The 72089-nt window shown below is 29.4% G+C and overlaps 5 protein-coding genes across 12 annotated transcripts; 2 read left to right on the top strand and 3 right to left on the bottom strand.

Moving 5' to 3' along the window:
• Positions 1-8142: 8142 nt before the first annotated feature.
• On the bottom strand, positions 8143-13474 carry LOC111038942 (zinc finger protein 501-like). 3 transcript variants are annotated; one of them, XM_022322213.1, is made up of 6 exons: positions 13318-13474; positions 12865-13258; positions 12721-12772; positions 10622-10699; positions 10441-10542; positions 8143-9770 (listed from the first exon to the last, which is right to left on the bottom strand). In XM_022322213.1, exons 4-6 carry the CDS (start codon positions 10666-10668, stop codon positions 8630-8632), a joined length of 1290 nt encoding a protein of 429 aa, XP_022177905.1. In that variant the 5' UTR covers positions 10669-10699; positions 12721-12772; positions 12865-13258; positions 13318-13474; the 3' UTR covers positions 8143-8629. The 3 variants fall into 3 exon arrangements, with proteins under 3 accessions (XP_022177905.1, XP_022177902.1, XP_022177904.1); XM_022322210.1 differs by having other exon boundaries at positions 12865-13474; XM_022322212.1 differs by lacking the exon at positions 12721-12772 and having other exon boundaries at positions 12865-13474.
• A 146-nt stretch (positions 13475-13620) lies between these two features.
• On the top strand, positions 13621-15938 carry LOC111038945 (RWD domain-containing protein 4). The gene is made up of 5 exons (XM_022322215.1): positions 13621-13828; positions 13893-14009; positions 14623-14732; positions 15437-15602; positions 15677-15938. Exons 2-5 carry the CDS (start codon positions 13899-13901, stop codon positions 15857-15859), a joined length of 570 nt encoding a protein of 189 aa, XP_022177907.1. The 5' UTR covers positions 13621-13828; positions 13893-13898; the 3' UTR covers positions 15860-15938.
• LOC111038941 (RUS1 family protein C16orf58 homolog) lies at positions 15601-19519 on the bottom strand. The gene is made up of 9 exons (XM_022322209.1): positions 18836-19519; positions 18349-18506; positions 17992-18152; positions 17597-17795; positions 17278-17396; positions 16975-17174; positions 16298-16581; positions 16107-16224; positions 15601-16047 (listed from the first exon to the last, which is right to left on the bottom strand). The coding sequence occupies exons 1-9, from the start codon at positions 18912-18914 to the stop codon at positions 15992-15994; spliced, it is 1374 nt and encodes a 457-aa protein (XP_022177901.1). The 5' UTR covers positions 18915-19519; the 3' UTR covers positions 15601-15991.
• Positions 19520-19847: 328 nt separating this feature from the next.
• LOC111038939 lies at positions 19848-34916 on the bottom strand. Of its 6 annotated transcripts, XM_022322203.1 has the most exons (16): positions 34667-34916; positions 34034-34293; positions 32834-33104; positions 32060-32305; positions 31135-31306; positions 27214-27355; positions 25795-26694; positions 24749-24946; positions 24457-24674; positions 24091-24358; positions 23724-23963; positions 23486-23659; positions 23164-23417; positions 22809-23061; positions 21571-21764; positions 19848-21507 (listed from the first exon to the last, which is right to left on the bottom strand). In XM_022322203.1, exons 2-16 carry the CDS (start codon positions 34277-34279, stop codon positions 21312-21314), a joined length of 3972 nt encoding a protein of 1323 aa, XP_022177895.1. In that variant the 5' UTR covers positions 34280-34293; positions 34667-34916; the 3' UTR covers positions 19848-21311. The 6 variants fall into 6 exon arrangements, with proteins under 6 accessions (XP_022177895.1, XP_022177896.1, XP_022177897.1 ...); XM_022322204.1 differs by lacking the exons at positions 34034-34293; positions 34667-34916 and adding an exon at positions 33161-34027; XM_022322205.1 differs by lacking the exons at positions 34034-34293; positions 34667-34916 and adding an exon at positions 33203-33238.
• On the top strand, positions 28714-39588 carry LOC111038944 (glyoxalase domain-containing protein 4). The gene is made up of 8 exons (XM_022322214.1): positions 28714-28938; positions 36309-36508; positions 36593-36725; positions 36785-36834; positions 36960-37225; positions 38298-38453; positions 38914-39089; positions 39203-39588. Exons 3-8 carry the CDS (start codon positions 36639-36641, stop codon positions 39326-39328), a joined length of 861 nt encoding a protein of 286 aa, XP_022177906.1. The 5' UTR covers positions 28714-28938; positions 36309-36508; positions 36593-36638; the 3' UTR covers positions 39329-39588.
• The last annotated feature ends 32501 nt before the right edge of the window (positions 39589-72089 follow it).

Raw genomic sequence — 72089 nt, forward strand, 5'->3', positions numbered from 1 at the left:
TATTTTATTATAATTAAACTATGCTTTAGGTGATTGAAATTGTTCTTATTCATAGATAGATACTAAGAAATAAAATAATAAATGCGTAAAATGTAATTTAAGAAATCAATTTCCATTTTCAATATGCTAAAATATTTTTTAGAAAATACAATTTTCCCATGTGATTGATTTACCTGACTTAAATATTAAATTATATCATACCACTGTCCAACTATTTTGTTGTTAGTTTCTTGGTTTAAACCTAGTTTACAAATGTGCGACTCATATTAATATACCTACCTATGAACTAGAATTAAGTAATTTAATTAAATTTTGTATAGCTATGATAAGAAACAACTCTCCATAGATTTGATTAATTACTCAATTAAATGAACTTGTTGTGACGTATCACGTATCACAAACAAATGAACAAGTTGACTTATGATTCTTATAATCAATTGATTCACTGAACAGTCTGAACCAGTTAATTTAATTGAAAGATAAACCATTGAATTAGTTCACCTAAACATGTCCCATCTATACACTCAACAATATATTCTTCAGTTCATACATCTTTAGGTTATAATAACAAATAACAATAATATATTTTTGCAAAACAACATGTGATACAATATATAAACACTTAAATAAATTAATTGCAGCACCCCCTACCCTTGCCCCTACCTATAAGCAAAGCTTGTGCCGGAGGAGCAGTTCTTATCTATTAAAAATATTACATACAATAATAAATTATATTTGTAATATCCGATATCAAAAAGTAGTAAGTATAGTAATACAGTCAAGGCCGGAGCCGGGGGGAGGGGTTCAATTTTTTTTTTGAAATAAGATTTAATTATTTTTATATTTTCATGTTTTATTATATATATTTAACATATTTATACTCTAACCCCCCCCCCCAAATATTTTTCTGCCTACGGTCTTGAATACAGTATTTTAAATAGAATTAAATACAAAAAGTTAACTTTAGATGACTAACTAATTATATAACAGATAAATCAAGACCCTTACATAGCTTTTGAAAAATTTCAAACTACAAAAATGATCTATATTTTATATCTTGTTTATTTGTATAATTGAATGTTTTTTCTTTTGCTTGTATGAATGTCAAAATATAATTAGTTAATAATTGTATTCTAAATCTCAGGTATATAATTTTCTTTTAATAGACTTATAAAATCACAGTTTTATAATGATCTATATACTACTTATGTAGCTATATTGTGTAACTAATGTACCAACATAACGTATATATAGGTTTAAACAAGTAAATGCAAATTTTTAACTTGTATATGGTTTATGAATATGAAACAATTTACAACTGATATTAATGTATGAATATTTTTGAAACTGCCGTTAAAACAAAAAAAATATTACTAATAATTGTTATCTTTTAAATTTAAAAATTTTTCTTGGTACATTTCCTAATAATTTCAAAAAATGTGTTATTCTTCCTTTATATAAAGCAGGAGATTCTAAAAATATCACTAATTATCGTCCAATAGCAGTAATAGCACTATTCTTAACCATATCTAAGATATTCGAAAAATGTATAAAATAAAGAATACCACTACGGTTTTTAAACAAAAGTAACTTCTTCTCAAAAAATCAATTTGGATTTTTAAATGGTAAATCAACTAACGATGCTTTATTTCTCTTAAATCAATTCATACATGACAAATTAGACAGTGTCTCAAAGGATTATTTCTAGATATTAAAAAATTGTTTGATAGTGTTAACATAATATACTTTTAAAAAAAGTTTATTACTGTGATTTAAGAGGTAAAATATATGACTTATTAAAATCCTACCGATCTAAAAGAACATAAATAGTTTAATTAATTAATTCAGTAAGTAGTCAGTACATAATTTGGTATAACACATAGTGTTCCACAAGGCACTGTTATTGGCCGTCTCTTGTTCATAATATACATAAATGGTCTTTTAATTATTAATTTTGATGCTGAAATAATTTGTAATGCAGATGATATAGCTATCTTAGTTCATAGTGTTGAATAATAAAATTAAATGGAATTATTGTATTAATATTCTTACAAATACTATTCAAAAATTCTTTTAAGTCTTATGATTTAAAGCATATATTTAATGTTGATATGAAACGTTTAATTTATTTAGCTTTAGTTCAATCTATTTTATGCTATGATATTGTCTTTTGGGGACAAGCGTATGAGTCATATTCATTCAATTAAATATTACATTCAATTATGTAATCAAATTTACATTCAATTTACCAAGGCTTCCCAATAATGAATTTGTATTCAATGTTTTTGATCTACTTAATATTAAATGTTTATTTTGTAAGAACTTAGTACTGTGTTTTCATAAATCTAAAAATAATACTGTTTATGTTGATCATATTTATAATACGCGTTATAAATTTAATATTAACCTAAATGTACCTTTATATTATAAACAGTTTGACATGAAAAGTGCTACTTCAATAAATTGCAATTAAATTATGTAGAATACTTAAAATAAATATAAATAATTTTAAAAATGTAAACGATTTGAAATTAATTGTACTTGAAAAATGTTGATCTTACACAAATTGATGTATGATTATTGATTAATAACACATTAACATATGATGTAATTTTGTAAATTTATTTTAGAAATATTATTAAACTGTCAATAATTGAATTCAAATAAAACTCCCCATCACAAGCTGTGCTTATAAGGGAGTTGCAAATCTTTGTACTTTATCTTTTAGCTATACCATTTGTACATTGTTGCTTTGATTTGCGTAATAAACTATTATTATTATTATATAATATTATTTAACAAAACGAAATTCGATGAATTTTATTTAGTAGCGCCAGTAAACTCGTGTCGCACAAAATTGATTTTGGTTATTTAGTTGCAATTTTATTATTTTAGCTGTAAATCAGATAACGATATTCTTTTTCTTTAATACACTGCCTTTATAAATATAATATTTGTTATTATGAAGGGTGAAATAATTTTTAAAAAAAAAGTTCAGCGTTTTAAATTTACTAGACATAATTATTCACTGTTGAATGACATTTTTAATACTTTTGAAATGAATAGTACTGTGCTTCACAGTTCACCGATAGCCACTCTTTATAAAATCCAATGGTGATCGAATCACGTCAACTGCGTTCCGACTTTGCAAGATGGCGCAATGTATAGGCAATATAGGTACATTGCTGCGTAGAAAATAATATTATATTATCTAATATTTATCATTAAAACGTTGAATAATAATTATAATAATGTCTTGACCCGTTTGCCAGTTGAAATATTGTGCTCTCATAGTTTTATAGGTTGTAACAATTCTAAAATATAATATTTTTGTTTTGACCTGTCTGTTTCTTTGTACCTTACTAAGGTTTCAAACGACTAAAGGAAAAAAAAAAACAAAAGCCAAGACATGTCAAACCTAACGGACCGTTATTGTATCAATAGGTAAAATTAGTCCACTTGCCCGAAAACGCGCTTTGTTCTGTTGAATTTGGTTAGGTGAAGTTGTGAGATGCGCGATGGACGCCTAGCATAAAGGAATGGATTTTTAGTGTTTTCGGTTGTCCGTGCTATTGAAGGCCGAATGGTTAGTAGCGAATTTCGGGGATTTCAAAGTGATTTACTATTTTCTACTAATTCGTTTGCGTTACAAAACTATTGTCGTGGAACGACAAAGGATAAATTACTGTTTAATATAATTTGTATTCAGTTGCGATATTTCCAAAATAGGTAGAATCGAATTGAACGAATAACGATGTTTGGTGGTTAACGGGTTTCCGTAACCAAAAAAAAAAACTAAATCTAACAATCGTCTGATGTTAAAGTTTCGTTTTGGTGTTTTAAAGCATAAAGTTGTAAGCCCTTAAAAAAATGACGATAAAAAGTAAAAGAATAATAGGAGTTCATAATCGTACCATGATATATTAAATTAAGTATAATAATATGACATGTAATATAAAATTCTCATCATTAAATTTTGCATGTCATTTTTTTTTTTTTTTGTAGAAATCGGAATGTTTTAATTAAACTAGTGTACCACGTTGCGCTTTAATTAATGACAGCTGATTTATAAATCATTTCAAAATAATTGTTTTTTATTATTATTATTAAAAACGAAACGTAATTAAAATTTGAATTTTCCATCATACCTACTCCTTTTGCACCATAACAACATCGCGGAATTGATTTTTATTTTTTAGATTCCTAAGAGAATTATGGATGAATCATGGTTTCAATATGGTTTGCATTACATTTTGCACCATAGAAAAATTGGGAATTGATTTTTATTTTTTCGACCCCGCCCGGCGTATCGGCGGTAATGTGACAGCGGAAAGCTGCAAAACGTTCACAATCTCGGCTACCTCGTTATCTGCTACTGGGAATCTATAAACATATACATACCTATTTGGCACTGCTCAACACGTGAAAACACAATACAAGTTTACGCGAAGCGTCTGATACAGCAGATCAATAATTAACAGTAGCTAGCTCCAAGTTTCAATGTACCTGTTATGGACGTATATGCAGATGACCTGATCAGTTATTTGAATCGTTCAATTTTGTATACCCACTTATGTGTATATAGATAATACTGCATATACATCATACATAATAAATAATATACTGTCATTAAATTATAGTATATACGTGGTCTAGAAGATAATTATACACATCTATAATACATACGGAGAGTTGAGGAGGGCTATGTATTTTTCAAATACGTAATATATTTGATGAGTATATTTTGTTTTATTAGGACGTTATAGTGAGTTGTAATGTTATACATAAGCTATGCACATAACATATTTAAAAAAACACTATTGACTGTACCATATTACCTTCTATCTACATATGAATATTGTATGCGCCGCCAGCACTTACCTGGGCAGTTTGCTGAGCGACTCGCGGAGTGTGTGGGAAAAATGACAAGGATCCAAAATATAGTGTCACAAAATATAGTATATAATAAATAATTGATACGTAGAACACAAACTATATATAATAATGAGACAACGCCGAAGACGTCTTTTCAGACAATTGCCATATTAACAATCATATCAACAATATGACATCAGTTGATTACAGTATGATATAACGGGCACAACAGATGTGCGATATACACATTAATATGGATACAATAATAAATTATAAATTATAATATTAACGATACCGCTGATCACATACGTTTGGATATCGGGGTCCCACGGCGATGACGGATTTGTAGAATTCCGCGATCCCGCGATGTCACCAAAACAATTAACACTAGCAGATAGCTTGGCAGAGATGAGATCGCTGACCACTGACGTCACGGTGTTTTAACGTGTCTCCAGACACGTGAGAAGCTCCGCGAATAATAGGAGGCAGACGCACACGAAAATGCGGGCACGTGCAAGTAACGTGCGACGGGTGATGTCAATATATAACAATCAAAATGCCGTTGGCACACGACAGACGCACAATCGTCACAATAAGGAGCATTTTGGCCAACACGGTAACCACGTGGTACCAAAAAGGCAAGACGACACCCACGATCACGGCAAACTTTACCGGACGACGATGGTGACAACAAACACATGGGTGGTGAACCGGTGGTCAACGATGCCGGTCGCCAAAAGTTTGCGCAAGCGCGCTTCGGCGTCGGAAAGCCAGTGGGGTGACAAGACAGTAGGTATCACACGGACACACTGCTTGTCACAGGCGCGAAAACGGCTCAGGTTCAAACAAATATTATATATACATATATGTATACAAAGGTGTGGTGAAATTGAAATTGTTCATAAAGGGCAGACTACTTTTTCACCGCCCAACAATGTCAATAACCTGATAAATCTACTCTCAGGTATAAAACTCGTAACAGATGATCGTAGTTATCATCGAATTATTAATAAATTATAAATAAATTATGCACCTCAAACCACAACCCCTTAAGAGACGACAACATCTTTTTTACCGGTTTATATGGAATATCGATTCAGTATAGTCATTTAGTTTATGGCACGAAAATACTTATAACCTGTCATTTGCGTCATAGGTGAAATGTATATTAAACGTGTGTGTACAAACGCATGTACATCACCCAGCTATACATACACATATACGCTCATGTATACATACGTGCATGTATACATAGTACATACATACACACATACATATATGATATAGACCTGATGAACTATTTAAATCATTCAATTTTTTCATCGATGTATTCGTTTATTTTTTTTACAAGTATTCATTAACAGTTTATCAAACATTGATCAACTAGTCGATCTATTGACTATACATTATACCTCAATAACTTGGTTTTAATGCATCGAACATTTTACTCCAAGCTACTATACATATTATACATTGTACATGGTTTCACCCGGACATATAATATATAATCAGTGTGTGTATAAATTTCCCTATATATATACACATTACACATACATTATATTACATAAGTTATAAACAGTTTAGCGGTACATAGCTATAGAAGATAATCATACATAATGGATGATACATATATATTATATATATATATAATGCATTCAAAAATGTGTGGTGCGCTAAGGGTCTTTCACAGGATATTTTAGTAGGTATTCAACCAACCCCACATCGATTAACCGGTAAATATAGTCCCTGGTATATTATCTATAGCTTATAGTCATAGTTATAATTAGGGCTGTGAATTTGTAGGAAAGTGCATTTTTTTTGGTGATTGCGAAACGTAGCTTTGTAAGTACATAATTTGAATTATGTAAGTACAAATATTTATTTATGCGACTTTTATTTTGCATTTTTTGACATTTTTAATTGTTTAGGTCACATTTTTCTTTTTTAGCTCATTTTCCAGTATTTTTTTATGTAATACACAATTGAAATATACTATACTTACAGAAGTATTTTACATCATATATCGGGCTACTATTTAATAAAAGTTGAATTGAGCATAAAAATAAAAACAATTGTTTCTTACCCTTATAGTCTTAATACATGGTAATATTACAATAAACAAAAATTAATAATTTATTTTTTTCAATTTATTTATTAATTCTTTTTACTCTATATTTGTAGGAACATAACATGGGTTATTGAATATTATAAGCTCATGGCCATTAAATAAGAGCTCACATTAATTAATAATAATTTTTGTTTTGTTGTTTTTCAGATCTTCAAATTTTATTCATTTTAAATTTACTTAAGTAATTTTTAATTATTAAGATTAGAGATCGTGGTTCATAGTTCTCGTCATTTATTATAAAACGTCAGGTCGTACATCAAAAACATTGATTTCCATTGAAAAAAATAACATCTCTTATTACTATAGTTGAGTTTTGTACCAATGTACACATCTTTTTTGGCTGATGATACAGCTATAATATTTCTATCTAAACCATCTATAGGATGTGTTATAATACACGTCATTGCGTTATAATACATTTATACAATTACACGTCATTTTTATTTATTTATTTATATATATTAACGGGCGTTTTTAGGTCCTTGTAAATGTGCCATTTTTACAAAAATTACAATTTGCCATACATAAAGTACCAGTTGTAAACTGGACTTATATTGCATAAAACGATGTATTTATCAAACCTAAACTCAAATCCGTAAAAATGTGATTTTATAAAAATTATGGACATCCGCCGTTATTGCATTTAGTGATTCACTAAAGGAATAAGGACATACATGGTTAATGATAGATTGAAATGAATTCTACTATATATAGCAAATATTTGTGGAAATTGTATTTCTTCATAAATTGATAATTGTTGCTAAAATTATAATCTTAAAAAAATGGCAGTATGTTCATTTTTGTAAATAATTGAACATCATTTGAACTTAGGCGCAATTAATGGGGCTTAGCCCACCCCATTTTTAATTATCTTTTAGTTAAAAATATCAATTATCAGGGTATATGCTGCATTGCTGAAGATGCAATTTTAGCCTCCCCCTCCCCTCAGAAAAATTTACCTAGTTGCGCCGGTACATTAGATTTATACTAGATATAAGTTATTAAATTATAAAATATCAAATTCAATTTAATAAGCATCTAGAACTAGTAAAATAACTTCAAGAAGTTTTTTAATAGTGTAGGAACCTTTTTTTGTCAAAATGATCTAATGTGATACATAGATGCACAAAACATTGGAATATGTAAATTAATGTTTTTGTTTATTAGACAATACTGAGGTTTTTTTCTGACATAATACAAAAAACTTATATGATTAACATGATCATCATCTATCTTTTATAACTAATCTTGAGTTAGAGATAGAGCGAGTAATACATTCACAATAAAAACGTGTATAGCTTATAAATTACAATTTTATATAGACAATTACAAATTATATATATTTCCAAGAACAAATGAAAAACTTAACTAATTTTTTTTTTCATATGGCGCTAGTTCAGATGAGTTACTAATTCGGACGCCTATTTGGCAGAATTTTGATTGGGCACCCGCAGTTTTCTGCCATGCCCGGTTGGGGGGTGGCGGCTTCTCTCTCCAGACCGAGAAAAATGCAGCCCGTGATCGAAGTTCGAACCGGCGACGGCGCAAGTTGCAACCGAGTCTACTCGACCACTCCGCCCCCAAACTAATTGTGAAAAAAATTTACTGGTCATAGATATATTGCTTTTATTTGGCGTGTGTTTTCATATGAGATTTTACATGTTCTGCACGAGAAAACGCACGTTTACAAATATCACATTTATATGGTTTCTCTCCGGTATGTAATCTCATATGGGATTTTAAATTTCCTGCCTGAGAAAACATGTGATCACAGATATCGCATTTAAATCGTTTTTCACCAGTATGTGTCCTAGAATGCACATTTAAACTTGAAGAATTACAAAACCCTTTACCACATACATCACATTTATGACATGAATTTTGTATGGAATGTATTTTTATATGTTTTTTTAAATTTGCTGAATGAGAAAAAGCTCGTTTACAAATGTAACATTTATATGGTCGTTCTCCAGTATGTTTTCTCATATGGACTTTTAAATGTATCAATTGAGAAAACTCTTGATCACAGTTATCGCACTTAAACCTCCTTTCTCCAGTATGTACTCTTACATGCCTTCTTAAACTAGATGTCGAAGAAAACCTTTTATCACATATATCACATTCAAATGGCTTATCGCCAGTATGTATTCTAGAATGACATATTATATGTTGTTTACAAATAAATCTTTTATCACACACATCACATTTATATGGTTTTTCTCCGGTATGTGTTCTTGTATGAATTCGTAAAGTGTCTGCACGAGCAAACGCTTGTTTGCATACATCACATTTATACGGCTTTTCTCCTGTATGTGATCTCATATGGTTCTTTAAATGTCCTGGTTGTTTAAACATTTTATCACAAATATCACATTTATATGGCCTTTTACCGGAATGTTTTATCATATGGGTTCTTATAGCGGATTTACTATGATATGACTTATTACAATAATCGCAAACAAATGACTTTTCTAGTTTACTGTTATGAATCTTTACTTTTGAGGTCAAAATTTCATCATTGGGTTTGGGATGATTAAGTTCAGTATGTACTTTTTTATGCTCTTGATTTTTATATGATTTAGAAACTGGTTTAGGAGGCTTTTTTCTTGAGTCAGATCTTACATCAGCATTCAATCGTGTAATGAATTCCAAAGAATGGTCTTCTGTCAAAACACTTCCTTCAAACACAAAACCATTGATTACATCTATTTCCTTTTTTATTTTGGTTTCAGTTTTGATAACTTTTTCTTCAAATTGACATAAAGTTCTAAAAATAAAAGTTAACATAATATAAATTTTATTAGTTTTAATAAAACATTTGAGAATTAGTTTATTAAGTTTTAAACAGCCAGGGTAGGTAACCTTTGAAATAATACCTAATAACAAAAATGTCTTCAACCAATTCTTCAAAAATCTTTTTTATTATGATTAATTTAATAAATTGTAACACATATCATAGATAATGAAGTGGGCTAACAGGTCGCAGCGCCTTTGAACGTATATTATTATGTATAATATTAAACTATTATTTTAGGGTTATAATTATTAAAAACTCAATTTATAATTATTATACTTGGTACCAACAGCGCTAAATATATTTGTTCCGACCATTGTTATAAAAAGTATAGATATCCTCTATAATAGGTGTTATTGTCATTTGCCACATCAAGTTTTATATGATAAGCACAATACCTATTACATTTACTTGAACGAAATAGACAACAATAGTTCTAGGGGGCTAAGCCTAATAAAATTTTAATGTATTAAAATGATATTAATTTATACATTGATATATCATCTTATAAAGGATTTTGTAAAAAATATGTTGAAAACTTCAATAGTTTAAATCAAATTACCATATACATCCATACAATAGAAACTAACATTTTCTTATCATTGAATTTCATATTAGGCTATAAAGTAAATATAATTCTTACACTATTTGTAATGATTGATTATCATTATTTTGGTCTGTTTCATCAATAATTTCCTGTTTAATAACTTGATCATCACATCTAATTAGTGGTATAATCAACACTCTAGAAAAATAAATAATTTTAAAATGTTTATATTTTTGTAATGTTTCACTATTCACTTCTCAATAGTGTAATTTCTTACTTGGAATTTATTGCAGAATTGTTAATAGATGTTTTTAATGGTTCCATAATGAAGAATGTCCTTAGTGTTTCTCGATTCCTGTGAATACAACCATAAATTATGTATTTTTTTAAGACAAGACGGTCATTTGGTGGGGAGGGATTACAGGTCATATATTTTAAACGTTTATTTTTGGTTCGCAAATATTTTGGTACCAACATTTAAAAAACTGAAATTAAGAGCATGTGTCACACCTTATAGTATCTATATGACTGTACCCAAATAAAACAAATTTAATACAAAATACTTTTTGAAAAATAATATGATGGCCTTACTAAAGGGCTCAGCCATAATATGATAACACCCTTGTCACCATTGTTTTTTTTCATAACTAGAATTGGGATCAAAAGTAAATTAAATATTGTAAAAATATATTTTAATTATTATTTAATTGTGATACCAAATCATATATCAATACAAAACACAAAAGTATATAACTTTTTTATAATATAATATTGAGATATGAAGAAGTATGATTTATCTATGAAGTATGAAGTACAATTAATTTTTTTAGGTATTTTGGAATAAATGCCAATCGGCAATAACATTATGAGTAAATATAACATAAATTAAACTTAAGAATAGTAGGTACACAAATGAATAAGATTGTACTGCTTAGTATACGTACAAACAATTATAGACAAAGTGATGCAGATAAATAAGCAGTAATTAATTGATTATAAAATGGAGTAAAGGGTTACACCTGATCAGTAAGCCTAAGCATTCTGTGCATTAGATATTTATGAGTAGTTTGGAACTTCTTTCATTTACATGTTCTATTATAGTGGTCGTAGATTCTAGGTTAGTTATAAATTTGTTTTATGAAATTAAAAAATTAAATACTAAGTTTGAATTTGCATATTTTATCATATTATACAAAAATTGTACATTGAGCAACTTTTAGCATATATAGAATTTTTTTTATGTACGTAATTTTGTAAAAAAAATAATAATTGGAAGACATTCAATAAATGAATATATTTCGTAAAATAAATTATGATTGGGTTGGCACCAATAAAGTTTGAGATGGAGACTGAAGCCTGAAACCCAACTATTACAATAAGAATAAAGTTTAAAAAAATTATGAAATGTTTGGGAGGGCTATTAAAATTGTTGATAGAGACGTGGACCGTAAGTCCCTCCTAACTATTTGTGCACATAGTAGATAGGTATGCAAGATGTTCCGAGTGTTTGTGACAAAATGTGATAATGTCTAGATTCTAGATTGTACGAAGCAATTAAAATCAGTAGATAGGTGTTTATTTATCACATTTATCGATATTTCTCCCCATAGTACATATTATGCCAGTTGTTTTATTTTAAAATAGTTTTAAAAATCCCTAAACATGCAAGTGTAAGTATTAAATATTTATTAATATAAATTAAAATTAGTAAACCCTTGTATAAATTATTTTTATTATGTTTTTGTATATACTTATTTTTGAGTTTTTTATTCCTAACATTTTAATAGCTCTTATAAATTTTTCACAAAAAAAAAAATTACTGCAATTGTGAGCATATTTTAATCATTTTAAGTGCAACAAGTCCCAAATTCTTATTAAGAGTGTAAGAAGTTGTTGAATAAGTTGAAATATAAAAACGAGTTTGATTTGCCATGTTGTTCCGCGTTGAAAGAACTTTAAATAAAACATGTGGGACTGTGTACAACCAAAATACAGATTAAATTTAAATAGGTTTTTTAGGTATTCTACCAAAAAGTCCGGCACATATAATAAGGTAAAAGAAAAAATATGATGTGATACACAATCAAACAGCCAATTTGTATTAATACCTATAAATTGTTATCAAATGATTTACCTAACAAAATTAATAGATAATCTTGTAGGTACAAATATCAGCAAAATAAATTGTTTTAAATTTTGTTATATATACATGTATACCGGAATTTTTTCAGTTAAGATAAATTTAATACTTAAATAAACTGAGAAATCATTAAAATATATTTTGTATGATGGTCGTGATAATCAGTACCCTCGGAAGTACCCAATTAAAATCATTGAATTTTTTTTAAATTTATTATTTTAAATATTGTTACACACCTGAATTTTCAGGCTTTGGCTGAGGACTTTTTTACCGCAATTTGGTTTATACCTACACAGAATACATTGAGTTAGGTAGGTGTTAAATTTGTATTTTTTTTACTATAAATATATATTTATTAAAGTTACAAAGTAGGTACTTACTAGTTAACGATCACCGATACTGACACTGATACTTTATAAATGATTTAGCTATTAGCAAGTGTAGAGTTGTTTTGGACTTTGGTTAGTTATTAGTGCTGAATGCTAAGTGCCAACTTTTAGTAACAATTAAAAGGAACGAAAAAGACAAATTGTATGTACTTAATTGCAGAACTTATTTAAATTATGTATTATATCAATTATTGTAATTTGTTTAGACAATTATAGGTAGTAACTACAACCATGGGTAAATAACTACTAGCCATTTATTGGCATTTATTTAACTACGTCCGCTACTACAAATAGTAGCAAGAGAACGCACGATAAAACGAGTTTTAGTCAAATATACTTTGAATTTTGAGTAGAGGTGTTGAGCATTATTATTTAACCTCTTTATCTATGAAGCACGATTTAAGATATACAGGTTGCTCATCAACCTATACCGAAAATACTCACCTTATCCTATGCCGATAAGCAACCTGTATATTATCTTAAATCGTGCGTAACACACTTGCGTGAAACCGGACTTGTTTTCGTCGTACATTTTTCCAGACTTAATTTGGATAGTTTGAGCACAGAACAATATTTATGGTTTGAGTGGTGGGTGGCGGCGAAGGTGATAGTGCTACCAAATGTGTAGACCCTAAAAATGGGCATAAATTGAGTAAAAGATAGTGTGAATAAAATTTTTTCCTATGGGCATAAATGAATAAATGATAACGTTGATAACCAACGATAACGTTATCATTGATAATAGAACTTTCCTTATTTCTAAATTCCATGTTATTAAATGTTTTCCATGTTGTCATGTTAATGAACGAATAGTTTTTTCCTCAATTTAGTTCATTAAATTATTTACTTAATTTTAATACGTTATTATAAATAATGATGTTCACAAACTATACAATCTCATACACTTGTTTTATTTAGTCACATTTAGTATTTTTTTTTTTTAATCATTGTACAAGTAATTATAGTACCTACTTATTAAATATTATGATAATATGTATGATACATTTTTTTCAAATTAGATTAGTATGGACGAAGACTGTTCAGTGCTTCAAGAAGAGGAAAGAGAAGCCTTGCTTTCTATTTATGATGGCGATGAAGCTTTTAAGCAAGTTTCTCCTACTATTTATCAATACAAGGTAAATTTCTTTTTAAAAATGAAAATAATTTTGTTCGATGTGATCTCTTATTAAATGTTTTTTTGTTTGATATTTTAAATATTTATATTTTGATGTAGGTATAGACTTTCTTAAACAGTAAACTAATGTTCCAAAAAAAAAAATTATGAATCAAATTAGTGGTAGAATTTGATATTATATGTATTTACTATTTAATGACATTTTTGTACAAGGGATCCTTAGTATATGTCTCTTAATTTTATTTTTTAAAATACTTGCTACTAACCAAATGATTCAACATGATAAGATTAATTAAATAAACACTCACTTTTCATTTTAGCAAGACAATTGGAATTTTGGATATGATTTTGTTTTATAATGTTTCTTAATTTGTACAAGTTTAATGTTTTTGTAACTTTATTCAAATAATTTTTGTTTCAAATCTGTATTCACTTCACTTAAAAAATATTAGTACTCGCTAGTATTTTTCAGTACTTGCTCAGGTTTTTTGCATGGAATGCTATGTATAAAGTTTAATGACAAATACAATTGTTATACCAAATAGTGCACGTCATTATTAGTTTACTGTCACTTTATTTGTAATAATCTACTTTACTAACTTTTTTCTTAATAGTATGGAGAAGATAGTGATAATAAATCCTTTCTATTGGAGGTTGAATGGCACATCAATTATCCGAATGAAGCACCTAAAATAAATTTAGATATGTTCTACAATAAACACATGTATGGATACATTTGATTATGAAATACAGATATTATGTAATATAATTTATGATTTGGATGATGTATAACCAGTCAAGTTTAGCTGTCTAATTTCAAATCATTTATTAGCAATACATTAAAATCATTTTTATTTTTACTTTAAGAAGATACTACACAGATATTATATGCTTAGCAAATCATATTTAGCTGTTACTTTAAAAATTATAGTGTATTAATCTCTTACAAAATGTAAAGGTAAAATTATTATCTAAGGCATCTTATAGGCGTTATATTATATTTTTATTTTGATGCGAGTTATGAGTATTTTAAGATGTACAAACAATTTATAATTTTTAAATACTTATAACTTGCTTTAAAATTAAAATATTATAAAAAGGTGCCTTTGATAATAATCTTACCTTTACATTTTATAAGAGGTTAATACACTATAATTTTTAAATTAACAAAGGCAACAAATGTCTATGTAGCTTCTTCTTAATGTAAATGTATCAATTAATATAATATTTGTTTAACATTTTTGCTTAATTTTAAAGTTTTATTGAGAAATAAACTTAAATATCAATATAAGTTTAAATAATACATAAACAATTTTTAAATTCAGTTTCAAAACTAACTTTTGGTTACTTCACTCTAAAACATACTGAATATTACTTCATAATGTATTGAATTTATAAAAAAACACTCATATAAAATAAACATTTTAGAGTAAGTTCAGTTAAAGAAAATATTAAAGATAAAATTTCAAAAGAAGCTGACCATTATTTGGGAGAATCTATGACATTCACCCTTTTTGAATTTCTGAAAGATTTTGCTGAAGAACTCGTAGCTGATCAACCAGATAAAGAAGTTATTGAAAGTATAACTAAACTTGTATGTATTTTAGTATATTATTTGTATCATTAATAGAATACATTATAATTAGCATTACAATTTGTACTCTTTAGTCAATAGATGATGACGAATCTGCAAAAAAGACAACAAAGAAAGAAATTATGAGCAAAGCTCAAAAGAGAAAACAATGGGATCGTTTAGATTCAAAAGGAGAAAAACCACGGGGATATGATTGGATAGATGTTGTTAAACATTTATCACAAACAGGATCATCCAAGGTAGAAATATCTACATAATTAAGTTTAATAACACTGTGATATGAATTATGAATTTGTTGTTGTTGTGAAAAATATATTTTCATTTACAATATTAACATTGCTTAATATTTTTTTTTGACCAGTTGTTTATAATTAATCCATTTAATTGTGTCACCATGAAGCCCTCCATTCATCAACTACTAGGTGATGGCTTGTACAGCTCCAATCTAACACAATAGTAAAATGTTAGTTGTGAGTCATTAATAAAATAATAGTATGTAAATACCTGACATTTTAGCATGCAGGAGAAACTTATCAAAGTTTTTATTAACAAACTCGCATGATAGTTGAACATACTCTGAATGTGTGCAACAAAATTGAGTGTTGGTGGCTGTATACTTCATCTATGTACATTTTTTAAAATATTGTATGTATTATGTTGCTATACACTAATGAACTATTCTATTTGAAACTTACAGAACGAAGAGAATTGAGTTTTATCAATGCAAATTTATTCTTGGGACAAATTAAATGACCCAATATGTTAGCATGAAAGTATGCTTTTAAAATATTTTCAGTATTAATATTTTTATCTAACACTACACGTATGATGTCTTTGTGCGTATCCACTATTAATATATAAAGATAATCTTTATATAGTTCAATGTGATCTATTATATCCCATGTAGTCAATGTGTTTGTATACAACAAATCATGGACAGATGTTCCCAATTGTATTTTAAAAGAAGACAGCTTTTCATCTAAAAAAATAAATTAAAATAAATTTTTTAATAGAGCAAATTTAAATTATTACATTTTATTATTAAAGAAAATTCTACACATTATTATTACTGATTGAATTTAAATGTATAACTGTAAACGTGTCTACAAAAGGGAAAGACCTGCTTTGTCTTTATTCAATGCTTGTGAACACATTTTAAGCATACCCTGTATTTTGTATTAATATGAATGCGCCCTGAACACATATTTTAATATAAGAGGTGGCCTGCAGCAGCCCTTATCCATTGAAGACCCCTGATTTAAATTTAAAAAACATGTTTTACTATATATCTGTTACTAATTTCAGAGATGTTGTATGCACATTTTATAACAATTAATTATGTAAAATTGATAGCACTATAAATACAATTTACCTTCTAAAAAACAAGCTTCTCGTTTATTAATAAAGTCAGGTTTTTGTACATCGTGGTTTTGTGTATCATTAGACAAATAATATTTAAGAGTCAAATCATAACGGGCACTGTTAAAAACATTGATATTTAAGCTTTTGACTGCTTTGTAGTTGGCAAACAAATGCAAAGAAGTAACTACTAAGTATATCATCCATATCAATCTAGAAAAGATTTTATTATCATTAACTAAAAGGATGTTGTATAGAAGGTTTCCACAATAATGAAAAATAATAAATGTTAATGTGTGAAAATCTTCATACTTACAAAATACGATTTTCAACAATCGGTAACATAATTAATCCAATAAGAAATGCAATTAGATTAATACAAGTTTCTTGACTACCATCTTTCGCTGAAACATCTCCCATATTATCACGAATAGCCTATTCGGAGTAAAAATATAATATGCGAGTAAATTTCTAATATGTACATAAGTACTTTAAATGTAAATGTAATAAGTAAATAATAATTTTAAAGTTTACCTTTAAATATTAAACCAAAATTAATTTAATAAAAGTAAATCACAAAATTGTTTGTCTTAATTCAAATTTTAAATGTAAGTATTATTTTAATAATTAAATACCTGGTGTTGTGTTAATGCTGCACGTGTTGCTCCTCCAGCAACACTTACAATGGACTTGGCGCAGCTTGAAAATGATAGGATGATTAAAGAAAACTGTCTAATCCAAGTAATGCTTAAAAGTAATTCAATGAAAATTGCCAAATCATTAAGTGCATCGGCCCGAAGTCTCCACTTTTTACATTGTGTATCCAATTCAGATCTGAAATCAATGAATTTTACTATTTAAATAAATGTTTTTACAAAAAACTTACATAGGTACTTCAATATATTATTTAAATAAAAATAATTAGTTTAATAATTACTAAACATCTATATTTTAAGTTAAAAAAAATAAAACTATTGGCATCGATGCTACAAATATTCAAATATAAATTTGACTAAATATGGTAATTTACCCTTTCCACCAAGCAAAAGTAATGCGCCCGATCATGCCAGTTCCATCTTTAAGTATATACGTAATGGATGCAGCAAGAGCTGTAGCTTGAGCATCACCTACACCAACACCTTTCAAAATAGCATTTGTAGCTAATATGTTTGATATTGTACTACAAAAGGCCTAAAAACAAATTTAGATACAGTTAATCTACTGAAGTAATGATTTGTGAAGTAATCAAAACTAAATTTCTATTCTATTATAAAGGTCAATAGAATATTTAATACTTTATTAGATAAGTACTTCAAATTTTCAACATAGTATAATATTAATTGATATCTTCTAGCATTATTTCAGAGATGGTAATAATTAATGTCACCTGTATTGTATCCCAAATTTGATATTCCGTATAATCTTTGCTCACACTATTTGGAAATCCTCTGGGCAAAAATACTTCTCTTAGAATATTAACTGAGCTACGAATGAAGCCAGTGGATTGTTTCCGCCTTTCAGATTCCAATATCAACTGCCGTTGGTCTAAAAAAAACAGTAATGAGTGCTGCAAATACTGAACATAATATAGGCGTTCAACTAAAAATACACGGTCATATTTTCTAAATTGTTTAAAATGTAATTAAATGACATACTATTATGGACAGTTTGTTCAGTAAACTATATTGTTATATCAATGGCAAGTTATACAAATCTTAACTTATCAAATACAATTTTATATTAAAATAAAATTTTAAACAACGTCGGGGGAAATTTCATTCTCTACTGCACTGAATCAGATTTTGAAAAAAAAAACTTAACTTATTAGTGTTTATTAATCAAACGCTTATGATAAGTTACTCGTTTTCAAATACCATGTCTTTTGTATATGACATTGCACTCTTCCGGTCCGTATTCTTCGCTCAGAAGTATTTCATCGCGATTTTTCGGCATACTTTTAGTTGTAGAAGCCGTCGAAGGTTCACAATCAATGAGAATAATATGACGAAACGGTGTTTAAAGAAGTACATTCAGCAGCCGAATTTCGGCTGAATAAATTATGAGCATTGTCGGTCTATAAGGTTACTATTATAGGTAGGTACTGATTTTTTTTTTGTAAGCACTATGCAGCAACTCGAAAGCCCCAGAAAAGTTGTATTTCAATAGCGATTAGCAGCGGCCAGCGACTGGCAAGTGGTGAATTATTCCATGACACGAACGTCGATTTAGTCACGGTTCGACGGTCCGCACGAGCTACGAATTACGATCGACAACCGACGTCAACACAGTGACTGATATAGTGTTATCACGACTGACGAAATGACAATAACAAACAAACTGTGTATGAACAAGACACAACCCGTTGAAATTATGTAAATATTGTTTCCACAAACACGCCAATTATTTCCTCAAAATTCATCTCCGAGCAGTGGCGGTTTTGACATGTTATTTGACATGAGGCGGAAAAACATTAAACAGTAAATACACTATTACCCTAACATGGGAACAACATATGTGAACGTATTCTTTGAATGGTATGGGTTATCAAAATGAAGCGGAAATACTAGCCAGTTATGATTAGATCACTACTGTTGCCTAGGCTCTAGTCTTGGGTGTACCAATTAGAGGTTTTTCCATACACCCCTCCTTAACTATAAACATATATTTACAGTATTTTACACACATCAAATATAAATAAAAATAACAATATAAAATATTACTTGACTAGTGTTTTAGTTGTAGGTAATTTGATTTATAAAATAAATAGGTACATAAAAATTAATAAACGAAATAGCGAGGTATAATATGAAACGTAAAAAAAAAAAATAATAATAACCTGACATAAGCCTTTTATAATAAAACATATACAATATACATTTTATTCAATTACACATTATTTACAAAATATATGATTTAACATAATATTAGGTATATATTTAAATAGGTACCTAATATGTTTTTATGATTTATATGGACAGCCACCATTTACACAGCTCTAATCGATAAATATAAACAATATAGAAACAAATTAACAGACTTAATTAAAAAACAGAAACTTGAATTTTATGATGAAATTGTTAAAAAAAACAGTAGAAATCCAAAAAGTTATGGTCAACTATAAAAGAAATAACAAACCAACCTCAATACCGTTCTCAAAATTATAAAATTAATATAAACAACTCAATACACGATTCAAGCAACAATCCCTTTCTAGTAGGAAACACTTTTCACAAATATTTCACCAATATGAGAAATTCGAGTACTGTAATCTCTAACTCAACTACTAATGAAATTATAGTGGCGTTAACTAAATCCATCTATAACCAGTCACTATATCTTAGAACAGCGGTTCCGCACCGTGGGGAATTTAGAGTCTGCTCGGGGAGGGGAGGGGAATATAGTGATGATGGAATTACGAAACTAATTATGTTATTTTACTATGTGTAAAATTGAAATCACTATATTAGTTTTCAGATTGTCGGGCATCGATAACAATTATATATTAGGTATAACCACAGAAAAGATTAAATTTAATCTATTCTTTGGTAGGTGTACCTAACGATTGAGTCGATAGGCCTTTTCTCATTTAATCTAATATTCATAGATACAAAGCTTGATTCACATCATTAAATTTACTTATATTATTTATACTTTATGTTAATTTTTTTTGTTTTTATATTAAATTTTTTTTTTCTTGTACTTAATATTATTACTTCGCAAGTTGATTTATAATACATTTTTAAAATGATGAAAAAAATAATAAAAGTAAATAGTTGTATACTGTATAGGTACTGTATACTATGTTATTTTGAGTGTTTTATTTGTACCGCTCACAAAAAAAATTCACCTAAACTCTAATTTAAAGGGATGTTTAGGAAATTTTAGTAAATTTACAAGGGGGGCGTAGAATGAAAAAGGTTGGGAACTGCTGTCTTGGAAAGATGACTAAGCTAGAAATCCTGGAAATTATTTCTAACATGAGAGGTGATTCATCCTCAAGTAAAGATGGATTTTCAATAAATATAATAAAAAAAATAAAAAAAAATAAAGGAACATATATGAGAGATTATATTGATTCTTTTTCAATTCCTGAGACGAACCTGCTCCAGTGCTCCAGAAAATATAACATATACACATAGTTTTAGATCACATGTCACTACAATAAATTTAACTTTCGTGTATCATATTTAAAACAAATTGTATAAAACTTCAATATAAAGTATCTTTAATGTATCGTTAGAAACGCCAATAACCATAACAGCAGAGCCTGAGGCAACTGAAAGGCAAAATGTTAGTAAGCAATAATTGGAAAGTGCGTGTATATACTATATACGCATAATATTTTCATTATTAGTATTTCCATGTATTTAATGGATATATGTCAACCAAACTGTCTTTAATAAGTGATTTTAAAATAGTTTTCAGGTTATTTTTAGTTGTTTTTGACATATTGTTTTGATGGTTTTGTTTTGAATTTCTCAACTGATGGTAATATAATGATGGCTTGGATTCGATTTCTCTTGAACAAATTTTATCTACAACATCCCTGCGATAGTTGGGCAACCATATTAAATCACTGTTTTTTTTAATTATAAATTGATCAATTTACCATAGGATGTTTTGAAAGTTATCCGAACAGTCCAATTTTTGTTTCATAATCCTTTTCTCTTGTTGAAAATTGTGCTTTTTAATGTTATTATTTGCTTCATTTATCCATTTACTATATTCATCGATTATTCTGACGTACACATATAGTACTAGATGTTTTTCTTGTGGCTGTTTTTCTATTTTCATGTTTAATTTCTAAAAACATTTCATTATAGGTAGGTATATTTTGCAGACTTATGGTTTTTTACTTTCATAGTTTCATTTTATGGTAGGTACTAGATAAATATGTAAAATTATAATTAAAATCTGTATATTAATGATACACATACCTACATCCATTTTATATTTATATCTATTGAGACAAGGCACAAGAAGATGCCACTCAAAAAAAACTTTTCTAGAGAGAACAATTACAATCAAGTTATACTGCCATAATTAGAAACTACATTTATATGCGATAGAAGTATAGAACGATAAAGAAGTCAATGCCTATTAGTATTATTTATTTTTTCATACTTAATATTATACTCGACTGTCAAAATATTCAGACTAATTTTGAGCTATATTATATCACTTCTATATAAGTACCTATAGGTGTTTAACACTGTGCTATGGTCTGCGGTAATTATATGCGTGCTTTTGGTAGTAAATATTAATATAATATGTTATGCATTAATGCGATTTTTTACTTTTGGGCCAAAATGAGTACATGCTATAAAAATAAATTACTTACAGTAAACTTAAAAATATAAGTTATAACTGAACTATAAAAAATAAAATATCATTAGAAATAGAGGCTGACATATAGGTAACTTTTACCGCTTAAAATCATTTATAGATACCTGCTTGGCTGCTATATTCAATAAATTATCATTTATCAGTGAATTAAAATTTAAAGATCCATTATAGTGACCTACTCAATGATCAGATACAATCTCAATCTATACCTCGTAAATATATAGGTACAGCAGAGCGACTTCACCGGTTTTTTAATGTTTATTACGTATGTGGTATATGTAGATTACAGAAGTACATATTGTACATTATGTGTTAATATTTAATTGTCATCAATAATTTAATTAATCTTTTTTGTTATTATATAAATACTAAAATACATCGAACATAGGTACATTTATTTATTTGTTTAATTTGATAAGATGAGTGAACATTTTGTGGGCAAAATAAAAATAAAAATTGAAATAAAATTATATTTTAAAGATAGCTATTTAAAATTCTTACTGATTTATAATTGCCACATTCGTCAATTCTAAAATATCCTTCAAGTCTCTCTTTATTTATATTATAGTTTCTTAACGACCGTTCATAATTTTCAATTTGAGAAACAAACTTATAGCTAATATTTAACATTATTGTTAAGATAGCTGGCTCATTATAACTGGTAATGGATATTTCAAATACTTGACTTCCATATTTTTTTAAATGTCCTTTAAGTGGACATATTTTAGCCGTTAAAATTGTGTCAATCGTACACCTATATCACATTATTTTAATATTTTAAATTTTTATTATTATTCTTATACATATTACTTTTGAAATTTTTCCTACCTATATCAAGTAAATAAGAAAATCATACTTTTTCCACTCGTAAATAATTTCTTCGTCACTGTTGTTATACAGACAAAACAAGGATTCAGTATTTGATAGTGTGAATATTGGTGTAAGTATTATATTTTCTGTTGATAAAAATATTTGTCTATCATTTAGGATAGGTAAAAATGATGACAAGCCATGTCCTGGTGAAATAGTGGTTCTAGTATAAGATTCCCCTTGTCCTAAAAGGGTTATTTGGCGTCTGTAATAATTGTTTGTTAGTAGCATTATTGTAGCCTATAAAAATATAATTTTATTTATTTGAAATATTTTTAGTTTCATTAAATTATTTTTTTTTAAACTACCTCAAACGCACATAGTCTGTTCGGTGAAAATACAAATAGTATTGGATTTACTGATTTCGGTTTGAATACTCCACTTGGGTTTAAACAACGGAAATATGGATGCGCGGGTGTTAATGAATCGTCAATTATTGAATATGTTACATTACAATCATTGCTATTATACATCCAAAAAGCCTGCAAAGTATAAATAATTATTATACTATTATTAATCATATAATGATATAATGTCATAATGAACTTGTGCTGGTGGATTAGGATGAGCTATGAATATTGGTACAAAATTGAATTCTAGTTGTCCGGTTGTTCCGTATTTTGGATCAAACGATATTAACCCGTCTTTAAACGTTTTAGGTTCTATTAACAATTCAGTGTTATAAAATAACGTTTTATAGACTCCAATTGACCATTTATAACTCAAATTAGTTGCTTCTTTACTTGTAGTATTTAATTCTACTTGCATTTTTGAAAAATTGTCCATCTAAAATTATCATTGTGATTGTCATAAGTACAAATGTACAATATATTAAATTGGATAACTGGGAATAAACTTATTACGTATTACGAAGGTAATATTAGTAACTACAATGAAATTTGTTTTGAATTACTTTCAAGTTTACAGTTGGAGTAATTCTAATACTCTTCTGGTGCGCACATTTATTGGAAAGAGTAATGCAGTTCTTATGTTTATTATTATTGTTTTTGTTTTCCAATGTACATTTTATGCATTCTTTGTATTTTATTTCCCAACTAATTGGTACTTTAGAATAATTAAATAACTGAACGTCAAAAGTGGTCGATTCAGAAATTACAGGTATAGTCCATATTAATGGTGATATATTTTTTCTATAAACTTCACCGAGTTCGTTGTTTAACCTGTAATCAGTTTTGTGCTGATATACAATAATATACCTATAAACTAGGTAGTGCACGTATGACCTCTCGGCTCTCTTGATAATCTGTGTTATAATTACTTTAGGCTATGAAAAAGTTTGTTCAAAGCCAATCTTCCGAAATAAGGTATAGAATCGTTAGATATTTTTAAGATTTTCAGTGCACACGTCATGACGTCCATACTGACCGTTATTGTATTTTCGTTTTCCGGATAAGATTCCACTTTAGGATCAAACTGTATGTTGACGAAAAACTTTTGAAATCCCAACTCCGTAGGGTATATAGATAAATCCATTTTCTAAAAATAATGTAGTATACAATTTTACGTTTGCAATCGCCGAGAATGTTAAAACTTAAAAACGATTAACGTACACACTGATTTTGCTGAGGCGTGAATCGAAAAGCTTGAGGATTTATTTTAAAAGTCGGTATAGGCCAAATCATAGAACTTGCTGAAGTTATAACAAATTTGATGTTTGCGTAAGAACGATTTGTATTTTCGATTATAAATCGTTGTGTTCGTTCCGTGTTAACTATCATATTGTTCAAATAACAATTTTCCGGTATTATCTAAAGTTAAATAAAGAAGATGTCGTTTAGAAGAAAGAATATGCTAATAATATGTAGGGGTGGGGGACTTTGCTACCTCAAAAGTATCAAAAGTATCTGTATGCTATTCGCTATCTTGAGAATAAAATACAAACATAAATCGGCCAAGATCTCAAACAGTTTAGGCATTAAGAAATCATGAATAACAAATAATTAAATAAATGGTGATGTTTTTTTCTAAAAAAAGCTATAAAATATACAACTCAACTTATTTAAACTTTTACAAGAAACCATTAGGTCTTTACAATTTATTGCTCAAACTTGCGAACACATTCATTGCTACTTATATGCTCAGTATAAAAAAGTTAAACAAGTTCACGTACTTACGTACAAGTAAACTAGGAAACACGTTTAATAATTCTTCTATTATATTGCACAGAAAATATTTGCATACTGATATCGAAAGAATTATAGATATATTTTCATCTAAAAATAGAAGTATTATACTAACAGCTATTAAAATTATTATTTATGCTTTTTTTAACGTCTAGTATATTTTATGGAAATATTTAATAAATAATAATATTTTATATCAAATATCCGCAGATTCATCTAAATTGTTTTGGTTTGATATTGGTAGGCTTGATATGAATTATTCTAAAAAAAATACTATGACCGATACCATGCTCTTCTAAGATATCAATTTATAATAAATATACATACCTATATGAAAATATTATTAAATAGGTAACGTAGAAATTTATCACTGTTCTTGACTTGTGGTTATTTTTCGTCCAAATGTTTTTAGAAAATATTTTGATAATTTAATATTTATTAACTTGATTGATGGTGACAATTTTTGAGCTCACCTTGAACCGCGTTCTGCATCCTGTGCCTTCGATGGTGACGGGTAGCGCGTTGACGATTTTAGGGTAGTCGTCGCGGTCGCACGTCAAATAGCAGGTCGCGTCGGCCGTGTACGTACAGTTTGTTGTCGGGCGGAACGACAACCGCAAGTCGCGTCTCTCGTTGGGTCCCAACTCGCCGACTAGCGCATCGAACGCAAATACGAACGGCCACGGCGTCGTCCTCTCCGCATCGAGCCATAGCATCGACGACAGTCGTCCAAACTTCGGCGGAGACGACATCGAAGAACTGATTGAATATACGTCATAGCTCAACAGACTTTCGTCGTCCTCTTCTGCAGGCGCAGCTTCCCCCTCCGTTACGGAGTACTCCGATTGGGAGTTATTTTCAGGTCCATCATGCTTTTCCGGTGTGGCATGCTTTTCCGCGTCCTTTTCCAATCCATCGTCATTTTCGGACCCCGTGTCCTTTTCCAATCCAGCGTCCTTTCCCGATCCGTCGTCCTTTTCCAATTCATCGTCCTTCTCCGATCCGTCGTCCTTCTCCGATCCATCGTCATTTTCCGATCCGTCGTCGATTTCCGGTTCGTCGTCGATTTCCGATTCCGTATAGTGTGCGTGTTCGACATCGATATCTTCCACATCAATTTCTTCCTCGCTCAACGAACCCCGCGAATAACGACGTTGGGTGGGCGGAACCTCCATCAGCTCGTTGTTTACCGAGTGATGTTGACTGCTCACTTCAATGCAGTACCGCAGCCTATGTCTGGTCGTATTAACTATCGGTACTAGCCCGTCCCGCATTTCGCACCCCACTTGGACGTCGTTGGGCACTTCCACTTGATTCCGCTCGCCGATCGTCACGCAACCGAATTCCGCGCTCGCGTAGATGTCTATGGTGACCTGTAACCGGAGGTTGTCACTTTCTTTCATAGAGTAATTGGACAGAGCATTACTCTAGGCTTTCTTTTAACCTTTTCCACTGCAACACTGAGTGTCACGATTTAGGCTTAAGGGGGTGGGGGGTGTAGTGAAAACGCTCGTTTAAGGCTTATTGGATCGTAAAAGCTATGGCCTCCTCATCCGCTATATAAAAAAACCAAATTGACGCAACCAACTTTTTAACGTAATCAATCAAAAATTGATTATGACATAGTACAGTTATTGAGTGTCGAAAGAAATTCTTTTAAAAGTCGGTTATTTATTTTATGTCATAACATTAAGTCCAAATTTTAAAATTTAAGTACCAAATTGATGAATTTATGATGATTATTATGAATTATGCAAATAAAATTGCTTATGACTCAATTAAAAATGGAGAGGTTGCTTCATCCACCCCTCACGGCTCACATAATATGGATACGTCACTGACATTGAAATTAGTATTAATATTAATAATTTTATATTTATATAGGTACTGACCGAATTATTTTTGATACCATCGAACACTACGCTCCACCGTTCGGCGTAAAGCGACTCTTTATTGCTCGTTTTCATGAGTTGAAACACTATGATTTGGTAATCGCTATTTATCATTCCCATCATGGGTTTTGCTAAGAACATTCTATAATGTAAACATTTGGGCATTTAGTGTTAGTGCTTCTGCTTCATAACTTTAACTCATAAGTCATAATGATTAATTAACATATTATAATGTGTATTGTGTATATTTACAAATTAAGAAATACATTGAGATAGAATTGAGCGAGGTATTAGATTTCAAAAACGTTTTAAAGTATCTTTAATCGTGATTCCAACTCTTTTAGTATATAATATGTGTCGATATAGTTTGCTCGTGGTAATAGACGAAATATATACATTGTTTTATGTATTTTAGAGGTGTAGAATATATGAGCACCTACACGTTTATCAGGTATAGACACCAAATGAATGCGTGGATCAGCAATAGGAATACGTCTTACAGTTACTCATGCTTATCGTAAGATGCGATTAAAATTTAAAGTGGATGAGTTATATCGAATGGATCTGTTTTCAGCCGTTATATCAATAGAGAGAAGAAGTAGACAGAAGTAACTATCACCACACTGATTCCTTAACTTGAATGTCAGTTTTATCGTGGATAAATAATATAATTATATTATATATAATTTTTTTTTAGATACATTGGCGATCGACGATATCTGTAGCATAACTACCAAAAATGGAAGGGTCTGAATAGTTAGGCAGCTAGAAAATGACTCAAGTGACAACTGACAAGTACCTACTGGCTTACCTATATAGTTCCCAGCTAGGTACATCAAATGCAATGCAGACAGCTAGAAGAAACTAGTAACTACTGCATTTTATTGTCTAATGCCTGTAAATAGTGACATGGTTAGAAAAATAGGTACCTACGACCTACCTATGCATACTTAGCATTGAAATTATTTATGATTTAATATTTGTATAGGAATGTAATATGATTATACCTGTGATCTGGATTCTGGATGGTGAATGCTTCGAGGCCCCCCTGTTTGATTATATATAGGTATCTAGAACCATTTGTAGTAAGGTGACCAGCGGAGGAACTAAAAGTTTAACTGAGCACAGTCTTTGGATATGATTTTAAATCACTTATTATATAACATTCAAATAAATACTTATACTGACCCCCTCCCTTTCTAGGCAAAGATTAGAGAACACTGCTCAGATATAACGTGGATTAATTATAATGTAAATCACTAAATCCATGTTGCATATTTAGCATATAATAATAATAATAACAATAATAATTTATTGCTCTTTAATAATATCATAGAAATAATATTATGTATGTATTATGAATTATAATTAATACAATTTAAAAGTATCATTTTAATCTCTCAAATGGTCATACTGTTAAATTCTTTGATAAAACTCATATCTTTTATCTTATCATATTATTGTTGTTTTCTAACTAAAAAAGTTAGTAGTAAGTACTAAGTATTTTCTGGTAACTGTACTTTTCAGCTTTCATACTCAATGATTGTTTGAAGCTTTAGTAAAAATAAAAAATTAATTCAGATTTACCGCTTAACCGGTTATACTTAACATTTTTTAATTAGTACATTTACAATAAATCAAATAACAAGAGAATTCAGTTTCTTCAAGTTTTTTATTTTTAAAAGTTTTAGTCTTGCGTTTGGATCTGTGTCAAGTATTATTGAGGTAATTATTGATGTCGTTTTTTCAGTAATTTTCTTTTTTATTATTTATTAATTACTATTAAGGTAGAAAGGACCTGTATTCTAAAATATCGCCAAATAATGAATTTTTCTTTATAGCTGCTTTTTATTTATTTATTTATTTATGTACCTACCTATTTAAAATTAATTACAAGTATTTATTATTGAATATACTTATTTTATTTTATGTATTAGAGATTTTATTCCATGAATATTCTATAAATATATAAATAAACTATAAATTGCTGGAATTATTCACTTTTATCTCTCAAAATAGCATCTTTGTCTCTCTTCAAAATTAACCGACCACAGAGACCACTGAATCTCAGGAAAACCACATAACATAAGCTTATTTGTCGTTCACTTCATTATTTTTGTGGTAGTGTAAATTATGACATTGTAAAGTCCTCTGCCTTATTTACTATACATATTCTACTTTATATTGTTATTTTTTCTATTTTTGATTTTTGTCAATGTATTGTATTGGGTATTAAATTAAAAATAACCTGTTAATTATCACATTTTACATTATTGGCATTTGATTATGAAGGTTTCATTGTTAGCGAATTTATAAATGTTTGTAATTGAATATGAACTTGTACAAGATAAAAAAAAGAATGAATCGGTAGTGTTTAATAGTAAAATACTTAAATTTTAAAAAAACTCCATTGAATATTTCAAATAAAAATAATTTGCTACTGAGAAAATTATTTAAAAACTGGTAGGTACACAAATACTTCTCTACACTAGTTACTACTTCACATATTTAGGCTGTTGATTTTCAAACTTGTAATTTACCTATGTAAATGTTAATAGTAATACAGTTAATTCTATAATCAAATTAATTTATGGATCTTTTGCTTCTGCAAAACGTAAATTTGAAAATATGGGTTGAACATTTAATAGACCTCTGCCATAGTGAAAACATTTGTAAGTTTGTATGATTATAGTGGGCAATAGCATGGAACTACCAACTACAAATCTCCTATTTAATGAACTCGATTAGGTATAGTATTTGTTAAAACCAATCAGAATCTATACAGTTTAATATATTATCATGTTAAAATGTTAGTATAACTAATTTAATGTAGTTTCTGTGGCCTCTCAATAATTTTTTTTTCTCTATTACACACTGATCATTAAAACTTGAGACAAAAGTTGTAATTATTACTTCCCTATATATTAAACCGTACATAGTATATACCTATTAATTATTATGGTACCTACTTTGTCTTTATAGTTTATGTGGTTTATGGCTAAAAATTATGTTACTTGTTTTCAAAGATGTAAAAAGATAAAAAAAAAAGATATTAAAAGCTAATATTTTTAAATTTTGATAAAATGTAACAATAATTATACAATGATTTTATTATCACTTATTGTTATGTAATTTGAAAAATATTATAAAATTCAATTAGGGTATATCCCTCAAAAAGGAACATATATTTTGTATATTATGCTCCACTGATCACACCGTATACTAGAGAATATTTTACATTTGAATATATTAAGTTGTATTCTTTAATAACTTTATACAACCTAATTTTTTTTAAAGTACTATTAGATTTTATAGATTTTATTACATAAATAATACTAAATGTGGTTATTGTAAATTAATTAATGATTAATACATTTTTTTTAAATTCTAAATTTTCATTCTAATCAGTAATAATCTAATTGATAGTCAATCCATAGTTGATAGTTCACATCATGACTTCAGATCAGTGAACACAATAGAAACTCAAATTGTGACCTCGTAAAATTATATAATTTAATGTTTATGAGGTAAGTAATAAAAGACAATAAATGTGCACACTGTTATTTAGTGTTATCTATGTATACTTATTGTTTGTGTGGGTAGGTACGTCATGTAGGTACCTACATTAACCATCGGCAATTCGCATACAGCAATACAATTACAGTTGATAAAAATATTCTTCCAATTACTTTTTTTTTCAATTATTATTTTGAAAAATTGGCCGAAGTATTCTAGATTAATTCCAACCAATTTGATTAAAAAAATAATTTTTGCCATTGAAGAAATCACATTTAAGAATCACAAGTTAAATAAGTGGGGAGGAATTGAAATGAAATATTCTTTGAATTAATATGTATATTATTGTTCGGTACTTATCAATAATCAAAATATATGCACTATGCACTCTTTATTTTTACTTACGATTTATTAGGCGGTCGTAATTCAAACGTCGTTGGCACTCGAGCGACTCTTTTAATCAACAGCGTGGCAAATACGGGCTTCGAAGCCGGCACAGCCGGCGGCATTACTATCACACGGTTGCTGAGTTTACATGTGGATTTCCATCCGGTAAACCGATTTTCGGAACTATGGCCTGGATATCAGTACAATTTTATTTAAGAATAGAAACCTTTTCGATCAACATCGACAAAAGGGATTTGAATATTATATGTATAAAATGTGTATCTGAGTGATAAATTTAGTTCCAAGATACTCATTAATTCGGAAAACACTAACTTTTTCAAAATCATATTTTTTACACAATTTTATGTCTTAAAAAAAATATTTTTCCAATCGTTATCATATTTGATGTATTTACCTTTTTTAATGACAAAAAGCATTTTTAAATTCATTATTTCCAAATAGAATATTTTTAGGAGTACCTACTTCGATGCATGAAAATCGAATTTTATACTAGTAGCTTATGACTTATGAGTTATAAGTACTTAAAGTTTTGTTCGCGGAGCGGAATGGAGTGGTGTTACCATAGTACCTAGGTACAAAAATAGAATAGGTATATCCAATATTATTGTTCTATGGTGGTACTGTCAGGGTGCCCACAACATTTTAGTCAAATACTCTGCTTATCTAAACTTTAAATACCTTAACTAATAAACTTCTTGTCGAAAATTTGATTTGTATAGATCGGAAATATTCCGAATAATATTCTACTTTCGAATATGAAATTAAAAATGTATGTTGTCATTTCAAAATAGTTAGAAAATATAAGACTTTTTTAAGTTCTTTTGTATCGATTTAAAATTATGCAAAAGGAATATTTTCAAGAAGTTTGTGTTTTCTAAAATTATGAGTGTTTTATGTTTGATCACGCTTTCTATATGCGTACCGTTGGCCGTTATTGAAATGCTCATCGGAGCCACGTACGTAGGCTTCGGAAATGTGTCGTATCCAGTGAAACAATTCAACGGCCTGACAGGGTCGGCGGCCCCGAAATGAACGGTTGCTTCGAACTCAACAGAGTAAATATTCGAAACCATTTTTGGTCGAAACACGCATTTCAGCCTTTTCGTATCGTGGCTACCGATATAAAACTGTTTTGGACTTATCGCGAACGGGTTATCACTGCCGGGTTCTGTGTACAAGAAAGGACATAATATATACATTAGGTTATTGTTTAGGCCTAAGAACTTTAAGTTTATAGTGTAAATTGTCGTTAACCACGACTAGCCGTGTCGTTTACTACCAGGTCTCCCTGTAATTTGTGTTAGCGTTCAATATAATATCTTGTTTTCTATATTATGATTAACTTGAGAGTTGAGGGGCTAAAATATAAATATAAGTTCTATGTGATAAATTATTAAAACAAATTTATGATTCAGTTTTGATAGCCGCATATTCGTTTGTGATCGAAGAAAGTACTTTATGTCAAATATTTAAATGGATACATTGAAAATCATGCAAAAATGTATATTTTTGAAACATTTTACTGATTATTTTTATAACAGCGAACGCGCGTTTGAAAATGAAGTTTTGTAATAATTATTCGATATTATCCTTTGGATGTATGATATGTCATATGTGTAGATGTACTTGACTCTGCTGGACAGATTTGTGGTAATGGGTATACGACAATTTGCGACGAATATAATTAATGCTTAACCGTGAATCCAATTTATGCAAAGCGGCGTGTCGGAATCGTTGCGTACGTTAAAGGCTATGGTTTTTACATTCCTCACGTAACCAAATCGTAATTCTTTTGGTAATACTGTTACTTGGTGTTGTACGTCGTTCCTTGGGTGCTCGACGTCTTTAAAGTATTCGACGTATTTGTTTTCGGATTTCGGCATTGGTCCGAACGGTGACTTGAAGTACGAAAACGGATCCATCTTCATTGTACCAGAAAATGCGTATATGTCAACGTAAACAGGATGCTAGAACATAATATATGTTCTATTTTACAATATACGCTATGATGGGACCGACCAACAAGTTATGATTTTTGAATTTCTTCCGATCGGCGGTGACGTACCCTGTATTTGATGTATAATTATTTTTAGGTATATATAGAAGAGCACGATTATTTTTAAGTTTTAAAAGTACATTATAATAATTAGTAATGTGTCGCAGTGTGTCGCGGTCGTACGCTCAATCTGCGGAAACACACTGAGCGTACTCACCGGCCTGCGTTGCTAGCTCTCGGCTATAAAACTCCCGCAACAAAAGCCTTGCTACACATACATACGCGTTCCAACCAACCGTTCCCCCCACCAGTCCTGGCTAATGACCTTTGTAGTTGAAGCCTTAATTCTAATAAAAAAAAAAATAGTTAATAATAGTATAATAACTCTAGATATTTCGACACGTATGAATATAAATATAAAAATCGTTCAACAAAAATAATAGCTTATACCTGTGTTGTAAACTATGAGGTAAATTTAAATTATTTTTCATTATCTTATTGTTATTGTCAATATTTAGACTTTAGAATACATTTTTAAATGGCATCGTCTGATAAAAAAAATAACGTTTTATATACTTTTTCTTTCGATAACAATATAGTGCTATATTTAATTTAAATAATAATCCAACATTTTTTTGGTTTGATAAAATAATATATACCACCTAATGATTACGGTTAGTTTCCGTTAAACCATGAAAAACAAATTTCAAGTTTTTTAAGGTTTTCTATAAAAAATATTAAGTACTGAAATACCTAAATGTGTTCATATTATTATTATTATTAATTAATACTGCAATCAAAGGGCATTAGGACGGTACTATATCCTTTAGAAATGTAAGTGGCTATGTGACTACATGTAATATGGCCGCTATATAATAATTAATAATATATGGGTGTTACGTGGTATGCGATCAGAATGTAAAGCCGTTTGTAGTAATATCCAATTTGAACGGGTTTCAGTTCCAATTTGATCTGAACACGATTTTGGACCGTTCCAAACGACGGATTACATTTTATCGGGCAATTCGCCCAATCATATTGCACGTGATACTGTCCAGGCATTTTGGAACTGTTTATAAGGTTTACGGACTTGATAATTGGTCCATCTCCTCCTGATTGGCACATGAACACTTTGGTCGGTGACATTTTAACTGATGGACCTTAAATTAACAGGCAAATACAAATTGCATAATATCGGTAATTTTATAATATCTTCAGTTTAATAACTTTAGTAAAATAGGTTCCTACGATCCTACTATATATACGATTTATGCGTTTATTTATCGTATCATTAAAATATTAATATTGATATGTACGGTGCTGCACTGTTTTAACTATAGTGTATACCTAATTAAAATAGTGATATCATAGTTATGGTATATTCACCAATTTCATCATATTGTTTACGAAACCCATGATATTTGTTTAATATGTATTACACACCTGCGATTAAGTTTTCAATTCGTTATAATTTATGACTATAGTTCAATATTAAATATTTACTATTTAGACGTGACTAACTGCTGCTATTACCGTAACAACATCCCTGTACGCGTACTATGACTTTTTGTACTATCTCGACATCACTATGTTCACTTTTCAGTGATTTATCCTCTGCAAGTTCGCCATCAACCGTTTTAATTTGATCGTCTGTCGAAAATAATGTGAAGTACTCTAATGTATTTTGTACAGATTTCGGAGAAAATATAACAATAAAGGTCGCTTTTTTGTTTGGAAATATTCGTGGAGTTTTTGACGGCTCAAATTCGATGGAATCAGCCAAGTACATAGATTCATTATTATTTTTTACTTTAAATTTTGTGACCTTCTAAAAAATAAACAATGATAAATAATATTAATAAAGTGTACATTATTTCTTATCGATGTTCTCTTTTTGACATGTTAAGTAGGTAAATACATTTTGCATAAATTATAGGTTCCTAATATAAAAAATGTACCTATAATAGTTACTACTAACATAATGATAAATATAATTAAATACAAACATACTTATTTTTAATGTTTAAAAGTGAAATAATCATATATTATGTTGGTTCTTTCATTCGTTTTATGTCAAAAAACTCAATATTTTATCCAACTTTGAATTTAGAAAGATTTTGTGCAAAACCATTGAATAAATATTAAATATATAATGGTATATGATAATATATGAACATAGTAGTTTTTATAAATAACTGCAAAAAAATATGAACTTGCTTTTAAATCGTTGGTTATATCGATTGATCTTTTACGAACGGAACCAACTGGGACTGCACCAAAATCAATATTTATGAAATATTTGTTTGCGTTATCGTCATTTGTTTCAGACACTGAATGCATAATGATTTATTGATTTATGTTATACTGGGATTATTACTTATTAGTTATAATATACATTTAAGCCTCATTACGTCAGAGAACAATTAATTAATATTTTGGATTATTATTGTGAGGTTCCTAGACACTATATTCTGATTAAATTTAGAATAAACTACTTATGAATCGTCATAGAGATTATCATAATTATAAATATAGAATTAAAAAAATATTATAAGTTTGAAAAATAGTCTTGTTGATATATGATCACATTTTTTTCTAATAATGATATGGCGTGGGAACTACGCAATGTGTATTATTATTGAGTACATGATACATTATTAGTTATTTATTACGTTTGTTGGCTTACGCGCATCGTAACAGTGAAGTTAAACATTTTTTTTTTATTTGAAGTATCTAATTGAAATTTAAAATACACATAAAAAATATCCTTTTTCGAAGTAAATATAATTTAAAAAATGTTTAATTCTTATATCACTAAAGCGGCTAAGCTTTTTATTATGTAGTTTAATCCTTCGACCCAAGTCCTAAATCATAATTACACATATACACCGCTGGACATTTTGGTAATATATAGGTATATGTATAATAACGAAAAAATATATACAATTTTGGTGTACTCGGACCGTGTGGATAAATGTTATTTAATATTTACAATTTACATCTATATTGCTTTATAATTGCATAGATCTATTTTTAAATCTTAATATTTTGATTTTTCCATATTTATTTACTGAAAATAAGTACCTACCCGGTTTATACTGTTTATAGTTATCTAGGTACTTTTAGGTGTAAAGTATCACGAAAATATTTTGATGACGTATCATTTTAATTTCAGATTAACCTCAGCGAACCGGTTTGTCAGCGGATCCCCTCCAGTTTACTGTGTTCTGTGTTCAGTATTTGGTACTTACTACATAACTAGTAAAGTAGTAACAGTAACTATACTAACTTCTAGTTACCTACTACTATTATTATTATTCTACTTGCTACCATAATAGTAGGTACTTTAATAGTTAGTTTCCGTTCGATTTGAAAGTAAGTATTTTCGACGTTGTGTTTTGTGACGACATAAAAAAAATAAAATATTAAATTAAAAACTGTGGTATGTATTTTTCTTAGATTTTTCTTGTTGAATCAAAAGAATCTACTGATTGACTATATAAAGATGACTGGACGCGCATTACATTTCGTGTTCAAAATAGCCGAGAGAACGAAAACCATCAAGTTTTTTAGAGAACTCTTGGGAATGAAAGTAATTATTTTCTTAAAATGAACATGTTACTTCAATGTTTATTAACCATTTTTTCATAGATATTGAGGCATGAAGAATTCACTCAGGGCTGTGAGGCGGCATGCAATGGGTAGGTAATTTTTAGTCTAAGTGCATTATACATAATACAAGGTATTCATTATTCAATATTTAGTAGAAGATTATTTGTTATGCAATCAAGTACTTACATAATTTCTATCAATTCAATCCTTGTAGACCGTATGACAATCGTTGGAGTAAAACTATGATCGGATATGGACCAGAAGACACTCATTTTGTAATTGAACTTACCTACAACTATGGTGTTGATGATTACAAACTTGGAAATGATTTCCTTGGAATAACGATAAAATCTTCAAAAGTGTTAGAAAATGCTAAATCCCTCGGTTGGCCTGTTGAAGTCGAGGACAACACGTCTTATGTTGTAGCACCTGGAGGATATAAGTTTTATGTTATTGATGAACCTCAACCTGTTGATAAAGGTATGTATGTTAAACATTTTTAGGATTTATTTTAAAAGAAACTATTTAAAATACTTATATTATGGTCTATGATAAAATATAGTAATATTATTGTTCTAGATATAGTAGGATACCCATTTTCTGAATTTTATAGGATAAAGTGTTTTCAGATAAAAAGTCATAATTCATAAGTACTAGAAATTCAATAGATTAATGTAAAAAAAAAAAAACATTTAATACTTATATCATTTTAAATAAAAAAAACTAAATCATTGATAAGAAACATTTTATATTAAATTGATAAATTTGTTTATATTTAAATAATTTATACACAGCTAAATTGTTTAACTATTTAGTGTATACATTTTAACGATCACAGTTTTATGTGTTTCAAACTTTCAAATAATTTATAGATGTGATACTCATAAAACAGAAAAGCGTGTTAGCACTTCTAAGAACATTTTTACTTTTCCTAATATCTGAACATTATGATTTATAACTTATCATTTTTTAAATTTATTCATCATCTTGTGGTAAGGATTTTTTTTACTGGTTTTGGTAAATCTTTAGTATCTATAGTTTAATTGGCATTCTGCTGTATTATTATTGAACAATAAATCAACCAATCTGCCAATAACTACTATACAACAACTATTAATGCCTTAATAGTACATTATGTATGTTGTACAAGGGTATATATCAATTAAACTATATAAGCCATATATTTTATCGAATATTTTAATTTTAAGATCCTTTTTCCTTGTTATCTGATTCAACATCTTACAATTATTAACAAAGTATTTTATTCTTTTATTAGTTTTTTAAGAGTAATGTTAGTAATAGTACTATCATTAAATTTGTATTTTTAATTACACTAATACATCATACTAATTATACACTTTGTGAAGAACAGATGTTTTTCTTCATCTTAAAGATAATTATTATGAACAAAATTATGTAACTGTTTAAAACAAACTATTTGGTAAATTATTTATTGTATAGTTGTCTTTTATATTTCATAAAGAACTGAGTTTTATATTTTAAGTTGGGTGCATTCAAATTTTATATTAATAATCAAATTGTATTTTTCTAGATCCTGTTGTAAATGTCATGTTATCATCTACAAACTTGACGAAATCTATGAAATTTTGGAATGGCATACTTGGCTTAAAAATTTTCAATCAAAATGAATCTTTAATAGAATTAGGATTTGGCGATGATCAAGCTAAATTGAAATTAAGAGATATTGGTAATTTTTAATTATTGTTACTTTTTTTAAATTATTAGTTGAATGTTTATGTATAATATGAACATCAAAAAATTAATGGTTGTTTAGATGGGGTTTATTGACATGGAAACTACTGTACCAGCTTTGTTTTTCAACCTATATAGGCTAGGAGGACTCACACAGGAGTTTTGTATACCCTATAATTATATAGGGTTAGCATTAGTTAGATAAATAAAATATAGTTTTACAGATTATTCTTAGAGTTATCAAGAAACCTTTGAGATTTTTAGAACCATTTTAAAAAATATACCTTATACTTAATCCAATGCGCCACTGGTAGATTTTATATTTGTCATATAAATATTTGTCAAACATTGCCGTAATCTAGATTATACAAAAAAATTTTAATTCCTTAAAACTTTTGAAGTTATATAAATTAATGTTCAATTTTTTACATACAATACAATAATATAATTTTCAGGAGAGCCAATTAACCATGCAACAGGATATGGAAGAATAGCATTTGCAGTTCCTACATCTGAGTTAAAAAGTTATCAAGAAAATGCCATCAATAATCAATATAAAATTTTAACTCCTTTTGTAACCTTAGACACACCTGGAAAAGCTTCAGTGTCGGTGGTGATTTTTGCTGATCCTGTAAGTTTGATTGCCTCAGTGTATATTGAATTATTTTAATTAATAAATTGTTATTTTTTTTAATGAATGTTATATTGGAGTCCATGTGAAATAATCAACTTAAAATTTTTTAGGATGGACATGAAATATGTTTTGTTGGAGATAAAGAATTTCGTGAGCTATCTCAGTTTGATGCAAGTTCTGAAAAGCAGTTAGACAAATATATTGTTAAAGATGAAGCAAGAAAATTGAAAAATTAAATGTTTGTGATTACAACAATTCTTTTTTATTTGTGTTTCTAAATTTTGTATAACCAGCATACATTTATAGTTTTATATATTGTTATACATGAAATAGTATTAAAGATAATGGGTTAACTTATTTTTTAAATTATATAATATACATTACCTAATATAAAATATTGTTGATAATATGTATTGATATATTGAACATGACTCATCTAATTATTCTAAAATCTAAATGTAATGTTCAAAATAGATATGATATTTTGTGTTGGTCATTGGGTTCATTAATTTCACAGGCAAGAATGTTATTTATAGCAAAAAATAATAAGATTATTCATTTTCAGACATTTATAATTTATAACAAATTATATAAATATTTACATTTTTAATTGTTATGGAGTTTAAAAATCCCTGAAAATGTAATACAAGGTTCTTTATTCATATGTTGTTGATATACAATTAATAAAATATATCAAACATACATATTCACAAGATTTTTTTATACGCATTTGAAGTTAGAGTTTTGGCAAAAGTCGTTAAAATCAAGAAAATGTTCAAATAGTTATGTAGTTAAAAATTCATAAAATCTCAATATTCATATACGTGCCATTGATTTCAGAATTGAATACAAAATTCCTTATACGTTGTTATGCTGGTCCCTAAAATTCTAAACAAATATGTATTTAAATTAAAATATGATTATTGTATCTAGCTGTGGACTGTGGTAAAGGTTTGTTTTCATTTAATTTAACTACATTTATTTTTTATTATTATGTTCATACAAATTATAGTATTTTTCATAAAAAAAATAAAAAAAATAGGTTTCATCTCAAGAAATAATGTTTTGGCCTTTTATTATTATATTTTGTTCCCATGAAACTCGATTGCATGTTTTATTTAGCATAGGATTAGCTAAACATTTTTGCTCGGTTATTTGATGTTCTGAGTTATTCTTGTTATGGGGCCTGCTCGTGTGTTTTTATTAATGGGCAATACCGCCCATGGCGTTTGTGTTAGTCGCCAATGATGACTTGTGTGAGTGTGATTGTATGCGGGTACCGGGGGCATCTACGCATGCACCCACATGTCAACGGCACCGCCGACTAAGAATGAAAAGCGTTATTTTTTGATCAAAACACTTTACAAGAATTACTCTCGCGCACTATAGATGAGTGGTCTGATATGATAATTTTTTACAAAGAGTATTGGCCTTCGATGATTAGTTTCATTGCTTAAAACAAACATAATAAAAATAACAAAATCTCGTGATAATTGGTCATTTAAAAAAATCATATTATATGGTTTAGAAATAGAATTTTGAAAATCCTAGTCCTGTGCCCTATAAGAAGTGTTTTTCTTTACAAAAAAAAAAAAAAAATATCGAAATCGGATTACTGCGGTATGTGAGTTTTTCCTGTAAGGCATGTTTTCGAGCTTATAAACAGGTCACGTGCAGGCCACTTAAGTAGGTATTTCAAGTTTCAACTAAAGAATGGATATTCGACAAGACAACATTACTGCGAATTTGGGATTCGACGACTGAGAGGAAAATAATATGACATATTGACATCGAATGTGCACCCGCCGATTAAACCCGCCGGGAATTTGGAAGAAATGGTCAACGTCGAAGAAGAGTTACAGTCTTACAGAGTCTGGTTCAGTTAACGCTTGCTCATCTTGAATTCTTGGAAACTGTCTGACTCTAAACAATCTCCGACAATGCACAGGATAATGTACTCTATTCCTAGAAAAATGAGCTCAAAGGAAGATAATAAAACAGATTTTCCAGCAATTGGGTCGTGAAAACGTGCCAGGTCTATAACGGCTTTCTTCGGTTTTGCAGACTGAGATTATTGTGCCGAAAACAAAACTTCTCCTCTCAGTGATTGTTGACGGCATCGAAAAATATTCTCCTAAAAAGCTGAAAATATTGGGATACTGGAGGACCCATACTTGCAGTCAGGCAATATTGACTGCCACCGTTAAGAAGAGGCAACAACTGAACGTGTTTGACGTAGGCCATTCCTATCGGCTTTGTGGAGGATACTCTTTAAAGTTGGTATGAGGTAGCGCTGCTGGTGCAGTGTAACATCGACGGTTGTCATGAGCTCGTCTGATTCTGTAAGACGACGAGCATAATTTGGATTTGGTGGATGAAAAATCTGTGTTTATCTAGTATTTTACCTGTGTTATTGATCAGGGTAGGTACCTAGTTATCAGTTACCCAGAAGTGTTATAAATATTTACAAGATGTGTTACCTATTTACTATTTGCTATTTGCATTATAATTTTGTTCTTTATGTATTGACAAATTGTTTTATCAAAATTAAAAATTACTTATTTACAAATCGCTTGCTAATTCGATCGACTGGTAGTCGCTTATAGATATAATCAAACAATTAAAAACTCGATGATTCTATAATAATGTAATTAACTAAAATGCAGTATTGAAAATGTGGCTTCAATATTTTATCAAATTTTGAAAGAGTTCAGAATGGAAACAAATAAATAATAAAAAATAAATAAATAATAAATAAATAATTGCCTAATGATCGTTATTTCGACAAATGTTGAAAAGCTATCTTATAACAATAATACAACAATATTGCATTATTTTAGACAAAAATGTAAAACTGAAACACTTAATGGTTTTAAATTATTTGTATACAATTTATATTTTGATAAAGAGTGTCTATAATCCTACATATGGTACCTACTACTGCAGAACTTTACATTAGTTTTTATTTATGAAATATTGTTGATAATGTGTGGGCACCTATAATATGTATTGTTATATTGAACATAACTCACTCAAAATAAATTGGTAAATTATTTTCAATTTGTTATATAATAAAATATTTTGTTAATAATTGAATATCCTGGATTATTTAAAATTTAAAAACAGTTTGAAAAACCCGATTCTGATCTATTCAAAATTCAAATTTATATAGGTTATTTTATTTGAAACTTCCAACCATAGAATATTATTAGTAGGTACCCATCTACTTTATTTGCAACTTGCAAGTAATACGATATTATATTATAATATGTATAAGATTATAAGCAGATAATAGATAAAGTAGGTACCTCCTCGCGTACCTATATGTAACTAAATGTATAGGTATTGTAATTTCACATTTTTGAAGTATTTTTACTATCGTATATCATTACTTTTATTTCATTATTGAGGCTTGTTACTCTTTTTAATCACAACGATCATTTTAAATTTAATATTCTGAAGAAGAGTATTTTTTCAGAGAATATTTCAATGTATAAAAATCGAATTTCAAACTAGTAGTTAATAAGTTGTAAGTACCTATTTAAAGTTTAGATTAGCCGAATGGAGTGGAGCAGGGACAGGGGTACTACCTACCTACTCCGCAAAACGTTGGACTTCTATTCCGCTCGTGTAGGTAAACTTAAAATTTTCATGATTTATAAGACGTTAATACTGTTTGAGGAATCTAATGAGCATTTACTGTTGAAATAATCACTCAATAAATGTATTTAATCTGCATGCTTATGTTTGTATTATATTATTCTGATATTTACTGTAGGTACCCACTTGATCTGTTATTGTTAATGATTGTTTGTTGTATATATCGACTGCAGCATTTTGTCGGGCTACTTTTTCAGCTAAAAATATTTAAATGATCTTAATAGTTGTTCAAGTATAATTTAACTACATATACGAGTATACCGCGTGTCCACGATAACAGTGTGCTTGTACACGTCTTCATAACTCAACCAGCTACTCGTATTGTTCAGTACCTCATTCGTGTGGTTGAATTTTGTTTGCGGGATACGAGATTAAACTATATTATACCTATAAACCTTAAACACTAAGAACATAGAATTTTTAATTCTTGTACATCGCTCATGTGTAACAACTTCACTTTTTCTGTGTGCCAACCCTGTTTTTGTGGACACACGCTCATACCACTGAACATATACCACATTCAGTTCAGTGCTTATTATACCTAAGAGACAAGAAGCGATTGCACACCCCGAGCTTGGAAACGCAGAGGTCGCTTTTTGGCGACTGAGTTACTCCATCTATAATGATAGTGTGGGGTAGTTCTGCGAGATACATCATAGGTAGAGAGATTGTTGTATTTTGTCGTCAATACAGCCTCACTGTGAGATGTTTGGTCGTAATGCTGTTGTTATTCACAATTATTGTCTAGTAAGGTCTACGCACACAATATACAGTCATATATTTAATATTTACATAATATTATGTTCCTACAATCCAACTACAAGAATAAAAAAACTTCAAACAAACCACAGATAAAAGTAAAGTTCTCTCAATTCACTTCACAAATCCAAATTTAAGCTACGATTTACGGAGTATAATATTTACAGTGAGTCTCGTTCGGTATATTATTATGAAAATGAAACTCGAATGTAGATTTTTGAACAATTTTATATTATTGTGTGTCACATACCTACACAAGTACACGACACCCTCATCAAAGCGAGACAAACCACACGAAATGCAATTTAAAGATATTACATTAAAACGTCTATGAATCATAATATTATTTTTTTTAAAAAAATGTTTCGACATCATTTTATAAAAAATTGCGATCGTTTTGTCGAAACTCTGACAGCGCTCTTGTAATTGTATTATATTTTCATAAAATAGACGTGTCGTTACCTACAGTATCGTGCCCTCAGCTGTGCCCGTGGGTATAGACTATTTTATTTGCTAAAAAACAATATTATTTTTTCAATTAGTAGATGGGTACCTATACATATAATATTTTTATGCTATTATAACTTTTTAAAATTACTCACAACTGCACAAGTTTTATACCAGACAAGTATTATGTTTATCTTAGAAAAACAAAAAAGGTCTGTTTAGTGTTTACCCGTTTCGGTTTCTAGACCTTAATAATTAATTTAGACTCTTGCAACTTTTTATCGTATATAAATATAATACGGATACTCTTATTTTTAGAACAGGAACTAGTTTAATTAACGTGAACCTACGACTTAATTTATTCCGAGTTTCGACGTTTCAATTATTATTATTATTAGACATCACAGAAATATCCCGCAGCTGTATAGTAAGTCCTACACCTACACTTTTTACTTAGATATTATACTTACCAAAACACTTGTACACTTGTCTACAAAACCTTGATCGTTAAGTGTTGAATTATATTAAATATTTAATTATTTAAAAAAAAAAAAAATACACTGAACGCATAAAAATAATGCGCTGCGAAACTGTAAAACATAATATACCTGCTAGGTATTAATATTTGGATGACCTGCCGTATTTCTTTTGTGAGCACCTCGCGCATAAGTGGTGGACTGAACTTACATTTGAAATGACACAATTTCATATTTAAGTATTCACCACCATCAGCCCACAATATTACTCACTATTACACTAATATACGCATTATATTTGCTTACAAACGAAGTCATGATGTAAATAAAATGTGGCGGGACCTTATAGCAAAGATTTCGGTGCCACTGGCCACTATCCTTCGAAGAGTTCACGCAGTCGCGATTAAAATTGAAGCTTTCAGCCAGCCACTACACTCTAGCTATATTATACTTACCTATTTATCTAATTGTACTTTAAAATGAATAATTTGATGAACAAATACCTCATGCCTAGTATCCTCGTCAAGTCGTTACTGGGTCGTGTGTCGTATAATAATGTATATTATAAATTGGGTAGTAATATAGTAATTGGGCTTAACAATATTCTCAATTACACAATAATATTTCATACTATTATTACGTACGCAGATCGCACACATATTTTAAAAAAAATTACCAGACTCAAAAGGAAATATCATTCTGCAGTCATGCTACACCACTGCGTATATATATATATAGGCGGGTAGGTAGGTATAAAATATAAAATACGACTATGTACACAACGGGGGTCATCGTCACATCGCCCAGACGTATTTTTAATGAGTCAATTCGTTTTTTCGTCGTTAAATTGCAAAAAAACCGCATACTGGCATACTTAATACCACTTATATCATAACTTATAAGTTTATTATAAGTTGTGACATGATTTAAATTTTTATGAAAAACCGTCTGCACAAAAACGTTTTGTGGTTTTCTCTAAGGCTAAGTATAGAACGCATTAAAAAAAAAAAAACAAACTTTACATCTATGTTCTTATAGGTACACATTTCAGACAATTACTTTCTGAAGACCGTAAAAAAAAATATTTCTTAATGTATATTAGAACTTTATTATTTTTATATCAAATACTTCTTTTTAATGTAGGTACCGCCATGCACGTATAAATAATATAATATACACATAATTAGGCGCATAAAAATATACACTGAACTTATGGCATTATCTTTTCTCGTCGAATAAAAAATTTATAAAATAGTTATTATTATTCGAACATACCTATATTGTATATAATATATTATTATATTTTTATGTTCAAACATAGAACAGGGCCTCGGGTTTAAACTTGTAGGGCCCGGTGTAAAGTCAAAGAAGATTTTGGGGCCCCTGAGTGGTCCATAATGAATAGTGAATACTTACCATGTGCATAAAATATATTTTTAGTTTTGATTATAAATAAATATTTATTTCAAATAAATTCAGGAAGTATATCTCAAATGTATGTAAATAGATCTAGAAGTAATTCAGTTGGTGAGGCAATTTTTAAAACTATAAGAAACCATGAACATTTTAAATTTAAAGTCGTGGACCGCTGTGCCGCCAGTGTGTCATTACTCCCCTCCTCCCTGAAAAAGAGAAAAATCCATAAATGATTCAATCCCATCAGTATTCATGATTTTGCCAATATTTTATGCATTAAGCCCAACTACTACATATTTACATTATAATGTGTATTTATCATAGAAACTATTTAGTACCTACTTAATACTTATTGCCATGCAATAATATTTATTTTACGCAAAACTTAATTTGAAATGTACAAAATCTAATGATCGATACATCTTTTTTTCTTCTCTGGAAATCATGCAGTTATGGGGGGGGGGGGATGACATCACTCTTGTTCCGCCACCGCTTTCCTTATATAATTATATGTAAATTGATTTTCACTGTTTAAGCTATATTATGAGTGAGTTGTAAATAGGCATAACAATAAACAATTAACTACACATAAATTATAATATCAAATATGATTATAATTTTTGCTTTGAATTAAGGTCCATTCACGTATAACAATGAACAACAGTTAACATATTATTATAGTAGAAACAACAGAACCATTGCAAATCGCAAATCATCAAATATAATTACAGCAAAAAATGTATGTAGTGGAAATTAAAAAAAATTTTTTAATACTTTGGGTAAGTAATCTTAAGATTAAAAATACTTTGAGATTATGAGTAAGGCGAAGAATTAAAATTCTTTACATTGAAATAGTTTTGTATTTTATTATATTTAAAAATAATATGTCTCTTTTTCGTACCGACAAATGTAAAGAGGGTAAATGTAGTAACAAAATATTTTAATATTGTAATTTACAATCAAGTTTTATGGTACTTAAATCGGTATTCAGTCGGATATACTATGCAGTGTAGACAGTAAGTATAGTTATTTTTACAATCGAAACTATTTACTTTAAGTTTATTGTTTGATTAATTTATGGTATTATTTTTATTCGAGTCGGGCCTGCATAATAATTGTTGTAAAAAGTATTGTAGAAAATTATAATAGGACATCGTTACGATGCATATATACTTAAGATAACATTCTGACAGGGAAAAAACAAGATTTCGGGAGTTATAACCCTTCCCCCCGGTTGCGACACTGTCATTATTAAATTAAAAAAATGAATCATTATAAATGTGACAGGTATGTATAATACATTTTAAGAACATCCATCGAGTGGATTCCTTTCCATATTGTATAACATAATATACAACGTACTTGGATAGTTTATTGTTAAGCTTTTTTTTTATTTTACGCGTGGTATATTATGCATTCTACGTTCCTATCTATTACTTACGTAGTTTGTACTCGGTGCATTCGTTTAGGTAAACATACACCAAAGTATCGCGTGACGAATGTGCAAGCTTTGTTTTGACTTTGGGACGTTTTCGAGAAAAAAAACGTTTGTACATTGCTATAGTTCATGAACGGTCGATGTGAATGTTTTGTACTCGACTATTGCACACACAGTTTTTATGACGTATACGTTTTTTTATTCAGCTTGGACTCTGCTTCGTAGATTAAAATTTGCGATTTGCATTAATAGGCAACACTGCTGTTGCTTATGTTTTTAATGATTGATATTTAGACACAGAGACGGGGAAAACTAATAATATTAAAAATGTAATGTGGTATGGCACATTTTTTTTAACCATAAAACTGTTCAGTAAAATAGTATAGCGATGGTCGAGGAGGGGGTTGCTACATACAATGGGTGCATGCATAAAGGACGGGACTTGAATTCCTTCGAGAACTTCAAGGGTCTCGAGTTTTTTTGCGATAAAGAACGAGGCAGGACGGATGTGACGTCTTAGCAGAGTTGGTTATGAATCGAGTTTTACGAGTGTGTACCTATTGTTGAAATGATGTTGACGAGTATGCGGCTCTGCAAGACCCAACTGTGGCGAGTGTGACGATTTTGGAATATTTTTCTCCTCATCGATATCGCTGTGGGTTTGAAGTGTCACAGGCGTAAAAAAACACATTTTTTAATATTTATTCATTATTGTGCAACAATATTTCATTGCGTAAGTCGTTGCACAATAATGCGTATAACAAAAGTCGAAACGCTTTATTGGCCGAGCAGGGTCGTCGGCCGTTCTCCCTTTCGCCGTAGCCTCCAAATATTACCTATATGTACGCACTGGGTGTCTAGGCGCGCGTTTGTCATAATTATTTAAAACACAAATTATTTAATATTATATATTATATACTACTATAACCGCGTTGTTAGATGCCGCCTTACTTACTTGTGTTTGAGTCGGGAAATGTAACGATTTAGCTTTATGCTATATCATCTACATATTAATATTATGTATTCCGCGTATTCGCGTATTTCTCTGGTAATAATTTATGTTTTGCACTGTTAGCAGAATGGTTACATTTCAATAGTACGATGTTTCTATGCGTGTAGGCGAACAATGCAAGTAGCTGCAGTCTGCTATTGTTGGCGCAACTATGTCATGCTGCAGATTTCTGAGTGATACAAAAAGTACGATTTAAGACATACGTTGTTGTTATTGCTAAATGACGACACTTTATGAATTTCCAAGTCGTCGAGGATCCAAAGCATATGTATTGTACACAAAGAATGCCGGATTAAAAAATATAGATTGCACATTTATAACCTAGATAGGTCAGTAATTAACAACACCTTAGTTAATTGTAATATAATAATATGAAAATAACGAATTGCTTGGAAAAAAATTAAGTTGAGAATTCAATATTAACATCTCAACTCAACTGAGATATGTCATTGATTTAAAATAAAATGCATCAAGTACAGTATACTATTTCATATCGTTTGATATTAATAAAAATATAAACTCGTCTAAATTCGTACACCAGCGGTTTTCAACCTTTTTTAAGCACTGTGCTCTTTGCAATATTGTCACCAGTCTCAGCCATAAACAACAGTGTCTTCATAAAATACCATTTTCTTTTTTGTTATCATTTAATTTTTTACACCAAATTAGATAAACAAAAGATAAATAAATATGATATATTACTATTTATTAATTAATATTATGTTATTTTATTATATTTTTATATTAAGTATAATTATTATAAAAACGTTCAAGAGCTCTCTGTACAATAAGAGAATGCTTGACGCACGCATCGGTTGAAAACAACTGTCGTATACTAGGCATGATATTTTAATCTAGAGTGCAGCATAATAAGTATGGATAATAATTATAAATATTAACTATCTCGAGACTGTTACAATATTTTTTTTAAATGAAATTACTATCGGCAGTTGCGTCTAATCAAAATCAAAATATCCGTTCGAACATTTCTCACGAGAGTGGTGACGAGCACGATTGGGTTTGAACTTAGATTTTACAAACTGTAGCAATTTGCCTATACGTTTTTCATAGGCCACGGTGTGTTCCCAATTTTATCACACAAATTACTTACTGTCGAACAATCGTAATCAAATTAACCTCTATATATTACGGCCATACCTTTTCAGATCACGAGTTTAGAACATTATAGAAAACGTCATGTTGGGTCGAATTCGGAACGAGTTTTCCGTTTGAATACTACACATTAAATTTAAACGCTAATGAAGATGACTGAGCTGCAATTTTACTCAAGATATAATGGATTTGAAATTCCATAGGTACCTACCTCATCTGTGGCATAATAGTACCATCAGAACATAGTTTATGGTACATGAACTCGCGGAGAGGAAGGAATGGTCAGTATAATATTACATTATGACCTAAATATAATATACAGGATAATATCGGGATGATTCAACAAGAACGCTCTTCCTCATTTTTCTTTTTAATAACAAATTAATTCACACTCTGATTTTTGGAAATCTCAAGTATAATAGTATCATTAAGAAAATCATTTAGATTTCACAATTTTCTTTTAAACCATTTTAAGGATTGTCCCTAGGCCATATGAATTTATTCATTTTTCAAATCGCCTTTTTGGTAGGTGATTTTTGGAAAATATCGATGTATCTGTATCAAAAGTTAAACGATTAGTTTCTGAGTTGTTAAAATATATCACTAACGATAGTTGTTCTTAAAAACCGTTTTACAAAAGTAAAATAGATTTAATATTAAGATTTAGTATTTATTAAACTCAGTCAATTTTAAAATGATGATGGATTAATAGTATTAAATAACAATACATTCATTTTACTATACTTTTCAAATCACCATAGTCGCAATATTTTGCAAACATATTATCCTTATTCCGAAGTATACAAAGTTAAATAGCTTAATAATAGCATCCCATTAAAATATCAATTTTGATGATTCATAATACGTCTTATCATATTATATATTACTATAAATCACCAAAATTTTCAAAAATTCAACTTGTTTAAAAAAATAGCTTATTCTTTTTTGAAAAAAGAAGTTAGCACCTAAAGCCACAGGATACTCCTTAAATAACATGGAAAAATCGAATTATTTGAAAATATGGTCCGTGGTCAGTGTATTTAAATATTTCAAGTGTCAGAATTTGAATACATTTATTTTAATGGAAAAATATGAGTGAGCAAACTCGATGAATCACTGTGTATGGATATAACATTGCATAATAACTAATAAGTGTTATTACATTGTGGTCTGTGTAAGAAATTGAACCGAAATGGTGTTGACAATTTGGATACGAAAAAAAAGTAAAACAATCCGCGAATCCCCCCAAAAAAATTAACAAATTAAGTGAATTTTCATCATTGGTCGAAATGGTTTCGCTTCATTTTACATTATCTATTCATTTTCACCATATATATACATATATATATTATTGTATACTTATATGTATTTCGCATGAAATATAAAAATATTGGTATCGCGTGCGGTGTGCGCTGATGATGCAGTAATAATACGATATTATATAATGTTCTGGACGAGGTATTATTTAAATTACGCGATGGCACGTGGGTGATTGTTGGTGGGGAGGAGGAGAAATGCAATAGTAGCACAGGAACACAATATAACGCCTGAGGTCCGTTACACCGACTACAGCAGTCTAAGGTCAAAAACGTCGGCTTACAAATTAATAACCTACGTGTTTTGGAGGGTCAAGGTTTGGTCAAGCTGCGGCCTGCGAGTACAGGTACCTCTACCTCGCGTAACCCGGTCGAAAGTTTTTACTCCGATACCGAATGTATATTTTGCAGAGGTCCGATCTGATCGTTTTGCTATGGTCGGCGAACGGGCCAGGTTGGCCGCCGTTTAGCGTGATATGCAAATTTACTGTACGATATTATATTGATCCGTTTTACTGTTCAAACGGCCGCGGTCGTCCGTCGTGGTTATTCACACCTATTTCAACTTTGTTCGAACATATTAGAAGACAATGATAATATGATAATATACACTGGTATTTTTCACAGACAACGTGCAGACGAGGGAAAAACCGTAGTTTCGCAGACGACGAAATTGCAGTTTTACACTTAAAACATAATTTTTACGAAACTATACGTGTCTTTGTTTTTGTTAACAAAATATGCGCGTAAAATCTGTGCGGATTTTGCTTACATATTATTATCGCGAACACACAGATTAAAAAATATGCTATGCAACGGTTTATTATAAAGTCCGTCGTCATTTCAATATTTCATTATTATATGTTGCAGAGATAGATGTTGAATGTCTCTTCATTGCAATCACCCGTAATCAGCTGTTGAAATTGAATATACAATTGCAATAATAGATAATAATATTATATAGGACACCATTATTCTTAATACACGTCTCGTTAAAATTACATAGTACAGTCTTATATACATACAATTTTTTTTATGAATGTAAGTGTTTTATCTTTTAGTTTACATTTTTTCCATTGTTTAATGAGATACCTATTAATAACTATTATATACATAAATTAATAAAATATATTATATCATAGGCATTATCTAAGAGGCTCTGTAGAATCTGATTTTGATAATAATAATAATAATATAAGCGTCACCAAAAAGATAAAGAAATTGTTCAACTGAATCTTGTGTCTTGTATAGTATTATAGATATAATAGCGATTTGATTAGTGATAAATAGTATCGATGTAGAAATTCTGTAGAATCAGAGAACGGAAAATCAGGCACTAACAATAGTTTTTCGCGAAACGGCGTGTCCAGTTAATGAAATTATTATTCGTATGGTGTGTTTTGGATCTCAGTGGTTATTATTTTTTGGATAAAATCAACCACAGCAATATTGTTATATTTTGAAAAACTGAAATGCTTTGGATGTACAATAATCGAATGTAGGTCGAGGAAGTAACTACAGTACAACTGTTAGCCTAACCCATACTTGCACTCCTTGTACATTACAATTTAAATGATAAGGATTTAATCATCGATTCGAAAGTAGTCTTTTGTACACAATGTAAATATTTGAAAAAAACTTACCAACGACGCGGCAGAGGAGAGTAAATAAGCACACAGAACGATTTTCAGAGCTTTTACGGTTAAGTGAATTTATCTGTTGAAAGGTTGAATTACTAAGGCTGTGAATAATTGTTATTATTTGTTTGCCACAAATTATTTACAATAATATATTACTATTCTACAATCACGAAACGGATTATCGTGTTATCATCGATTATGATATACGTCCAAATCGGATAAAAAGGACTCCGCTTGATTGATTGTACGGAATCATTTATCAACAGCTGTCAGTGCAGTTTTATAACGCGTCTCGTAACTCTTTCGCCTAGGAATTCAGTGTAGGGTTTAAATTTTCACCTATAGGAATAATAGGGATGAGGTTTAGTGTTCAGTAACGAAATGAGTGTGCGGGGGCGAATCGAAAATAAATAATAATCTATGTCGAGCGAGGAAAATCGACGAAATTTAACGAGATATCATGTAAGAAAATACTATTTTTTCCACCGCATAATATTATAAGCGTAGCCCTTGGGTATAATGCCTGGAGCAACATTACTTTTATATTTTTTATTACGTTACCTACCTACCTACTACCTACTGAATTGCAGAAAAACAAGAAAAGTTGGCATAGGAATTACTTTTAATAATTTCCGTTCCATCACGGGGGTACAGTATAGTTTATATTTTGTCTAAAATATCGTATTCGTGATGCTGCGAAACCTTTTGAATACCAAAGCACTGGGTTGAGGTTTACGATTTTGGGTCGCTTCCAAATTATCAAAAACACGAGAACAATACATCCAATAATCTCTGCATAGGTATAGGTACCACTACAACACTATAGTGTATCATCGATAATAAGTTACCTACCCGGAATACCTTGAAGTCTGAACAATTGACCAGTTAGTCGAACATCGTGTGTACGTACATCGACCGAGTTCCAAATGGCTTCGATCGTGCCAGTGAAAATCCTTTTCGGTGTAAACTCACGAAAACACAATAACATAAAAATATATTCGTTTAGACGGCGATGAGAAATAAGACATCGGGACCCACGTGTTTCTCTCGACTGCATTTTAATTCTCGCTCCAGGTAGTTTGGATTTGTTCTTTCCGAACGACCGAGTACGACTGCAACAGTGAGGACTGAGCGGACATATTGCCCGAATAACCTTATTGTCTTAGTTTCGAAGAAAACGTACAAATCAAATTAACACGATTACGATTATAGTGAAAATATTATAAAAGATTCAATGTAATAAAATAACAATAATAATTTCATTGTCACATTTTATTCAATTATAACAACGTATAATGGAAAAATAGAAACGTTAAATAAGAATATGGTTTGTGTAGTGCCTAATCGATGAATTATGTAAGAATTCGATCTGAACCTGATCATATTTTGATGTAGGCGAACTAGCAGTTGAAATTTATTATATGGTATATAACGTCATGTTTAATGATATATATATCATAATTTTAATATAATTACCATGAAAAAATATAAATTATCCACAAAAACGTTTTATTCTATCGAGAGATGGAGAACCCAATATTACAACTACCACCTTTCTGTCGTTCACCACAACAATTAAAATCAAAGATTTTACCTGCTAGGATGGACGTATTATTGTTGAAAATCGCAATTTCATAGTTACTTAAGATATTCCGAACACGGACCTATTATTATGATTAATATATCAGAACACACGATTTATGGTAACAGCTAGTTGGTTAATTATAAATTTGATTTAAATGTAATACTGATATTGTAACATTGGTTTATTATTGTAATAAAGTATTTTTTTGCCGATAATTATCTACATTACAGAATTTGTTTACCAAAACGATTGGAATTAATTGATAATATTCCCAAAAAATAGTAATTTTTTAACTCTTATTGTTATTTCACTCTTACTATACTGAACCTGTCATGTGGAACTTCTATTTTTGATATTTATTTTTTTAAAGCCCAATTAAAATATAGTATGTATTTTTTTTCTCAAGCAATGCGTCATTTGATTACATTCTACTATTACCTCGGTTGAATATAGAATTTTGTTTTAAATTTTCATAATTAAATTTTTTAGGTGAAATTGGTTACGATTTATGAAACACAAATGTGCTTTAATATTATTATTTAGCAAGGTTTAGTTGATTTTAGCTGACGAAGTATCGACAGAATTATAAGTTATTTTCTTAAAATGATTATGTATGTTTATTCCTAATATTTTGTATTTAATAAAATAGTCTTTGGTTCGAAATCACATACACATTTACTTTGAATCGTTTTGAAACCTACACCTAGTATAACATAATATAGTACAAACAGGAGTGCATGGCATGCAGAAACCAATATTTTAATAAAAATCATTCAATTTTCAAAAATCCTTAAAAAAAGAAAGTTGGTAACGAATCCCCTTAAGTCAATTTATTATATGTTATTCAGTATAATTATTTTTAAGCGAACATTGGCATAATATTATCTATAACGATCAATGATTATACTTAATAGAATACTATAATAGTACTATAATGTATAAATTTGGACTTGAGTTTAAAATCGATGTAATATTTCAATTTCAAGATAACTTTGAAATCTTAAATATTAAGTTAAAATTCACGTTTTATCAGTTTTTTAGCTATCGCAATCGCTTTAATACAATTTCAAAGAAAAAAAGATTAAAATCCTTTCAACAATAACTGAGGTTGTCACAGTGTTTTATTATTGTTCCATTTTCTTTATTTTTTTTTAGAAATTTAACCATTATTAATGAATAACAATAATAATAATGAAAAAATACACTATACCTAAAAGTCATAAAAAGTGGATATTCTTCGAACGTGGTTAGGCCACTGTTATTTGGTAAAAAAAAAATATGAAATATACATATATTATGCTTAATTGAATTCCCTGTTGTTTTGTGTTATTTTTTTGTAACTGTCATTGTTTCTTTTTATAATACCTTTTAAAAATGAATACATTTTATACCAACCAATGCTTTTTTTTTTCATAAATATGATTTGTGTTTAACTAACCAATTAATAGCAATAATTTATTATACACCGTCATTATATACCTATAGTAGGCTTAGTGTAAAAGTGCGATTAGGCCTAGTAGGCATAAATCAGAGATTTTTATCAACCTAAATGACACATAGCTCATTAACTGTAATACATATAAATAGGTTCGTTTCGACATCTTGTGTATACTGAAGAAATCTGTCTGGATTGCTGATTTTTAGTTTTAGTAAAGTTAAATCATTCAGCTATCATTCGACTACAAAAATTGTTTCAAAAGTTTGTGATGGATTATTTCATTTAAAACGAACGCTGGAATAATGAGGAGATTACAAAATTCTGAAAACGAAAGAATTTCATAAAACACGCGGAGGAGCTGCGCAGGGAGAGTTGTACATTGTTACTTACACCGTTTATTCGTAATATTAAAGCTATCAAAGGTATTTGAACACAATGTATTTTATGTGCATACAATGTAATGATAAAATTCATACCTATATAATAGTCGGTCCATAATATGTACTTAGCACTAATTGAATAATTTTCTAATTATACGTATTACTGGTGATTAAAATGATTAAATATTACCTTACGAACTGTGTCAGCGTGGTTTTATAGACGCCGTCGACTACTGTACATAATATATATTATTTCTTGTTCTTAAGTAGGTATTGTTTTTTTTATTATTTACTTAGCATGATGGAATGGTATAATGCACACACAAAGAAGAATTAATGCGCACGTATTTCTGTTTGAAAGCCTATTTGGTTCTGGGACAGTTGGTTTCATATTTTGAAATTAATAATTTTTTATTGCAGTTACATACTATAGGTACCTACGTGTATGTTTTATCAACGATGACGTTTTAATGAAAAATACATATACCAGACTTTCAAAACTTGTAACTCATTAATGGCTCAGATAGCATAAGCTGCTTGAAAGTGTAATGGCGTTTCGTCTGAGACACATACAATTTTTTCTACTGTGTATGGTTATAGCATGAGTATCGTTAAGTGGTGTGGTGACGTTATGTTTACGAAGAAGCCAAGAAAATGTTTTATTTTTCTTTCAAAAATAAAATGAAAAATACACAGTTTTGTCCATCAAAATAATTCAGTAATCAAATAATGAAACGCGCACCTACCTGCAGTCAACTACTAAAATACATTTCACAGCACAATTATGTCGTTTTAATAATTTTTCCAAATAATTTACAAATTTAACATTCCCATATTATAAATTTATATTTGAAACAGTAAGTATCTATATTTTAATTTCTAGTGATAAAAAAAGAAGTATAGTGTAGAATGTTTAACACGATACTAATAAAATTAAACTTAATATTCCAACAAGTATTAAAAAAAAATATCATTAACGTATTTAATACACCTTTCCTATAAAATAATAGATTTTTTTAAAAAATTTCATCTGCTAGACGCGATAAATAAAAATAATATGAATAAGGCATAAGTGTAATAATGAACACAGGTTCATAAATAGAGAAAATAAAAAAAAATTACTGTATACATAATGTATTACTTATATGTAATTTTTATTTTTTTGATCCATGAGTTATTTATTTAGGCCATAACAACATTGCCGTTCTAAATGTCTGATTAGGTACTACTTTGGAGACATGAGTTGAGTCCAATTGACCCAAAAACCAAATTTTTGATATCAAAAATGTTATTTGCTAATGATATAATTGCCATTTTATTTTGTAGTTTTGTTAATTTAACTGTGCATGCATAGTAAAGCCTAAATTATTTTATAAAACTAGCAGTATTGACAACGAATAGATATTCAAATAGGTACTTAGCAAGACTAAATACTGCAATAGAACAGGTATTGGGTGAATACGTAAGCCATTCGAAGTCCTAATTCATTTTCGGTCTACTTCAATTAATTATGATCACTGGAAATTAGCCGAATATTGTTTCCACGTTAAATAATGTCGTAAAATCATCTAACAAACGTTTTAATTGCTATTGTTAAGTCACAAACATTCACTAAGTTCTCAATCCCCTTGTGTTGTCGCGGTAACGTCAAAATGACTTAAGTGACGTCATTTTCAATTGAAAAATGCAAATAATATATTATTAAGTGGTTTTATACCTTATATGACTTTCGAGCTTAGTAACTCAAGTAATTTGATTAAACTCAAAATGTTCGAAGGTACATTGCTATACAGTGTACATATTGCAGTTTTCAAATCAATAAGAAATTACAGTTGTTCGTAATAAATAATAGCCATTATAAAAACTGTTGTACTTAGTAAGAAACAATTAAAAATCACCAATCAGATAGATATTCAAAGAAGCATGAAAACATTTTTTTCAGCATTGAAAATAAGGACTTTGCATTATGTTAGAATGATAATAATATCGTTTTTAGTTTCTTGATGGATATGATCTACTTATCATTGCCATACAAATTCTAAAGATAATAATATATCAGTCTGGTAAATTGTATAAACTTTTTTGTTGCTGGGCGTTCACGATTCAACAGGCTAGTTTAGTCCTTCAGTATTACATTTGTTGTTATTATATTGGTCATTGCGACATTTGTTCTTGTGTACATCAAATAGGTACTGTTCAAATTTCCAAACTCAGGTTTAGTCGGGACTAAAATGATTGATAGATATCTATGTAAAAATTTCGTGCTAATCGATAAATTCTGCAATAATATTCAATATTACGATATATCGTATATATTCGAGAAAAACGGAATGGAATATTTGCCCATCCGAGTCGTTGCCAAGAACTTGCTGCGCTTCAATTATTTATAAATATTGTTATTATTTTTTTCTCATCCAAATAAATTCTTGTAAGTATCAAAATCGGACAATAAATAAAAAACAACCTCGTTATTAACGTTTTAAATATTACGTAACATTGTCACGTAATGATAACTATAGGCGACTCAATATCTGAAATGTGAAAAATCATTAAAAATGTATAATTAAAATTATTAATTAATTTATATCAATTCAACATGTATAGGTACACATTCATTTGTAAGTGGCTACGTGTTTGATATTATACTCGTTGTTGTTATATTAAATTACGTCATTAACTTACCAATAAATAATAATCAATAACTACAGCCAATTATCTCGGTGAATTAATTGTTGCTTAGTATTGTGTATTTGTGTATTATACGAGCTTAAATAATATTATCCCCGTGCCAGTAACAAATGAAAAATTAGTGCATTTTTTATATTTTTAAAATCAGTTTTTTAATGCTGCCATTATTTTCTATTATAGCGGTGTAATTGGTATTATAGTGTGTGTAATAGGGAAACACAGTTACAATAACGGCTTTCGTAGGCTATGTTTTAAATTTTAATATAGGTACTGAATACAATATGCATTATACATTTGTACTGTTTACTTCATAATGCATAATATTATATTTTATTGGGATAATTATAAAATGATTTGCATATGATAATTCAAATTAAAAACAATGTAAAAACTAATAAGTCACTGATCACTAAAAATGTTTATCTTTTTATCTCGTGTAGGTGAATAAAACTATTATCAGGTAATAGTTTTGTCAATTTTACTTGGTTTTTTTCGTTTTTCGATGGTTTTGAATTTAAAACAACTCGTCGGATGTCGCTATTAGTTCGCAAGGCGTCGACCACACTGCGTAACATTATGTCAAGTGTAAATTTATCGAGAATTTTTGTATAAAACCAAACAATAAATGATTAAATCATTATACATTTCTGTGTAACATAGTTTATTCTGTTATAGGTATCATTGTCTTGATACCAAAGTATATGCGTGACATATTTGAAGAATTTCTACAGAATCATTAAATCTGAGTTTTTTAATTGATTTCGTTGATAATTCGTGGTTTAACTTTAGGTTGAAACAATTTATCCACTAAGTATGCCAAGGTCAAAAAGTTCCGACGATCATAATATTAAATCCCATAAATATGTGGTTGATAAACCATAATATTTATGTGGTTACGCGACTAACTGACCAATATACAAATAACCTGCATATACGAGCATTGATTATTGAGCTGTAAATTAATTTAATACGCCGAGAAATTGTTTTCTTTTGTTGTATAGAACTGTCTACTATAAAATAATTTTGACCAACATTTTAATTGCTGCGTATAAATTATTTAATATTTACTTATCGTATCTCGCTACAATTGATACCTACACGACAAAATAAAGTTGTGACCGCAAATTCGTTGCCAGTTCGAAATACTTATTACTGAAAAAAATTACAGCTGTTAACGCAAACAGAACAACTATAATAACAGTTGGTTCAACTACTGTTAAAAATTCCGAACGACTGGGTAGGTCCTACGCCAAAAACGCCAAAGATTTCCAAAAATTTGTAACTCCTTGTGTGTTCAGATATGGAATAAAAATGACATATCATTTCAAAACGAGAGATACCATTTTCATTTACCCACCCTTTCAAACATATTGTGATGTGCAGGTTACCATCGATCCTATACAAACAAATAAAATGTGTTTAATTATGAACACGTATTCGCAATAGGATTCCAACGTCATAGTTTCCCAGGAACAGGGCGTTATTTGGACTGGACACAGTGTGCAGTTAAGCCTCGAATGATTTAAATATAATACATTATACAACTGAACAAAAAATTAAAATATTATTTTAATATTATTATTATTAATATTATTAGAATAAAATCTATTGACTGACACCGGAATTTTCGAAAATATTAATTGTTGCCAAAACGGGACGAGATCCAAACGTCTAACCGGACATGGTCCTTTCATTGGACCGGGACTTGTATCAACATTCACCTAACTGAGCTAAGGATATTGCCCGAATCCGGTTAGATTCCGTAGTGCGCGGCTTCATTGAGTTCCCTAACAGATGTAGGGCACACTATTTAAAAAAAATCATTATCTGCAGAAAAACATATTTTGATCAGGTTCATTGACTGAGAGGAAGTTTTTCCTAAAGTTTAAATTTTCTTTAAATGAATATTTAAATCACAAAATGTTTTGTCGGGCTAAATCGTAATTTAGAACACAATAAATATTTTGTTGGTGTATGACAAAATTTTGCATTGTTAATTTAAACGACTGTCACAGAAAATAAAATCGACGATAAAAAGCTACCTGCCAGTTATTGGGGGTCCACTTTAAATCCATTTAATCGCGATAAAAATCGATAAAACTACATTAAGAGAGTGGAATCCAAAACCATCACACGATGAAGTACCATCCGTGCACTGTTTTTAAACACAAATATTTGTGTAATTACACTCAATTTTTTTTTTATCATTCTAGTAAGGAAAACTATTATATTGTAGGTTACATTGTACTACATTTTTAAGTCTATTATATTCAATATAGTTTTTAAAGAATACGAACTCTAACAGGTTCAGTACCAGAATTTTTTTAATTTCAGGTAGGAATGACAGCCACTATGTCATATGTCACTAAGCATGCATTTTTTTTTTAAATCCAATAAACCGTCATCAACAATTCTAACATTAGGGTATACTTTATTGACCTATATTGTATATATGCATTATTATATTCCATACGAATATTATAAACAAATAAAAAAATACAATAAATTAATAACAGCCAATACACGTACATAGTAATTGTAAGCATCAAAATATATTTTAGAAAGAAACATTAACAGAACTACAGAACTCTTGTTATTTTTCATTTAGTTGATAACCGTACGAAATCGTTGGCTTTGGCTTTAGATTTATGTGCACTTGTTGATGGTTATAGTTCTTAGAAGTTTGTGACTAGGGACTAGAGCTAATAATGGCGAATCGATGGTTATTGACCTCAGTCAATAAATTTTAGTTTTTTTCTTCAGAAACTCGGGAAACCGGAAAAGATTTTTTTTTACAACTACCAGTTTTTGAAGGAAGATAATCCTCTAGAAACTTATTCGAAAATGAACTCGTTCTACATTCTACAAATCGTAAATCATGATTGTTTGGATATGTAAAAAAAAGTGTTATCATTATTTTTTGTTAAGCTTACCAGATTAGTAATTTTATTTGTCAAAACCCACAACATTCCACTTAATTGCAGTTAATTTTTATAATGCATCGACCAGTCGATGTTATATATATTTATAAACAAATGTTCCTACCACACCTATATTATACATTACTACATTGACCTATAAACAGAGCACATTTCCGACGAGATATTATGCCATTTGAGGCGACCGAGGCGAGACGAATGACCTGGCTCTAATGTATTAAGTATTTCAATGTTATATGCGTAAGTAAATTCAATAAAATAAATTATTATTACAGATTTTACTATTGTAAGTACAACGTTTAAACTAGGCGAGAAGATACTCTAAAGTAATTGAATGTTCTAATGAGGACTTTCTTTTCAAAATTAAATTAAAATTCTTGTTTAATGGAACAATTATTAAAGACTTATGTATTTGTAGGATAGTCTTATTACGTTCTTTCAGTATTAAAAAATAGGTTTTGAAATGGTTTATAGTATATTGGCCTCATAGACAGTATTTATAGTTATGTTAGGAATTTCATAAATATTCTACAATCGTGTAGTAATCATACACGGTCCTATTTAATAATATCATATCTAGATTTATTGGCAAATAATACAATTAAGACTTTTGAATAAAAAATTATATAACATTTTTTTATTATTCGAACATTACATAAAACCTGCTCAATTTAATATAGGTACGTTATATTATAGAGAACGAATAACCGGTAATGATTAAAAAATAAATAGTCGAAGCGTTTAGGGTCAATACCATGAATAAATAATTAACCTAGATAAATACATACATTTAATATTATACGTGGAAATTATTCACAAAGCACCTCCCCACCATTTATCCTTAAATAATGTAGATATTTATTAAAATTCTGATTTTGAAATTAACAAATCTACTTGAAAATCATATTTAAAAATAATTGTATTTTTTTATACCATTTAAGGAATATATGTTGGGTACAAACTTATTTTTTTTAAACCATAACCTTTTTTTTTTTTAATAAACTTTAAATGAGCATTTAAATTGAAATTCTAACTGGTATTTACTGAGTCATTATACATTAAGTACTGGGGATAATAGACCACGATAATATTCAAGATACACGGATAATATGATGGTTTGAAAATTATGGTTGGCAGGTAATATTAATTTATGATAATTTTATCATTTGTAAAAACCATCTGAGCATAATAATTAATAACTAATAAGTATTAGATTAACTATTAGGAGGTACGCTAATAATTTATGTAAAACCATTATTAAGGTCTAATTTTAATAACTCAGAAATTACTCGTCCGAATTAAGATTTATATATACATCGTAATTTTCAAAATTTTCTCCATAACATTTAAATATGAAAAATAGTGGCTAAGTTTTAAGAAAAAAAGGAGTTGGATACTGTATTGCCTAAGGAATTCGCTACATTTAATCCTATAATACACAATAAATGGTACTTTTAAAAAATCTAAGTATTTGAAAATATGATCCTTGAGTATACTTAAAAATTCCAAAGATCAACATTTTAATAAGTTCATTATTAAAAGAAAAAGCGAGGGGGTGCTTGTTTGGCGAATCACCCTACAAATATGTGATTCAAGTGAAATTATTTAAAATATATGTTTCATATATTAATATTGTTTTACTCAACAAAGTTTTTAGACATTTTTCATTGATAGATTTTTCGGTATTTATTTTTAATTGAATACGGATTGTACTGTTTATAAGTTATAACACCATTAGTACCATGTTATAATTCATGACACACTTTTTCAATGAAAAGATTCATATATATGTTTTTAAAATCTAGGTTAAGGACTGATCTAAACTTTAACCGTTTAAAAACTCTTACATGATCCTATTTAACAATTTAGGGAGTATAATCTGTAATTGCACTAGCTATGGATTGTAAGAATGGGTATTAGCTAAGTGAAAACTCCCATATGAGTAAAGTTGGGTGATGCACAAGTAGGATGATGGCCCAGATGTATCCTAAGTTTTAAGTTACTAAAATATTTAGGGCGTTTTAAATTTAAATAAAAAAAATATATTACTTTATCGAGGAAAAAATTAAATTACTATAGAGTGAAAGTGAGGTTCAATAATAGTATTTGAATAAAAATAAAATTAAGCAATTTCAATTTCAAATTTTTAAAAATGTTTTACGGATTTAGCTTGGAAAAATTTACCATCTAGCAAGTATTTATTTGTTAATTCCGTCAAAAAAATAAATTGTTTATCTATTTTAAATTTTGATTCAACAACCGAATGTCTCGAGATATCATTTTTTACTTGTTAATTATAATTTATTTAAATATAAATTATTATAGATAGGCACCTATAATATCAATTGAATTAAACAATACGTAATTTTTTTTCTGAAATAGGTACTTTTAACATAACAGTTGGTATGGTATTATATTAATTGTACTGTGATAATACTTATTGGGGGGGACGAGGTGACCGAGTGGTCTGACTCTTCCGCTGCGACTCAGCCGGTCGCGGTTCGATCCTCGGCCACCGGGCGGCATTTTTCTCCGGACAAGTCGCGGTGACCGGAGAGCAAGTGCTGCCATCCCCCACCCCCGGGGCATGGCAGAAACCTACGGGTGCCCCATTCGAAATTCTGCCAAAACAAACACACACGTGTTCCCCCCTACCGTACCAAAAACATACAAACCATCAATACAAAAACCTACAGTACCTACTAATAGCTAATGGCCACAGTTGCCGGGCTCAGGATCAATTAAAAAAAAAAAAAAAAAAAATACTTATTGGTATTCATTATCTGTAATAGATTAACATCGAGAGGAATTTATACATACCTAACTAAGATAAGCATGTGGTCAAATATTATAAACCTTTACTGCAAAAATTGGGTCAAGATCCAGATTTCAGTTTAAAAAAAAAAATCACCAAGTGTAGCTTTGAGCAGTTCGAGTTGAATATACTTTTATATGATTTTTTATTTAACCTAATACTATAGATTTATACAATTATTTTAAAATATTTAACAACAAAAACAGTAGATTAAATACCATATTCTAATGACCCTAATCTAATATCCAGCGGTATTCACCCCAATAAGTTATTACTGTACATCAGAATTTAATTACGATGATCGGTTTCAAACATTCAAGCACTCAGAAGTCAGAATGCGTGAAATTGATTATCGTGAACAGGAATTGCGTGTTTTGTTTGATAAAATAGTTATATTTTAGGCTTACATATTAACACCTATTCCAAACAAACAACACTAAACATTTTAAATTAAAGGTATGTGCGGAGAAATGACGTAGGTAATTCATCAAATCTGGGATGAGCGAGAAGAATAATACTAAGTGAATAATCGCGAAAAACAAATAAAACTACATATGCATCGACATAATTTTCAAATTAATAAATAAATGTAAAACAATTTCTTTCTCTTTTGGTTTAATATTTTTTAAGCGATTGATTCTTTTTGTGCCGAAGTAGTTTTTAAAATGGCATTGAATTTGTAACCTAGAATTTTTAGAGAATTTTCATACTTATTTTTATTTTTGTTAAGTATGCTCTTTGTGTGCCAATAATAATATGTAATATTAATTTAAGCAATGGTCGATATCACAGGATGAATCATTTCAGTAAGCATAATAATATGATATATATTGAAATGTACCAAATGTCCAAATACGATTCAAATTTGCTGTAGACGCAGTCACCAAAGACGCACAAAATGTATTATGCTTTATAACTTCGACAAGAAGAGGGAGGACGTTCGCATTTAAATTAACTACATAGACGAAGAATTTTAGTTATAGAAAGGTGAAAATACAATGAAAATATCAATAAAATATAAATAAATGTATAGACATAATTTAATATAACAACAACATGAACAATAGACATAATATATGGTTATACTCATATACGTAGAGAGAAAAAATAATATAATACGTATAATCTTAAAAGAATACGATTTATAGATATTGTCTCGTTCACTTTGTATTGAGACAATGTAAAGTAATAATTTAAGTGGCAAAAACGACAACCTTATTTTCTCATTTTACTTTTTTATGCTTTTATTCTTAAATTGTTGCAGTAGCTCATGTATAAATAGTTAACTAGATCTAACAACTTTAAGTTTATAGGCGTAGAATTTACGTTGTGAATTATTTCGTTGTTAACAATATGACGTTTTTAATATACTTGAACATTTATTTAGGAAACTTTTTTTTTAGCGCTTGAAATTACTATTGTAGACAATAGTATTGGACACATTTATAATAAGATTCCAGACACAAGTTTATCTGTATTATGTATGTTTTATGTCCAAATTTATAAATGGCCTATTGTCCTGTCCCGATTTACTGCAATTATTGAATTTTCACGTCCTTCAAACACAATCGCATTCTCTTGTCCTAGATTTTCAATTTCAATCCATCGTACTTCTTTTGGCTACAATAATCCCGCCGATCGAACATAATGGTTTTGATTTTTTGATATAATTTGTACTCCTCGAACGATTGTTGTTCAACGCCTGAAGAACACTCATCTCAGCTTATGCTGTATACTGATTATACATATTTTTACTTTAATTTGTAATAATTGTGTGTAGTTTGGCAATATCGTAATTATATAATATAGTACAGGGTAGCCAGCTGACGAGTTTTGAAAGACTGTGATAAACTCGCACTACGAAACCTCGGTGCACACCTGTTCAGGCCGCGATTACGACTTAAAATTGCATAACCTTGGAATTCAAAATGGACTAATAAAAAAGGCATGTGCTTATCTTATCTCAGTCTAACGACCCCATTAAACTCTGTTTGCTCTGCAGCCTCGCCCTGAAATCACACCTGTGAGATCGTCTACAACGACGTATTGATGCTGTCGGCCGTCAACTTGAATACATATAATTTTCAAAAAATAATTTAAAAATGGGATCTCCTACTAATTTTAATTAAACAAACTGTTTTTTCTGTGAGTTTTACTGTTTGTTATTTATAGCCCTTCAAAACTCGTCAGTTGACTCGCAGTATGTGTTACTGTTATTAACTATGTCATTTTCTATTGATCTTGTCTACATTTTATTGTATAATTATTAATACATCTAATATTTTACTTGAACTCTTTGGGCGTTTACTTTAAAATAAATAGATAAACAAGTTAAAATATAAAAATATAAAAATATCTAATGTGGTGGTCTAAATTAGAGAAAAAGGTGTTCAAGTGGGTATCGAAATACAGTAAGTAGAATTAATTTTTTCTAAAAAAATGGATTTGAAATTGCAGTTATTATGTGTATAAATTATACTAATATGCTCCAAAGGTTCTTAAAACCTGTAAATAATATTTTTAAATTACAACAAAATGACTAAAAATGTTATTCTTCGTTAAAATATCTAACTCTATACAAATTTGAAATTAAAATGTCTATTGAAATAAACAATGTTTATATATATATATATTTTATATTTTGAATACAGTATGAACCAATTATTCTTTAAAAAAAATTCTTTTTAACTACAATAATACTATTTGAAATTTTTCATCCTTTAAATGGAATTAAAATTTTCGTAAAAATGCGTATCTTTAATAATTTTGAACTGTGGTTGTATTTATATAGAATTTTTGTAAACTGATTTTGAGTAAAAATCCTCCTTTTTCCTTAATTTATTTTTGGTTTATTCCGAATTTTTAAAACTTCTAAGAATTGCCTACCTTTGAGCCTCCAAACGTCAAAGTACCAACTAGATAAACATTCTTAGAAAAGATGCTGATGTTAAAATCAAAGCACACTTACTGCCCCAAATGTTGTTGACAGACACAACATTTTTCTAAAAAAAAAACAAATACAATAATCATTGTGAAATCAATACAATCATCAGTTTCACTCAGAATCTAAAATATTAACTTAAACTGAATATTAGATGGTCAGTAAGCATTTATACTATAGTTATCTCAGTACATTTAAAAAAATAAAAACATTTTCTTCGAAGTCGTACTTTTACATATAATTTACAGGGCATTTTTTCTCCAAGAAAAAAAAAATATAATTATATACCTATTCATGATAGCACATCAATGCGACAATTTCTTTGGAACAATAAATCAATTATAAATATCATGGTGTTCTTTATTTACTGGATATAATCGGGCATGATGACTGACGAGGATGACCGTTACGAGAAATGAACTAATGATATATTTCATCAATTTGTCTTACACGTCTTTCGACTTACACATACACCATTGGTTGCCTTTCTGATGGGCTTACACGTAGAGCGAAGACTGACAAGAAAAATCCGCAGAGACCTATAATGCACATTAAAAAAAAATGTGACTGGCACCAGTTATTTGTATTATTACAATACATATAAATATCAGTAGGTATATTGACAATCACGTTATGATACTAAGCACAAACGCCATACTTCAAATTTGTTGGTTTTTTGTTGAACGAAATTGCATAATACCCACGTTCAAACAATAATTTAATGCTTGAATCCAACTGAAACATTAAGTTGAATGAAATATAATACAATAGAACATAGTTTATGATCAAAACAATTACAAGAATACATTTTGCATGATCTCAAAACTAACACCAATAGTGCAGTTGTTATTCAACCATTGACAGATGCACAATAGTTATTGTTTTAAAATATAAGCAAAATGCACACCGAATAAAATATTGAAATGTATAACAACATTATATAAAATTAAAATATCGAAAAATTATTTTCGTTCAATTGTTGGATATTTCGTTTTTAGTTTGCCTCAGAATTATCTCCCTTTCACGCGTATAAACTTGAATCACACTATAAAAGCCCATTGATTCGTTTTATATAAAGCAAGGGCGTTGCATAATAATTGATTGCGTTGTTTTGAATGGAGACCAATAGTTTTAATGACCCGAATATTCTAAACGTAAAGGTATGAAATAATGAACGGCAGCTATTATGTGTTTGTTGATATAAATAAAATAAAAAAGTATATAATTATTATTATTTCAAATAACGCCAGTGTGACGCAACTATCCGATTCACGAAATGAACAATAGTCAGTTAGAACACTTTTGAATTGAGTAATTTTCAATTCACAAATTGAAAATAACTTAAGACAAAGTTATAACTGAAAGAAAGTAATCAGTTTACCTATTTATTAAAATGTATAAACAATTATTACAAAATATAACAAAATACCTATGATTTTGTGATTTAAAGAATATAAGGACGCACGAAATTTAATTTTTAGTTGAAATAGGCGAAACTAAGTGTGAGTATTAAATATTTTAATAAGTTCACAGTTACTTATCGAGAATCTAGGAAAAAATTCCCATTGTAAAATTACTAAATGAAAAAAAAATCTGGTTTAATTTTTTTTGGAAAAAAAGTCCAAATATAAAAAGGCTAAATGGAAAAAAAAGTCCGGTTTGATATTTTGTTATACAAAATATATGTTAGCTGGGTTGGTATTTTTGGCAATAAATAAGATTTACGAGGGAATGAAATATTAAAGGAAGGTTTGTACAGAAGAAGCTACAGAGGCGTTGTTGATTATTTCGATTTCACATACGTCAATGGTACTAAGTCAGAAAATGTATGAATATAGAATTAAAAAATAAATAAACTGTTATTTCCATCAAAAATATGGAATTTTCATGAGGCTACGATGAATTGTCACTAACAATGTTTGCAACATTTGAGTTACAATAACCGTTGTACGCATCTTGTTGGACAGGCGCACCAAAGGGCCTGTAAGGTACTTTCTAAAATGTGTTAAGAGTTATGGTTAGATAGATCCAAAATAGAGGTACAAGGATTAGATGAAGGCGGATTCTAGCACCAAAATATTGAAGCTTGGTGACATCGGTGAACGTTTAAGAAATTTATGCTCTAGAGTGACCGATAATGAGATACCAGTGGAAGAATTTTCAATCAATATTATTGACCATTGTATTTGTAAACGAATTAAATATTAACAAATTATTAGTTTTATATTATAGTAGGTACACATTCTAATATCGTTAATTTTTTATAATATTGACAAAAAATTATTTTTCAGTATTATTTATTTTAAATTATCCCTAGGTATGACGTATTATTTTACCTTTCATTATTTATATTATTAACAAATCAAGACTTTTTTCCATGTAATTTTTTCCGACTCCTACTTATCGAGTGCCATATTCATTATGAAAAGTATATATAATAAATAAGGTCAAAAGTTTGACTCATTTAGAATTATTTATTATTAGGTATTATTTTCGTTTAATACTTATGCAGTAGACATTATTTTATTTATTTTGAGAGAGATCGAATAGAAATCCTATGATTTCAAATACACCATTGTTATTACAGACATATGTATATGTAATGAGGAAGTACTATACGAGTATAAAACCCACAAATATGAATTGGTTTACTTTCTTATTAAGTCATTAATTTTTGCATGGCTCATTTAACGTCGAAATAGCATTTTTCAATAATGTAACAACTGAATCTATTATTATTGAATCATTACGAAAACCTAACCTACCTATGATATTACATGACGTGTGCAACAACTGCAGTTACCATGTCTTTACAGTATTTTTAAATTTCTTCGAACTTTCAATCGTTTATTATTTCAACTCCACATACCATCATTGTGTTGGTACTCGAGTCGTTATATTTTTACTAACGAAAACCTCTGCTTCACTCGGCCTAGATGATTTGATGTTTTTATTATTGGACGGGTAATACAATTTATTGATCTACCTTTATATTTTATAAAATAATAATTTATTTAATATAATACTAATGACATTACAATATTCATTCCCCACACACGTTCTTTCCTTCTCTGCACTACCCGTTAGCATCCGTAAAATACTCAGTCTTTATTCACATTCGTCCAAATTTTTAAGTCGTTATAATAATATTCCCACTACAGCTAGAAAGAAGAAAGAATTTAAATTCATCATTCGGCAGACCATTACTAATACAATACTAATTACAAGGCAAAAAAGAAAATAATAATCGACTTAATTAATGCTTCAAATACGACATTATACGTATTAAATATGTGAAAAACATTATAACGTTATCATGTAAATTGTAAATTTTCACAACTTACCGTATTTCCCACACGTCGATGTACCGAAATTGCCTATACAATGCGCCGGCTAACCGATAATAATTAATTACACTATTAAAAATATAATCGGGAATAGCAAACTTTTGTTTTCTAAACGGAAGCCTTTTACCATTGTTCGGTTTCGGATGCACGTGAACTAATTATATTGTTCAATTATTTATAATGAGTAAATTAATTGTATATTATGCCTGATAATAAAGTACGGAAAATGTATTGAAATGTAAGAGTACATTAATATTATGTGTAATATTGCTACAGTAACGTAAAAGTCAATAACTCATTAATTGGATTTTATTTTGGACTAATAAGGTGTGCGAAATGCAAATATGAGTTTGCACGTAAACGTCCTAATTATTTTAATGCATTCCTATTTACACAGCAATAATGTTGATCAACAATTCTAAATTTTGTCGAATTGCACACTCGTCGAAGGTTATGTATACAAACAAATTAAATTTAATAGGTTTAATAACGTTTCGGTGAAAATAAATAAGTTTTATTTTCAGTGGAAATGTCACCTTATCGCACTACAAAGGACCTGTATATAACCATTCTTTTGTATTATTTTTGTATAACTAAATATCATTAATGGCGATAAAAAAAAAAAAATGTTATTGAATTGATATAGTATAATACACGAAATACGGCACACATCGGTTGTACATTGAGTCATTGATATAAAAAAATCATCAAAACGTCTAATTCGCTCTTAAACAATACTGTAAATTAAAATTTGCGCACTTTTAATTTGTTGGTTTTTTTTTAACGTCATGTCCCTAGATACAATATATGTGTATATAAAAAAACGTGAATTCTTTGAATGTGCACTTACTATACAGCAAACAGAGAGAATGAAAAAAAAACTTCAGTGAATAAGTTTATGACTCGAAGAGCATAAAACATGTCTAGCAGATAGCAATAAAACAAAAAAAGTAGTAAATGTAAATATCGAAGTATAAACTAAATTATGCGTGTATTGTGTATGGTAAGTTATGTACATAGAATGTTCTGCTAGCAAATAATGCGCTCTTCGGCCATTGTCGGAGAAGAAACTCACGACAGATCAAAATTCATAGATTGCGTACAACCACCGTAAATCGCCTATTTACCGATGACGATAAACGAGCGTGGACGGACGCGACGTGGCTGCTCAAGAGTACCCAATAACATCGCCACCGGAAACGTTTCAGACGACAACCCCCCCCCCCCTCCGCGGTCTACGTGGTAACGATACAAAACCAAAACCACACGGACCGCGCCTGGTCTGAATGGTACATGGTAATAATAGCTGGGACATTGTAACGCACTGTGACGTCGTGTCAGGGTTGCACGGCAGTAATTGTTCAAAGGTAACGTCACCGGCTGCTCCTGCTGCTGATCCGAGACTGTCGCAGTGCCCACCCCCGGCAAACGCATACACACGTCGTCGCGGTAGCGGCGACCGTGCAAATAAATGAACTCGTGACGGCATTCGGAGCGGTATGTTAATCAACCCCCCCCCCCTCCAGAGAGTACGAAATTGAATACGCTCGTCGCCACCGCCGCCGCCGTGGTGTTGGTGGTAAATCT

The sequence above is a fragment of the Myzus persicae genome, unplaced genomic scaffold (assembly GCF_001856785.1).
Source record: "Myzus persicae strain clone G006 unplaced genomic scaffold, MPER_G0061.0, whole genome shotgun sequence".
NCBI classification, from domain to species: domain Eukaryota; kingdom Metazoa; phylum Arthropoda; class Insecta; order Hemiptera; family Aphididae; genus Myzus; species Myzus persicae.

Bases quoted from the DNA above. Each gene is read 5' to 3' on its own strand.
- LOC111038942 (XM_022322213.1), bottom strand. From the start codon at position 10,668: ATGGAACCATTAAAAACATCTATTAACAATTCTGCAATAAATTCCAA. The intron at 10,543-10,621 runs GTAAGAAATTAC...TTATTTTTCTAG, and splicing joins AATTCTGCAATAAATTCCAA to AGTGTTGATTATACCACTAA. The intron at 9,771-10,440 runs GTAAGAATTATA...TTTTATTTTTAG, and splicing joins AATCAATCATTACAAATAGT to AACTTTATGTCAATTTGAAG.
- LOC111038945 (XM_022322215.1), top strand. From the start codon at position 13,899: ATGGACGAAGACTGTTCAGTGCTTCAAGAAGAGGAAAGAGAAGCCTTG. The intron at 14,010-14,622 runs GTAAATTTCTTT...TTTTCTTAATAG, and splicing joins CTACTATTTATCAATACAAG to TATGGAGAAGATAGTGATAA. The intron at 14,733-15,436 runs GTATGGATACAT...TAAACATTTTAG, and splicing joins ATGTTCTACAATAAACACAT to AGTAAGTTCAGTTAAAGAAA.
- LOC111038941 (XM_022322209.1), bottom strand. From the start codon at position 18,914: ATGCCGAAAAATCGCGATGAAATACTTCTGAGCGAAGAATACGGACCG. The intron at 18,153-18,348 runs GTGACATTAATT...ATTTGTTTTTAG, and splicing joins AAATTTGGGATACAATACAG to GCCTTTTGTAGTACAATATC. The intron at 17,796-17,991 runs GTAAATTACCAT...CATTGATTTCAG, and splicing joins ACTTTTGCTTGGTGGAAAGG to ATCTGAATTGGATACACAAT.
- LOC111038939 (XM_022322203.1), bottom strand. From the start codon at position 34,279: ATGTCACCGACCAAAGTGTTCATGTGCCAATCAGGAGGAGATGGACCA. The intron at 32,306-32,833 runs GTTAAGCATTAA...TCTTGTACACAG, and splicing joins TTGCATAAATTGGATTCACG to AACCCGGCAGTGATAACCCG. The intron at 27,356-31,134 runs GTAAGTAAAAAT...TTTACATTATAG, and splicing joins TTACGACCGCCTAATAAATC to AATGTTCTTAGCAAAACCCA.
- LOC111038944 (XM_022322214.1), top strand. From the start codon at position 36,639: ATGACTGGACGCGCATTACATTTCGTGTTCAAAATAGCCGAGAGAACG. The intron at 36,726-36,784 runs GTAATTATTTTC...ATTTTTTCATAG, and splicing joins GAGAACTCTTGGGAATGAAA to ATATTGAGGCATGAAGAATT. The intron at 38,454-38,913 runs GTAATTTTTAAT...TATAATTTTCAG, and splicing joins ATTGAAATTAAGAGATATTG to GAGAGCCAATTAACCATGCA.